This window comes from Lactuca sativa, chromosome 3 (genome assembly GCF_002870075.4).
Source record: "Lactuca sativa cultivar Salinas chromosome 3, Lsat_Salinas_v11, whole genome shotgun sequence".
Lineage (NCBI taxonomy): Eukaryota > Viridiplantae > Streptophyta > Magnoliopsida > Asterales > Asteraceae > Lactuca > Lactuca sativa.
In genome coordinates this window covers 260,015,561-260,087,649 of record NC_056625.2, presented here as the reverse complement: position 1 = coordinate 260,087,649, position 72,089 = coordinate 260,015,561, and the positions used below count along the sequence as shown (strand labels likewise).

The following is a 72,089-nucleotide window of genomic DNA, read 5'->3' as shown; positions in this document are numbered from 1 at the left end:
TGATAATATGTAAACGCACCAGTAACTTGGTGTCATAAAACATATTGTTGTGTGTGATTCGGTGAGTGAGTACAAGCAAGCATTGTATCAAAGTTTATCCGTTCCTTTTATCCAAAGTAGGATAAAAGCGATATCTTTGGGCCCCTCGATGATTTAGTGATGACAAACGTAAATGCTCGGCCGGGTAGGGCTAATTTGATTTATTCAATTAGTCAGTCGTCATAAATCGAGAATCGAGAAATAGTACAAAGAGGATGATTTGAAATCATGTCTCATACGATATCTAGAATGGAGGAATATATGATCCCTTATCTAAAGGACATGCGTATCTAATAGGATCAGAGTTGACAGTGGCTTTGGAAAGCTACGATTGCAGATCAGGATCTGAAGTCATAAGCATAATAGTTATTAGACTTATCCAAGTGGGAGACTGTTGGATTAGTGTCTAAGTCCATAACTATTTTGGTATGTACTTGACTCGATGGTGCATGGTCCTTTTGGGTTGCCTTCACCAAAGCAACTTGATAGGATGAATTATGGAGAGAAAGGATTAAATATGATTTATTAATATATTATGAGAATAATATATTAAAGGGGAAACCATATTGTTTAATTAATATTAGTCAAGAATTAATTGGTAATTAGTTTTGTAACTAAAAGAGATTAATTAAACTTAAGGGACTAGAATTGTAATTATAAGATAATTGCAATTTGGGCAATGGATTGTCTTATATTAAGGAGTGGACGAATTCTATGGGTAAACCCATAAGAAATCGTCCAAGTCCTTAAGGAAAGGAGTCCATGGGTTGCTTAGGGCATAAACATCCAAATTAGGGTTTCCTTATTAGATAACCCTAATAGCCTCACTATATATAGAACCCTTATGACCCAAAAACGTGGCTAAGCATCCTTCTAGGGTTTCACACGATTTTTTGGGTAGCCTCCATCCTCTCTCCTCTTCATCCTCTTGCTCTTTGTGTTTGTGAACCATTAGAGGAGTGACATTTGTGACTCTAAGCTTTCTAAAGTCAATACAAGGAGGAATTGAGATTGTTATTGCTACATAACAATCAAGGTATGATCTTAAACCTATTTTCATGTTAATATGATTACTTGAATGCTAGAATTAGGGTTTATAGTCTTGGATAACTTGCATGTACAATAGAGAAACCTAGATCCAAGCATTAGGGTTTGTATGAGCACATAGGATGTTCTTATGACCAAAACCCATCATGTCATACACATACAAAACTAGAAAGCTAACTATACTCCCATTAGCCTTCATATATACGTAGGACTCATCCTCATTTCTCGAAAATCCAAACTCTTTGACTTTTTCATCGAAACAAAGATTCCATCTGCGAGATGCTTGCTTTAATCCATAAATGGATTTCTCAACCTTGCATACTCTATTGGGGTATTTGGCATCCACAAACCCTTCTAGGTGACACATGTAAACATCTTTAGTCAGCTTCCCATTAAGGAAAGAAGTTTTGACATCCATCTACGAAATTTTATAATCATGAAACACATCGATAGTCAACATAATCCTAATAGACTTGCTCTTGGCCACAGGTGAGAAGGTCTCATCATAGTCGACCCCCGTGATTTGAGTAAAGCCCTTCGTAACCAGTCGTGCCTTAAACATCTGCACATTCCCATCCATGTTGGTCTTCTTCTTGAAGATCTATTTGCACCCGACCGTCTTACGACTAGTTACATTGTCAACCAAGTTCCAAACTTGATTATCATACATGGACTAAATCTCGCTTTCCATCGCCTCTTTCCATTTTACAGACTCAGGGAACCCCATGGCTTCCCTATCAGATCTGAGCATCTTTATCTTCCTGCCCAATTGATTCTCCACTTCTTGCTTAAACTCTTTGAACTTTCAAAAGTTTCCGACTTGGGCTAGATAAAGTAGATATATCCATATCTGCTATAATCATCGGTGAAAGCTACAAAGAAGTGGTTAGCATCCCTTGTGGTGGATCTAAAGGGCCCACACAAATCTGTGTGTATGAGATCCAATAATCCCTCACCTATTTCACAAGTACCAGCGAAAGGTGATTTAGTCATCTTTCCAAGAAAACAAGATTCACACGTGTCATCTGACTTTAGGTCAAACAACTCTAAGACTCCATCCTTTTGGATTTGGGCTATGTGTTTCTTGTTTACATGTCCAAGATGACAATGCCACAAGCATGCCTTGTCCAAACCATTGGATGAATCAATATGCAACACATTATTTCCTAAGTTGTCTACAACCATCATAGTTTCATATATACCATTACAAGGCAATGCTTCAAAATAAAAAGTACCATTATAGAAAACATTAACAGAACGAACTTCATTATTAAATGAAAATCTAAAACCTTGTCTCTACAAACCATGAAAATAAACAATATTCCTCGCCATTTCTGACGAGTAGCAACAATTGTTCAAATCTAATCCTAACCCACTACTAAGCACTAAAGAATAAACTCCAATCCTGGTGACAGGCGACGCTCTCCTATTCCCCATGATCAAGTTCATCTTCCCATGCTCCACATCCCTACTTCTTCTTAGACCCTGCAAATCTGAACAAATGTGAAACCCACATCCTGTATCAAGGACCCAAGAACTAGCATGTGATGAGTTATTAGATTGAATCGTGTAAATACTTGCGAAAGTGGGCTTTAGTTTCCCATCCTTGATGTCCTGCGGATACTTAGGGCGGCTTCGTTTCCAATGCCCTTCGTTATGACAATAGAAGCACTCTGCTTCTTTTGGATTAGATGAAGGAGCAGCAGAACCACCTTTTCCTTTGGATCCACTCGAAGTAGATCCATCATGAGACTTTCCCTTGTGATTCTTAGAGGGAGATTTCCTCTTTTTCCCCTTCCCAATTCCAATAGCCAGGACTGGGGTAGTAGTGGTAGTAGGAGTAGACATGACCACTTTGTCTTTGAGTCCACTTTCAACAGTTCTCAACAGACCTTGAAGTTTACTCAAGGTGACCTCCTCCTTGTTCATATGGTAAGTCATCTTGAACTCGTTGTAACAAGGAGGTAAAGAGTGTAGGATTATATCAATCGCTAACTCTTCGTCAAAGTTGACATTCAACTTGAGCAATCGATCCACATACCTTTGCATCCTTTGCAAGTGGCTCATGATGGACTCTCCATCCTTCATCTTGGTCATGATTATCGAGGAAACAATCTCGTACCTCTCTTGACGTGCACTTTGATGGCACCTTTCCATTAATTCTTGCAACATCTCATAAGGCCAGTAGTCCTCGTAAAACTGTTGGAGCGTAGGAGTCATAGTGGTGACCATGATACATGACACCTTTGTTGCGTCCTTCTCATGGGCCTTATACTCAGCTATCTGTTTAAGAGTAGATTTAGTTTCATTGATCCCGTTGAGTTGGTTGTCGAGAACATATTCCTTTTCTTCATAGCGTAATGCCATTCGAATGTTGCGAATCTAGTCATTGAAGTTGGATCCATCAAAGGTGACCCTCGCACAAATGTTCATGAAAGAAAATGAGCTAGATGAGTTGGATTTCGAGCTAGAAATGTTGTTTGGTCCAGACATTTGAAAAGAAAAAGAACAAAGTTTAGATTAGATAAAGAATCCTTAATATAACACCCAAATGAAATATTAAGGCTAGTACCCAACACAATATTTTACAATCTGGAAGAGAGATGCCGAAATCCAATTGTAAATATTTGAAGGTAGGTAAATGACGATTTACCAATTCCACCACAAAAAAACAAAATGAAGAATTAGGTTTTAAATGAAATAAAATTCCTAGATTCTTTTGAGATTCATTGAACTGTTCAATGACATGTTTAATCTCGATTATGCCCTTCAAGTTTGTGACTGGGATACCGAGGATCACAAACAAGGTGTGAATAACAATGCAAATTGGCTTGGCACTCTCGATTCATTTGTCACCTAATCAATGTGTCGGTTAACGACACACGCTCCATTGATCTATGATAATTCTCGAGCTACCCTTTGCCACCCTTGTTAGTCCAAGTTAGTGTGTCGGTTATCCACACACGCTCCACTAAAGACTTGGCATGGTGAAAAGTGTAATTTCATGGAATAGCATCATTTTCACATTTTCCTAAAGTAACTAAGATTAGGAATTTATGAAAACGTTTAGTTAATTTATAATATTCATTATACTTATTAATGAAAAATTAGTTGTCCTATCCTACCCGTTCGGCTAACGACCCTTCACCAATCAATGAAGCGGTGGGTGAGAGTGGAAACCCATTCAACTGTCATTTTATAGACAGTTTCGTTATACCCCCCCTTATAGATCGGCTTCGTGAATGAGGCCTACTAACGGCAAGACTGCCTCATCTTATAGATATATATATATATAAGTATTAAGCTTTTAATATTCTAATAGTATAAGGGTTGTATTTTAAACTTTTAAAACACTAGAATTTTAGAATATAATATTTCATAATTAAAACCTTTTAATCAAATTTTAAATTCCAAAACTTGAGGACAAGTATTGAAGCTTTTCAAAACTTCTAGATCAAATTTTAAAATAATTAAAATAATCATATAATTTTATCTTTATCAAAGTTTGACCTAATCTAATTTTATTTGGTAAGATAAATTCAATTCAAAATTTACAAATAATTAATATATCATATAATCTTGTAATAATCTTAAAATTTGACATTTATCTTTCAGTTAGATGAGCATATTCATTACCATATCAAAAAAATCTAATTTAAGCTTGAAATCTAAAAAATCTGCCAACAGACGACTCAACTTGTTGAGTTCCACATTAGACTCGTCGAGTTCATCTGGCAGATTCTAGAGTTCGATTGCTTTCTCCTTTGAACAATTAACCATGTCATCAAATATAACCAAAAAACACTTAAGCTCTGATACCACTGATCGGTTTAAGCACTACAACATTCATATGGTGTACATGCAACCCTAATGCTTTGGATCTAGGTTTTTCTCAACTTATACATGCAATAAATTATCCAAAGCATAAACCCTAATCTAGTATAAAATTTTCGAAATTGATGACTTAAACAAAGTTAGAAGAATACATTTTCTTGTAGCTTGTTGATCTTGACCTTTAAGAGCTTAGTGCCTCAATTGTTGCACCTCTAATGGAGTCACAAACACCATTAGCAACAAGAAAGAACAAGAGAGAGAAGGGAGGCTCTAGAAGTCGGCTAGGGTTCTCTAAGAAAGCATAGGGCCGATTTCATGAAGTCAAGGGGTGTATTTATAGTTAAGCTGCTAGGGTTTCAGGTAAAACCCTAATATGACTAAATTGTAAGTTGGCGTCGCTTACAATTGAGGATACCATGAAAAAAACTTGAATTCTCATCTCCCTCTATGCTCCACTTGGTCTTAGCTTTATGCGCAGGTTAATATGAGAAAGATGATTCAGATTCACCAACTCCTTTAAAAGAGTGACCCGTTGCTCTCTCAAAAGATCCGAACCAACATCATTCATAAGACTCCCATCTAGGGCCTCGATCTTAACTTGTAACTCTTTCCTCTTGTTGGACAGCTGGAGTCGAGAACTAGAATTCCACACCCTCCGATTAGACTTAAGAAACTGAAGTTTCTTCTTAAAAATAATCCAAGTGTAACATACCCCTCTGGCACGTATCACAATATTGTCCACTTTGGGCTCCCGACATGAAAACTTCATAGGGGTCACCTATCTTTGGATTGGTCTTGCTCGGGCACACTTAACTTTAGAGTTCTTATGGGATTTGCTGCCCTCACGGATTTAAAACACATTGTAACAAGGAAGGTATCCACACCCCTTATAAGGAAATGTTTCATTCTCCTTCCAAGCCAATGTGGGATCAGGTATAACCCACCTTCATCGCCCATTATAGGGTTCGACTTCGTTGTCGAACACATCGACTCGTGCACCATCTCTGATACCATTTGTAACATCCCCCCCCCCCGGGAAGTTTTCGTACAGGGAGCCTAAAGTGGACAATATTGTGATACATGCCAGAGGGGGATGTTACACCAAGGGTTCATATCCACCAACCCAACCACCAATTGCGACCAAGAGCCACGTACTATCTCATCAAAATCATCTAATTCAAACCAAGAGTGAAAAATCCGAAAAAGAGTAGGACCGTAATCAACAGGTTGTTCTATCAAAATAATGAGACGATGATCTAGTAAATTCTTTTCCAAAACCAAGCTCGTCATATGAGGAAAATTATGCAATAAACCCTCTATGATAAGAAATCTATTGAGTTTGCTAAATTTTCGAACCCCATCTATCGCTCCAAGTAAATCTAGGCCCTCCTAAAGGAACATCCACCAAATTGGCATATTCTATAAAATCATTAAAATATCTAGAAGTCATCGAATTAAAACGAGACCCCAATCGCTCCGACTCATCTCGAACTTCATTAAAATCGCCCATAAAAATACACTCTCCTAGAAAAGAAACAACCATCTCTAAAATGTTAGCCCACAGATTCCTTTTACAAACAGCCCCTTGGGGCTCATAAATAACAAAAAACATAACATCCAAACCCAACCGCGACCAAACAACCTCAACAACAACAAACCAATCACTAATAATCACCTATTTCTGAGAAATAAAATGCGGGTTCCAAATAGCTAGAATACCACCCGAACCTACACGAGATGGAGAAAAAGCATGCATAAAAGAATAATTCCACCAAAACGACCGAACCGACACTAAATCCATAACTTCCATTTTTGTTTCTTGAATGGCTAGAAAATTTACTTTATGAAGATGACATAAATTTCTAACCCACCCTCGCTTATCTACATAAACGGCTCCATAAATGCTCAATTAAAGACAATTCATGGATAATTAATACACATCCCGTGACCTTCAATAATTTCTTTCACCCTTTCAAAACACCCTTCCATAACAATCTCATACATATCACATAAGACCCTCCGGTCAACTCATAATACCACTCTAGGTTACGTATAGTGAGAAGACTCACCTCGTCTAACTCGGTAACTCATAAATCTCGGACTCCGTGAAAATAAGATCTAGCATTCGCCTAATCATACGAAATAAACACTCGGCATCAACACATTTCCCAAGGCTAGACCATTCCCTCTCTTAGCACTCTTAGGAGGGTAAAAGACCATTTTACCCCTCTCATGGTGCAAATATACTAAAGCTGACCAAACCCTAAAAGTCAAAAAAAGTCAACCCCTTGGGTTACGCTGCGCGTACCAAACATGTACACTGGGCATACCCGGTGCCTTCACAGAATCGGGGTGCGCCACCCCCTACGCTGCTCGTACTGGGATTACACCCAACGTAAATCCTGGTTCAACCATATTGAGTATTTTGGTCTTAAACGGTTAAGACAAGAACTCATATTCCAGATCTGACTTCTTTAAGGGTCCTTACTCCATAAAGTTGAAACCTTTAAGCCTTACATGGCTGTAAAGATCATCTATCACTCAAAACACCTTTCCTCTTACCATATTAAGACCTAACTCATGCATGACTCGATATCCACGACCAAGATTGGATTTTTATGAATCCTCAACACATATTACACTGGGGAAGGCTAGATCTATACTTATGGAGACTCTTTGCACACAAAGTGCACACGAAGTCTCCACCTTTGAACCAAATACCCTAAAATGGGTCCAAAAAGCAAAACTCTTGAAGGACAAGGAAAGCTTTGAGTTTTTTACCTCAAAAGGGATCTCTAACCATGGTAGAACTCGGATCTACTCTTGTTCTTCCACTTCTAGCTCCAACAATGGCTTCCTCTTCTCCTTCTTCACCTTAAAAAGGTACCTTGAAACTCAAGAACACACACAAGCTTAAACATGGATTTCTGCACTCTAAGGGCTCATTCAAAGGGGGTATGGTGGCTTGGGCATAGGACTAAACGTTCTTTTTATAGTGCATAAGCCAGAAATTAGGGTTTGCATCTAGAAACACTACGCCCAGCGTAACCCTGGGTACGCCCAACGTACCCAGGCGAGTCCGCGTTCAAAATAAGTGCGTGAGTACGCGTGGCGTATGCCTTATTAAGCCGAGCATACTCACAACCAACACACAACTTAAAGGGACTCATCTTATCAACTCTCAAAATAGAAGGGATATAAAGGATACCTGAATTTCGGGCTGTTACAATTCTCCCCCACTAGAACCAGACTTCCCCCTCGAAGTCTCATGTTGAAAACAACTCCGGATGCTGCTCCAGCATCTCTGACTCCGGCTCCCAGGTTAGCTCGAACCCCCTCCGATTCTGCCACTGAACCTGAACTAAGCGCACCTCCTTGTTTCTCAGAACCTTGATCTTCCGATCAAAGATTGCAATCGGCATCTCGACATAATTCAAACTTGCTTCCACCTGGATATCCTCCAGTGGTACCACTGCCGACCCATCGACTATACACTTCCTCAGTTGCGACATGTGGAAAGTATCATGAATCTGGTCCAAATCCACAGGTTGCTCCAAGCGATACGCTACCCTGCCCACCCTCTCGATCACTCTAAACGGCCTAATATACGGGGGCCCCAGCTTGCTCCTCTTCCTGAATCGGATCACTCCTTTCCAAGGAGATACCTTCATGAGCACGAAATCCCCGACCTGGAACTCGAGCTTGGATCGTCGCCTATCCGCACAACTCTTATGGCGACTCTGAGCGGTCAACAACCTTTGTCTGACCTGTTGTATCTGCTCTGTCGTGTGAAGCACTATCTCATCAGGTGATATCCCGACCTCAAGTCTATCTTGGAGAACCAATACGCTTCTTGCAACTGATCGAACAGATCGTCGATCCTCGGTAACGGATAACGGTTCCTGACCATCAACTTGTTCAACTCCCAATAATCAATGCGCATCCGGTGTGAACCATCCTTTTTCTTGACAAAAAGGATCGGCGCTCCCCATGGTGAGCTACTCGGTCTAATAAACCCCTTTCCTAGTAGCTCCTGAAGTTGCGAGGATAACTCTTACATCTCGAGCGGCGCAAGGCGATAGGGTGCCTTGGCAATAGGTGCCGCCCCGGTACCAAGTCGATACGAAACTCCACGTGCCTCTCGGGAGGCACACCTGGCAACTCCTCGGGGAAAACATCAGGGAACTCCTACACAATCGGGACCTCATCAATCGAACTTGGCCTCCCAGCGGCTGCTCGCGTGTCCACCACATAGGCCACAAACCCCTACAGCCCTGATGTAAACTCTGCCTCGCGCTAGCAGCCGAACGAAATGCTGACTCAGGACGGTTACCCTCACTGTACACCGTAAGTACTCCCCCACTAGGGTCTCGAATCATCACCAACTGACGCTTGCAGTCTATAATAGCTACAAATTGGCTCAACCAATTCATTCCCACTATGACACATACGTCCCCCATCGCAATCGAGACTAGATCGATCGGGAACCCCACAACGAAGATCTCAAGTCTACATCCTCGAATCACCTCCATGGCGTACACCGCTCGCTCATTAGCTATAGAAACTCGCAAAGGTCGACTCAATGCCTCTCGACAAATACTGATATGATGACTAAAAGCTAACGACACAAAAGATCGACTCGCTCCCGAGTCAAATAGCACTAAGGCAGGTACAAAATTCACAAAAAAGGTACCCACGCATATCATAATATAAGCATAATATCTTAGACTCAAATTAAATAGAGAGAAGAATACATACCAGCCAACAACGTCGGGTGATGCGCGGACCTCCTTCGTTGTCAACGGGAAGGCTCTCCCGCGAGCCTTCGGCGCCTCGATCATTGCTGGCTGAACCTCGGTTGCCCTAGCAGCAGGCGCAGATCCCTGCGCTGATCCCTGATGTAGCTGAGGGCACTCGGCCTTCCGATGGCCGGTCTGGTTGCAATGGAAGCAAACAGAAAATCCCTTGGCGCAATCCCTCGTGATATGCCCCTCCTTCCCGCACTTGTAGCATACTCCCGCTCTGCACGACCCCTCGTGACTCTTGCCGCACTTCCCACAAGTGCGGCCCTTCGTGATCCTAGATCTCGAATCAGCGGGCCTGACTCGCTTGGCTACCGGCTGAGACTGTGCCGGCCCCCGATCCTTCCCCTGAGACTCCGCCTCCTCCCTGGCCTGAGTCTCCAGCTCTATCTCACTCTTCCGAGAATTTACCTGGAGCTCGGAAAATATCCGGTAGGTCGAGTTCTCCACGAACTCCCGAATATCTCTCCTCAGTACACTCAGATACCGGCTCATGCGAGCCTGCTCGGTAGACACCTGCTCAGGGAAAAACATCGCGCTCTCATGAAACTTCTGCGTAATCACAGTAACTGAATCAGTACCCTGCTTGAGGGTCAAAAACTCGTGAGCCATTCGTTCCCTTTCCATAGGGGGAACCTACTCATCACAAAACATGGTGGTAAACCTTTCCAAGGTCACCGTAGTAAGCTCAGTTGGGGAGAAATCTGCTGACACGAACTTCCACCAGTCCTTCGCCCCCAAGCGAAGCTGGTTCAGCGCGAACCGCACTCTCAAATGTTCCAGACACGAACAAGTGTAAAAGCATCCCTCAACAATCTGCAATCCATCTCATAGCAGCAATCGGATCATGTGTCCCATCGAACTCGGGTGGCTTCGTGTTGCTGAACTCCCGATACAACAACGAATCTCCCCCCTGCGGCCTGGCAGCCGCGACGGCTGTGGTGGCTGCAGCAACAACAGCATCTGTAAGAGCGGAATTTCGCTCATCAAAATTCTCAATCAACGTGGTCTTGATAGACCCAAACATCTCCGGTATCTCAGCCCGTATGGCCGCAGCCACCTTCTCATGAATCAACCGACGGATCTCCTCGTCGCTGACACCGCTTCTCCTAGGTGTGTGTCGTGTCCCAACCATAATATCTCCAAAAAAAACATAAAAACATCAGAGACTCGATCAAGCATACTCGTACTCGATAACGCAAGCCTACTCGTCCTTCAGTATCCTAAGGAATCTTACTTGGACTGCTCACTTATCCGGTGTCATCAGTAGTATGGGCCCTATACTACCGACCACACAACATTAGCATTCACCACAAGTCCTCCTCCTTGGATCCCGGATCGCAAGTACTCTACTCTCGCTATGCATTGGCTACCCTCCGGTAGACCTCTCATGAGCTCCTAACTGCTACCTACTCACTCTCAAGGCATCTCATAGCAGCAGTAATCTCCTAGGCTAAGGCATCACAAATCAGGCCACTCTAGTCCTAATATGAATACCTAGCCTACTCTAGCATGCATAACATAACATATCATATCTCATAACACATAATGTAAGGGTATTTTAGGGATTCACTGTTCGGGCGCTGACTGACCGGACACACTGTTCCGCTCTGGTTGTCTATAAACCTCTTACTCTTTTTAGAAAATTTAGTTTTATTGTTGAAAATTTCGCAAATCCCCAGTTTAAGTTTAGATACGCCCGAAGGTGCATCCGATTCCCTCAAACCAAGGCTCTGATACCAACTTGTAACGATGATATTTTCAAAGCAAAATTTTCATTTTTCAACAACCAAATTTATATATAAAATATTCTCAAAAAGTATTCCACAATAGTTATCAAATCAAAACATATCCCAAGATTACAAATCAAATCTCCTCTCTGTGTGAACGGGTCACGCCGGTGCCTTTCCACGGTCCTCGCTAGTACCTGAAACACATAACACAATAACTGTAAGCATAAATGCTTAGTGAGTTCCCCAAAATACCACATACAACACATACGCCACTCGAGGCTACTGTACGACCCTCCGGTCGATGTGTCTCAGCGGGACCCTCCAGTCCCGTAGCTCGTTGGACCCTCTAGTCCGATCATAGCTCGTTGGGCCCTCCGGCCCAGTCTGTCTTGTTGGACCCTCCGGTCCGGTCTGAATCGTTGGACCCTCCGGTCCGGTCTATACAAATATATATATATATATATATATATATATATATATATATATATATATATATATATATATATATATATATATATATATATATATATATATATATATATATATATATATATATCATACCTACATCACATAGAACATAATCCCATACATGGCACACAATCTCGTACATAGCACATAAGACCCTCCGCTCAACTCATAATACCACTCTAGGTAACGTATAGTGAGAAGACTCACCTCGTGTAACTCGGTAACTCATAAATCTCGGATTCCGTGAAAATAGGATTTAGCCTCCGCCTAATCATACGAAATAAACACTCGGCATCAACACATTTCCCAAGGCTAGACCATTCCCTCTCTTAGCACTCTCAGGAGGGTAAAAGACCATTTTACCCCTCTCATGGCGCAAATACCCTAAAGTTGACCAAACCCTAAAAGTGAACAAAAGTCAACCCTGTGGGTTACGCTGCGCGTACCAAACATGTACGTTGGGCGTACCCGGTGCCTTCACAGAATCAGGGTGCGCCACCCCCTAAGCTGCGCGTACTGGGATTACGCCCAATGTAAATCTCGGTTCAGCCATATTGAGTATTTTGGTCTTAAACGGTTAAGACAAGAACTCATATTCCAGATCCGACTTCTCTAAGTGTCCTTACTCCATAAATTTGAAACCTTTAAGCCTTGCATGGCTGTAAAGATCATCTATCACTCAAAACACCTTTCCTCTTTCCATATTAAGACCCTAACTCATGCATGACTCAATATCCACGACCAAGATTGGATTTTTATGAATCCTCAACATATATTACACTGGGGAAGGCCAGATCTAGGCTTATGGAGACTCTTTGCACACAAAGTGCACACAAAGTCTCCACCTTTGAACCAAAAACCCTAAAATGGGTCCAAAAACCAAAACTATTGAAGGAAAAGGAAAGCTTTGAGCTTTTTATCTCAAAAGGGATCTCCAACCACTGTAGAACTCTGATCTCCTCTTGCTCTTGCACTTCTAGCTCCAACAATGGATTCCTCTTTTCCTTCTTCACCTCAAAAAGGTACCTTCAAGCTCAAGAACACACACAAGCTTAAACACGGATTTCTGCACTCTAAGGGCTCATTCAAGGAGGGCATGGTGGCTGGGATAAAGGACTAAGCGTTCCTTTTATAGTGCACAAGCCAGAAATTAGGGTTTGCATCTGGGCACACTACGCCCAACGTAACCCTGGGTACGCCCAACGTACCCGGGCGAGTCCGCGTTCAAAATAAGCGCATGAGTACGCGCGGCGTACGCCTCATTACGCCCAGCATACTCACAACCAACACACAACTTAAAGGGACTCATCTTGCCAACTCTCAAAATAGAAGGGTTATAAAGCTTACCTGAATTTCGGACTGTTACAAGGGTCATCTGAACATTCATCTTTGTCATGTAGTGAAAAATTACTTCCACCCTCTTCAATTAAAATTTGATCCTTATCTACACCCATGTCATTTTTTCTAAGACCAGATGAGAACGAAGGATTCCAGCCAGGAGCTTCTTTGAAACTTATTGGAAACACCACACCATCCACTCTAATATACATTAACTCCAAAATGATTTCAAAAAAACTAGTCAAAATACAAACATGATTCTTGTAAATGTCTTTACCTAACCCATCATCAAGATGAACAAATAGTTCCCCATTTGGCCACAATCTTCCTAAATGTCGATTTACTCCAAGCACGTATAGGAACTCCTTCTCCTTCTTATTTGATTTGTAATTTTATGTTATACATCATCTCAAGGTCCTATATTCACCCCATATATGGTGGATGATGGATCTAGGGGATTACATGTGGCAAAAGATCATGGAAACCCTAAAAGGGAGAATGGTGATTTTATGTGCTTTATGTTCATTTTCATGTTGATTGTTATTACAATCTTGTGGAAAAATGAAATCCTAATGATACCTAACCCTTTTTAGTATCACCATGATTATGGGGACTAAATTGGGATGATGAACACATCTTAAAATGTGTTTCAAAGGGAGAAGGATGGATAAGCCAAAAAGGAATCACAGGTGGCTACGATTATGTTTTCCATCAGATCTGTAGTCATTTTGTAAAACTCATATCTTGAGCTCTAGAACTCAAACGGACCCCAAACTAGTTCCAAAAGTTCAAAAATTGAGTTGGATAACTTTCTTAATAAGGCCAACCTCACTTATAAGGACCGTATCTGTGGGAAAGAATGGCATCTTTGCTGTTAGGTCTGATCCGGGTCTGTTCTGATATGTCATTTTGTTTTCCTCATTTCTAAGGCTTGGAAAAGGATCTAGAGTGATTCCAAGTTTCTATATGTTCCATATATTATGAATTTAAGATCTTGAGAAGATGCGGTGTTATTTCCAATTATAAATTGGTTAGAATGGATCCACACTCCATATCAGTGGGCAGTCACCAGCTTTTGCTAGTGCTGTGATTGTCCACAATGTGAATTTTATATCTGGAGTTTGGGAGATGGTTTGTATTCAATTTTAACTCTGAGACTTTCATTTTTATGTACTTTACTTCTATTAATTTTGTTTTGGACGAATTCTACTCACATGTTAGGTAGAATTGGCCAACATGACTTGACTGTATTGTTGGAGACAGAAGTGATACACCATTTTGTAAAATTCATATTTAATTCATCTTTTAGAGTTAGTATGAGTTCTTTATAGTTGTGGAATCCTGAGCAATCATATTTTCCTATAAAATTTAGTTAAAGATATATTTCTGTTTTAGATTTTGTAGTAAATCCGTTTTAAACAGCAGGTCTGTTTTAGAGACCTTGCTGTGATTACTCTTTTCTCAACTCATAGCTTCATTACTTCTCCTTTCTAACCGTTAGTCCTTCTTAGGTGGGGTTTTTCAGTTTACTCAAGCTTGGTAGCATTATTTGATTCTTAGCTATCCATACTACTCACTCAAGGTGAGTTCTCTCACACTTTTGTATTGATGATTGTGTTTGCTAGTTAGCTCGTGTGTGATTATTTGAATTTGTTATAAAAGCATGCTATATAAGTATTGTTTTAATTCGTACATGTGCAATCTATGTAACTAATCATGGATATGGGGACACCACCAAAGGATATGGATTTACCGGTGCGGTGGGTAGGTAAGATCACCAACGTAATACTCATCGTGAGGTGCGGTGATTAGGGCCAAGTGATACGGGATATTCCCGGTGCGGCCCAAACCTACAAGTCCTTCTTGTATTATTGGCGTTGATTCATTCTTTGCCCTTATTATCAAACTATAATTGGAAAATGGATTAGGGTTAGTAAATATGAATGTTAGTACAATGTCTGTGTTTGAATTCACTAAGCTTTGTGCTTACGTTTTCCCTTATAACTTTTCAGGTGTTAAGATTAAAGAGGCTAGGGCTTGACATGGAGCACCGGGACATCACTACTAGTTATTTTTGTTGGGACCTTATTATTATTATTACTTACGCACTTATTTTATAAGATTATTATGTGTATGGATTATGTTATGACTATTTCAGTTGTTTTAATTTAATGTAAGATGGGTTTTAAAAGTTTAAAATTTTTGCAAAAATTTGGGTGTCACAAGTTGGTATCAGAGCCACAATTTGAGGGAACTAGGCATTCTTGTGGATGTTCTAGACTCAAATTTGAGGCTCTATAAGAGTTTATTTTCTTTTTAAAAGATTTTTCAAACTTTCTGAAGACTAGTAGTGGAAGATGTCGCGGTATGTCAGTCGTCCAGCCAAGTAAGCCTTATTTCTTATGTTAAATGTTTACGTTAAATTGTTGACTATGAATTGGATTCTACTAGTCTAAAAATGTAAGATTACACACTTATTTAATGTTAACATGTGAGAAAGTTGTACAACTAACGGCTAGAGCGAGCTGGATATTTTGAAACTAGATGCGAATGCGAAATTGGAACTTGTGTGGAAGGTAGTAGAAGGGCCCCTACTATTTGAAGCATCGGTGCCGGTTTCGGGTCGGGGCAAGGTTGAGAAATTTTCGGCAAGCTGAGTGTTTCGTCTTCCTAGAAATATCTAGGCTGAATTATTTCTAAATATTTTCCTCCTTCTACGGATACAGATGGCTCCGCCTGCTCGCCTTAATCAGCTATAAATGGAGCAAGTTAGGAATATTGTCACTGAGGAATTCAATAACGCTTTCAACGAACTAATCCCGAGCATGACCAATGACATAATCAACCAGGTCAAAGCTCTTCTGGATGAGCACCTCGCAGCTATTCCCGGGGGAGCGTTACCGGCTCCACCCGTTCGGGATTCGGCATACTACTTCAAGAAGTTCAGCAAGTGTAGCCCTCCTCTTTGGAACGGTGAATCAGACCCAGTTGCTGCTAAGCACTGGGTGTCAGATGTTGATGCCTTCATGACTGTTGGGTGTCCGGACCAGTACAAAGTTGTGATCGCCATGAATCAGCTGTGAAAAAGGGGAAAGACATGGTGGAACAACATCACCGCTCTATTAAACGAAGAAGAAGAGAGGGCCATGTCTTGGGCCCAATTTGTGGAGAGGTTTGAGGCACAATATGTGCCTAAGGTGGAGCAGCAGCGGATGCAGCAAGAGTTCATGGCCTTACAGCAAACTACCGAGTCTGTTAGCGACCTGAATGCCAAGTTCTTGGAGATGCTATCTTTTTGTCCCTCGTTTGCTGGGAACGAGGCCTGGTTGGTCAGCCGATACACTACCATTCTACGTACCAAGATTCAGGAATTCGTTAGCATGCAGGAGTTCCCGACTTTATCCGTGATCATGGATACAGTGAGGAGGAGGGAAATCGAGTTGCAGACCCAGTCCAAGAGGAAGGCCAATGACACCTCCTCTAAGACATCCGGAGATGCCCAGAAAAAGCAAAAGCAGGGTGGTAAGTCAAGGTATGAGTACAGGCTGTCTTCAGGTCAGGGCGAGAAAAATCCGTTGATATGCTACAACTGCAAAAAGCCAGGGCATCATTGGAAGAATTGTAGGGCTCCCCCTGCGAGTGCAGTTCCTCAGATTACTTTTGCTGCTCCCGTCTGCTATCACTACAACAAGACGGGACACAAGAAGCCCGAATGCCCGAAGTTGAAGGCTGGTAAAGGAGGCGGGGGTACAAATCCTGCATTTGCATCGTCTTCTAAGGGACCCACTATAGTGACACGAGGTCGTGCTCACCAGATGACTGCGGATGAGCCGGTGATTACCGCGACAGTGGCAGGTAATTTTTTTTCTTTTCTCTCCTGCCATTATTTAATAAATGGTAGTTAGAATTGTTTACATGATTGTATGTGGTAAATCAGGCACTTATTTGCTAGATTCTGATCCTGCTGTTGTTATGTTTGATAGCGGTGCTACCCATTCTTTTGTATCTCGCACGTTTATTAATCGTTTGGGGTGTAGTATCGGAATATTGGCTCGCCCAATGGTTGTCGAAGTTGCCGACTACCGCACTATTTATGTCACCAATGTTTATCGGGGTTGCACTCTCGAGTTTTCTGGAGTTGAATTCCCTATTGATCTTATCCCTATTGCGATGCGAGAGCTCTACGTTATCATAGGCATGGATTGGCTTGATGCGTTTGATGCGGAAATCTATCGTAAGAAGCAAGTTCATGTTCGAAACCCTAGAGGTGGAGAACTTATTATTCAGGGGGACATTCCCCGCCTGGCTATGGCTTCTTGCTCTTCTACTATAGCACTAGATGACGTTCCTATTGTTTCCGACTTCAGCGATGTCTTTCCAAAGGAACTCCCTGGCTTGCCATCTATTCGGCAAGTGGAGTTTCACATTGATTTGGTGTCAGGTGTGACTCTGGTAGCGAAATCTCTGTACTGCTTGGCACCACCTGAAATGAAAGAGCTCCAAGATCAACTTCAAGAACTAAGTGATAAAGGGTTTATACGGCCAAGCTGCTCGCCTTGGGGTGCTCCTATTCTCTTTGTGAAGAAGAAAGATGGATCCCATCGAATTTGTATTGATTATAGGGAGCTAAACAAGCGCACGATAAGGAATAGGTACCCGTTGCCACGTGTTGACGATCTTTTCGATCAGCTTCAGGGAGCATCTTGGTTTTCCAAGATTGATTTACGTTCCGGTTACCATCAGATGCGGGTTTGTGACATCCCCAAAATCTCGGCCAGAAAAGACCGATTTTCATTTATGCTTTTAAAATAATTTCAGAGTAAATCCATTTGATTTGAAAGAATTGCGGAATTTGTTCCCAAAAACAAAACATGATAAAACAATGTTTACCAAAGCATTTCATAAAAGAAATGTATGTTCCAATATAGACCAATAAGCATAAACAATAACATTACAAGTCATTCAACAAATATATACACATACTGTAACGCCTGTGTTTCTGGGCTTGCCATTTTTAGCAATGTAATGGTCTAGGTTAACCTTTGTAACCCGCTTTGAAATAATAAGATTGTATTATTTGAGTATTGTGTGTTTTGTGCTTAATTGCTTAATTATGTGGTTTGATTAATTAAGAATCAAAATAAGCGTCAAAATTTAAGTGTAATATAAACTTGATATCTTTAGATAATGTTGTAGTAGTTGAAACAAGGTTTCCGGAGATATAAAGAATGCCGAAATCCGAGTTATAACGAGGAAGTTATGACCTGTCGAAGTTTCGCGACAGAACCGGCAACGCTGATTAACGTAAAAAGTGAAATTTACGTTAGAGCGATATTTAGCTTTAGTGATCTAAACGAGAATCTAAGATCTTGTTGTTAGTATCAAAACGATAAAAAGTTAGGTGACAACGGACGTCAAACGAAGAAGTTATGAATTTATAACAAAATTTTATGTCCCGGCCTATTAAAAATAAATAATAAAAGTAAAGTCAAAATTAACCGACGGAGTCTAAACAAAAGTTGTAGAGCGTAGTCTCACCTTTCCGTGGATATAAAGAACGTCGAAAACGGAGTTCGTATGAAGAAGATATGAATTTCCGAAGTTTGATAAATAATTTGTATTTATTTTTAAATCAAAATTCGGAAGCCTTATCCGAAGGCGAGTCATCGATCCGATCCGACTTACGCGCCGCGTAAGTGAGTACGCCCCGCGTACTCCAAAAGTGTCGACATCGCAGCAAGTGGCTTCGGATACGTAAGCGATGACGTTTCTGAGGCACGTACGCCCCGCGTACGCACGTACGCCCCGCGTACGAGAGGCTTCCAGCCTCCTATAAATAGGATGCGAGGGTTCCGGGTTTATTTGCTAATTTCCTCTCGTTTTTGTGCCGAAGCTCTGTGGTTTTACCCCTGAAGCCATCCCGAAGCCCCGGTAATATCCCCGAGTCCCGAGATCCTGAAGATCCCGAGAAGTGCGGTTTCCGAGCCGAAGCTCTGCCCGCGAGAAGTTCGATTTTCGTAGAGATCTTCCAGATCTGCAGAGGATTATTACTTCTGCAAGTCGTAGTGCTGTCCGATCATCTTCTGATCAAGTGAGTGTATACTACCTTTCATAAACGCAATAATAATACAAGTATGGTTCGAGGGTATTAAGTTTATTGTCGTTTATACGTGTGAATGCGTTGTTACTTTCTCATAACGTATAACTATGAAGTATTTTATACGAGATACGTGTTATGTGTATATTTTGTTGTTATGTGTGTGAATGTATATTCACTTTCTTCTATCTTACATATATGATTATTTCTATATGAAATACGTGTTATGTGCATGTGCCTCATCTGTTATATGGAAAATGTTTTGATCAAGCATGCTATATAGGTTTTGAAAATATGTATAAAATGTATGTTTTTATCTACTAATATGTTGGGTAGAACATGGGTAGATAGTTGGTGTGTAATAAACAGATGAGAGGCCTCGCTGTTGTTTGATCCAGTCATCTAGCGGAATTTAGATGACGACCACGGACTTTTCTAGATAGTCATGTGTAACGCTAGCAGGATCATAACCTGTAGGTGTTAATGAACTTGGGTGTTCATTCGTTGTATTCCATCCCCCTCATGGTTGCCTTATTTGACTTATATTGCTGAGGAACCCCCGCAGCATGTGTTGTCACCCCGATGAAAATATTCTTAGATTAGGTCCCTTGTGTTAGTTATTTTAGGGACGTAAAGTGAGAATAACGGGAATGGTTGACTGGGTTATTGTTGGTTGATAATAATTAATTTAATTATTTATTGTGGGTTGAAAACCCTATATGCTCACCAGGCTCCCAAGCCTGACCCACTCAGTTTTATTTGTATTACAGGAAGTGGCAGAAGGGCATGAGATGGACAAACCATCAAGTTGTTTTGTTTACAAGTCTGCATATGTTTATATTTGTTATATGACTTGTAATGTATTCGTTTATGCTTATTGGTCTGTATCGGAACATGACACCCCGAGTTTTGATTATAATGAAAATACATTTCTTTTAGGAAATGCTTTGGTAAACATTGTATTATCATGTTTTGTTTTTGGGAACAAATTCCGCAACTCTTTCAAATCAAAAGGATTTACTCTGAATTTATTTTAAAAGCATAAATGAAAATCGGTCTTTTCTGGCCGAGATTTTGGGGATGTCACAGTTGGTATCAGAGCATTAGTTTAAGCGAACTAGGAATTTGTAGGATTTCTAGACTTAAACTTAGAATGCTAAGTGGAATTTTGAGATGTGTGTCTGTTATGTTTTAGACACGAGCACCAGTTTATTTTACGGAAGTTGCCTAAAATGCTTTATGTGCTAAATGTTATATGTTGCCATATATGATATTATTTGTTCGGATCTATGGTCTGTTGCCGACCGGATCTAGAAACCTTATGTGTGTAGGATTCTAAGCGTACGTCTATGATATTAGAACTAGCATGTAAACGTTTCGGAGTGATAAGGATGATTTGAATATCTATCGTGAATAAGGATCTAATTTTTCCTTATTCGGTGTGTAGATCAAAAATGGTGAGAACAAGAAGTGTAGTTGGAAATGCTGATGAAAACAGGAATCAACCACCAGTGATTGAACAAAGACCTGTTGTAGCAGCAGCACCTGAGCCAATAACCATGGCTGGTGCGCAATTGATGATTCAGACGATGTTGGATCGTCAGATGGAGGAAACTAGACGGTTGCTTCAACAAAATCGTGAAGAATTGTCGATTCGTGTGGAAGAACCTGAATTAAATGAAGGGCACTCGGAAGGTGGAAACTTTAGTGGATCAGTTGGTCAAGCCAACCCACCGATAGTTAGGCAAGACAACCGTGATGGAAGGAATGATGGAATGGGATGCAAGTACAAGGACTTTCTAACTTGCAAACCATCGACCTTCAATGGAAAGGAGGATCCGATTGGGGTTATGGATTGGATCTCCGAAATGGAGCTACCCTTCATGACGTGTGGCTGCAGAGGTAAGTTGCAAACTATCTATGCAGTGCGTCAATTCTGAGGTAGAGCCGTTCGTTGGTGGAACACTCTAGGGAAAACTTTCAGCCCAAATGAGCCACTGCAATTGTCATGGGCAGAATTCTTGGTGCAGTTCAAGCGCAAGTTCTGTTCGGCTCAAAATCTATTGGAGCTAGAGAACAAGTTTCTGACTCTAATGAAAGGCAGTATGTCAGTTGATGAATACACCAATAACTTCACCGATAAAATGGAGTTTGCCTTGCGTATCGTTCCAGACGAGCTGACGAAGGTGGACCGGTATGCGAAGGGACTTCCATGGGAGTATGAAGTTCCAGTACGTCAGGCACATACTTTAGAGGCAACTATCTGGGCTGCCAAGTCTGTTGAGAACATGATCAAGGGGAGAACCACCAACAAGGTTGAGGTTGGTGAGAAGAGGAAGTTTGAGGGAACATCTGGTTCCGGTAAGAAAAGCAAATTTTTGAAATCTGATTCAAAAAGGTTTGGTGGGGGTAAAGGAGGAGAAGCAAAGTGGTGTGATAAGTGTAAGAAAAAGCACTTCGGGAAATGTAGCGAGGATGTAACTTGCTACAAGTGTGGAAAGGTTGGACATTTTGCCAATGAATGTCCGAACAACAAAAGGATGTGTTTTGGTTGTAATGAAGAGGGGCACATTTTGAAAGACTGTCCGAAGAAGAAGGAGGCAGCTAAGCCCAACATTCCACCAAAGCCAAAGGCGAGAGCATTCCAGATGACACTGGAAGCTGCTAAGCATGAAGCTGATGTCGCTTCAGGTACCTTTCTCGTTAACAATTTGCCTGCCCAAATTTTATTTGATTCTGGAGCCAACTACTCCTTTATATCGCATGAATTTGGTAGAAAACTAGCTTTGCCTGTTGATAGACTAGATAATGCTTTATTAGTCAAAGTTGCTAGTGGCAAGTTTGTACCTGTTAGCCATCGTATGAAAAACATCTTAATCGACCTTAATGGGAATAAGTTCTGCAAAGAATTATTGCCTATCGAACTTAACGGTTTCGACATCGTGTTGGGAATGGATTGGCTCAGCGCCAATGATGCCGAAATTTTATGCAAGAAGAAGATTGTTAAAGTAAACTCGCCTGGAAAAGATTCATTTATGGTGTATGGGGACAAACGCCGAGTGAATTCTGGAATCATTTCCCTAATGAAAGCCAGAAAGTGTTTGACCAAGGGATGTACATCATATTTAGCATTCGTGATTGATGCTAAGAAGGAGAAGAAGGTGATGCAGAGTATTCCTGTGGTGTGTGATTATCCGGAAGTATTTCCTGAAGATCTTCCTGGATTACCACCTGATCGACAAGTGGAATTCCGTATTGACTTGTTACCAGGAACCACGCCAATAGCAAAAGCACCTTATCGATTAGCACCAACGGAGATGAAGGAGCTGATGATGCAACTTCAAGAGTTGTTGGACAAAGGTTTCAGTAGACCTAGTTCATCACCCTGGGGAGCTCCGGTGTTATTCGTAAAGAAGAAAGATGGAAGTATGAGAATGTGCATTGATTACAGAGAGCTGAACAAGGCAACAATAAAGAATAGATATCCGTTGCCAAGGATTGATGACCTATTTGATCAATTGCAAGGTTCGAGCTATTTCTCGAAGATCGATCTTAGGTCAGGATATCATCAGCTGAAAGTAAGAGAGCAGGATATAGAGAAGACTGCGTTCAGAACTAGATATGGACACTACGAGTTCTTGGTTATGTCGTTTGGACTAACCAATGCTCCGGCAGCATTCATGGATTTAATGAATAGGGTTTGTAATCCGTTCCTTGATAAATCTGTGATAGTGTTCATCGACGACATTCTGATTTACTCAAAAAGCTAGGAGGAGCATGGCAGACACTTGCGAGAAGTGTTAGAAGTCTTGAAGAAGGAGAAGCTGTATGCTAAGTTCTCCAAATGTGATTTTTGGATTCGCGAAGTCCAATTCTTGGGTCACGTGGTCAACCAAGAAGGGATAATGGTTGATCCAGCAAAGATTGAAGCTGTAATGAAGTGGGAACAACCGAAAAGTCCCACGGAGATCCGAAGCTTTTTAGGATTAGCTGGATATTACCGAAGGTTTATCCAAGGTTTTTCTTCGATTGCTAGTCCGTTGACAGCTTTGACCCACAAAGGAGCTATTTATACTTGGAGTGAGAAGCATAAAGAAGCATTCGAGAAGTTAAAGAAGAAGCTATGCGAGGCACCAATACTTTCTCTACCCGATGGAGTCGAAGACTTCGCCGTTTATAGCGATGCGTCTGGGGTTGGATTGGGTTGTGTTTTGACCCAAAAAGAAAAGGTGATAGCATATGCGTCTCGACAGCTGAAAGAGCATGAAAAGAACTACCCGACTCATGATTTGGAGTTGGCAGCGGTAGTTTTCGCTCTGAAAATATGGAGGCATTACCTCTATGGCACAAAGTGCAAACTTTTCACTGATCCTAAGAGTCTCCAATATCTCTTTAATCAGAAGGAATTGAATATGAGACAACGATGCTGGCGGGAATTACTCAAGGACTACGACTGTGAGATACTTTACCATCCCGGTAAGGCTAATGTTGTTGCTGATGCTCTCAGTCGGAAAGTCAATCTTGAAAGGAAAAGGCCAAGAGCGTTGAGAATTAAAGTTGTCTCGACCATTGTGGAACGTATAAAGAAAGCTCAAGAGGAAGCTTCTGAGAAAAATGACCGAAAGGAGGAACGTTTGGGTAAAAATATGGTGTTTGGTACAAACGGTCATGGACTGAAGGTACTCCAAGATCGTATTTGGGTACCTAAGTCAGGAGGAATTAGAGATCTTCTGATGGAAGAAGCTCACAAGACCATGTATTCGATTCATCCCGGTAGCACTAAAATGTATAGGGACCTGAAACCCTACTACTAGTGGCCAACGATGAAGCTTGATGTTGCGAAGTATGTGGCCGAGTGTGTGACTTGTGCGAGAGTCAAGACACAACATCAGAAACCGTATGGGAGTTTAGAACCTTTACCTGTGCCTATGGGTAAGTGGGAAGACATTTCTATGGATTTTGTCACTAAACTACCCAGAACAAAGAATGGTCACGACATGATTTGGGTGGTCGTTGATCGATTTACTAAGAGTGCGCATTTCATAGCAGCCAGGGAGAAATGGTCTATGGAAAAGCTTGCGAATTCTTATGTGAAGGAAATTGTGAGGCTTCACGGCGTTCCGTTAACAATTGTGTTGGATCGTGATAGTCGTTTCACCTCGAGGTTTTGGAAAAGTCTACAAGAGGAAATGGGTACCAAGTTATGTTTAAGTACAGCTTACCATCCGCAGACTGATGGTCAGAGTGAAAGAACGATACAAACACTTGAAGATATGCTGAGAGCATGTACCTTGGAATTCCTAGGTAATTGGGATGAACATTTACCGTAGGTAGAATTTTCCTATAACAATAGTTTTCACTCGAGCATTAAGATGGCACCTTACCAAGCTTTGTATGACCAAAAGTGTTGTACGCCGTCTTGTTGGCTTAAGGCTGGGGAAAAGTAGTTTATGGGGCTGGAGATGGTTCATCAAACTGCTGAAAAGTTGAAAATAATTAGGGAAAGAATGTTAGCAGCTCAGGATCGTCAAAAGAGCTATGCTGACAAGAAGCGAAGACCGATGACTTTTGAAGTTGGGGATTCGGTTCTGCTTAAAGTCTCGCCGTGGAAGGGACTTATAAGATTTGGTAAAAGGGGAAAGTTGAGTCCAAGGTTTATTGGACCGTTTAAAGTTCTTCAGAGGATTGGGAACCAAGCTTACAAGCTCGAATTACCCGAAGAACTGAATGGAATTCACAACACTTTTCATGTGTGTTATTTGAGGAAGTTCACGGGAGAAGTTCCCAATATAATTCCAATTTCCGAATTGAGAATTGATGAGAACAAAAGGTTGATTGAAGAACCAGAGGCAATCGTTGACCGAAAGACTAAGTAGTTGCGACACAAGATGGTCGAGTTAGTGCTTGTCCGATGGAAACACACGAATGGGCCGAATCTCACCTGGGAGACGGAGAGTGACTTGAGGAGTCGCTATCCGCATTTGTTTGTTGATGTGTGATTCCGGGGACGGAATCATTCTAAGGTGGAGAGAATTGTAATGTCTGTGTTTCTGGGCTTGCCATTTTTAGCAATGTAATGGTCTAGGTTAACCTTTGTAACCCGTTTTGAAATAATAAGATTGTATTATTTGAGTATTATGTGTTTTGTGCTTAATTGCTTAATTATATGGTTTGATTAATTAAGAATTAAAATAAGCGTCAAAATTTAAGTGTAATATAAACTTGATATCTTTAGATAATGTTGTAGTAGTTGAAACAAGGTTTCCAGAGATATAAAGAATGCCGAAATCCGAGTTATAACGAGGAAGTTATGACCTGTTGAAGTTTCGCGACAGAACCGGCAACGCTGATTAACGTAAAAAGTGAAATTTACGTTAGAGCGATATTTAGCTTTAGTGATCTAAACGAGAATCGGAGATCTCGTTGTTAGTATCAAAACGATAAAAAGTTAGGCGACAACGGACGTCAAACGAAGAAGTTATGAATTTATAACGAAATTTTCTGTCCCGGCCTATTAAAAATAAATAATAAAAGTAAAGTCAAAATTAGCCGACGGAGTCTAAACAAAAGTTGTAGAGCATAGTCTCACCTTTCCGTGGATATAAAGAACGTCGAAAACGGAGTTTGTATGAAGAAGATATGAATTTCTGAAGTTTGATAAATAATTTGTATTTATTTTTAAATCAAAATTCGGAAGCCTTATCCGAAGGCGAGTCATCGATCCGATCCGACTTACGCGCCGCGTAAGTGAGTACGCCCCGCATACTCCGAAAGTGTCGACATCGCAGCAAGTGGCTTCGGATACGTAAGCGATGACGTTTCTGAGGTACGTATGCCCCGCGTACGCACGTACGCCCCGCGTACGAGAGGCTTCCAGCCTCCTATAAATAGGATGCGAGGGTTCCGGGTTTATTTGCTAATTTCCTCTCGTTTTTGTGCCGAAGCTCTGCGGTTTTACCCCTGAACCCATCCCGAAGCCCCGGTAATATCCCCGAGTCCCGAAGCGAGTCCCGAGATCCCGAAGATCCCGAGAAGTGCGGTTTCCGAGCCGAAGCTCTGCCCGCGAGAAGTTCGATTTTCGTAGAGATCTTCCAGATCTGCGGAGGATTATTACTTCTGCAAGTCGTAGTGCTGTCCGATCATCTTCTGATCAAGTGAGTGTATACTACCTTTCATAAACGCAATAATAATACAAGTATGGTTCGAGGGTATTAAGTTTATTGTCGTTTATACGTGTGAATGCGTTGTTACTTTCTCATAACGTATAACTATGAAGTATTTTATACGAGATACGTGTTATGTGTATATTTTGTTGTTATGTGTGTGAATGTATATTCACTTTCTTCTATCTTACATATATGATTATTTCTATATGAAATACGTGTTATGTGCGTGTGCCTCATCTGTTATATGGAAAATGTTTTGATCAAGCATGCTATACAGGTTTTGAAAATATGTATAAAATGTATGTTTTTATCTACTAATATGTTGGGTAGAACATGGGTAGATAGTTGGTGTGTAATAAACAGATGAGAGGCCTCGTTGTTGTTTGATCCAGTCATCTAGCGGAATTTAGATGACGACCACGGACTTTTCTAGATAGTCATGTAGAACGCTAGCAGGCTCATAACCTGTAGGTGTTAATGAACTTGGGTGTTCATTCGCTGTATTCCATCCCTCTCATGGTTGCCTTATTTGACTTATATTGCTGAGGAACCCCCGCAGCATGTGTTGTCACCCCGATGAAAATATTCTTAGATTAGGTCCCTTGTGTTAGTTATTTTAGGGACGTAAAGTGAGAATAACGGGAATGGGTAACTGGGTTATTGTTGGTTGATAATAATTAATTTAATTATTTATTGTGGGTTGAAAACCCTATATGCTCACCAGGCTCCCAAGCCTGACCCACTCAGTTTTATTTGTATTACAGGAAGTGGCGGAAGGGCATGAGATGGACAAACCATCAAGTTGTTTTGTTTACAAGTCTGCATATGTTTATATTTGTTATATGACTTGTAATGTATTCGTTTATGCTTATTGGTCAGTATCGGAACATGACACCCCGAGTTTTGATTATAATGAAAATACATTTCTTTTAGGAAATGCTTTGGTAAACATTGTATTATCATGTTTTGTTTTTGGGAACAAATTCCACAACTCTTTCAAATCAAAAGGATTTACTCTGAATTTATTTTAAAAGCATAAATGAAAATCGGTCTTTTCTGGCCGAGATTTTAGGGATGTCACACATACAGACTTGTAAACAAAACAACTTGATGGTTCATCCATCTTACGCCCTTGCGCCACTTCCTATAATACAAATAAAACTGAGTGGGTCAGGCTTGGGAGCCTGGTGAGCATATAGGGTTTTCAACCCACAATAAATAATTAAATTAATTATTATCAACCAACAATAACCCAATTACGCGTTCCCGTTATTCTCACTTTATGTCCCTAAAATAACTAACACAAGGGACCTAGTCTAAGAATATTTTATCGGGGTGACAAACACATGTTGTGGGGGTTCCTCAGCAATATAAGTCAAATAAGGCAACCATGATGGGGATGGAATACAGCGAATGAACACCCAAGTTCATTAACACCTACAGGTTATGAGCCTGCTAGCATTCCACAGGACTGTCTAGAAAAGTCCGTGGTCGTCATCTAAATTCTGCTAGATGACTGGATCAAAACAACAATGAGGCCTCTCATCTGTTTATTATACACCAACTATCTACCCATGTTCTACCCAACATATTAGTAGATAAAAACATACATTTTTATACATATTTTCAAAACCTGTATAGCATGCTTGATCAATACATTTTCCATATAACAGATGAGGCACACACACATAACACGTATTTCATATAGAAATAATCAGATATGTAAGATAGAAGAAAGTGAATATACATTCACACACATAACAACGAAATATACACATAACATGTATCTCGTATAAAATACTTCATAATTATACGTTAGGAGAAAGTAACAACGCACTCACACGTATAAACAACAATATACTTAATACACTCAAACCATACTTGTATTATTATTGCGTTTATGAAAGGTAGTATACACTCACTTGATCAAAAGATGATCGGACAACACTACGGCTCGTAGAAGTAGTAATCCTCAGCAGATCTGGAAGATCTCTACCAAAATCGAACTTCTCGCGGGCAGAGCTTCGGCTCCGAAACCGCACTTCTCGGGATCTTCGGGATCTCGGGACTTGCTTCGGGACTCGGGAATATTACCGGGGCTTCGGGGTGCTTCTGGCACGCAAATCGGGGTAAAACGGGAGAGAGAAGAGAGAAAATAGCAACCCTAAACGGCTGGCCCTTCAAATCTATTTATAGGGCAAATTTGGCCCTTGCCACGTCGTGGGCTTGGTCGTCACTGCATGCGTCATCCCAAGTTGCATCTGGGGGCCTCGCGGAGGTGTCAGGACACTTGGCACGTCGTGGACTCTGACAGTTTTGGGGTTTCGCGCCCCGAACTTCAGATATTCATAACTTTCGCATACGAACTCCGTTTTCGACGTTCTTTATATCGCCGTGAAGGTGAGATTATCCTCTACAACTCTCGTTTAGAATCCATTGGCTAATTTTGACTTTATTTTTAATATATTATAAGTATATTACTTATATATTATTTTTAGTAGGCCGGGTCAGGAAAACTCCGTTCGAAATTCACAACTCCTTCATCTGAACTCCGATTCCGTCCGTCTTTCCGTCGTTGCACTACTATCGATGAGATCTTCAATTCTCATTTAGATCACTAAGGATAGATATCTATCTACCTTAAATTCACTATTTACATCGCGCTGGGTCGTGCCGGTTCTGTCGCGAAACTTCGACAGCTCATAACTTCTTCATTATAACTCGGATTTCGGCATTCTTTTTATATATTCGGAAACCTCGTTTCAACTACTACAACATTATCCATAAATATAGGCTTTATATAACATTTCATTTTGACGCTTATTTTTATTCTTAATTAAATTAAACCACATAATTAAGCAATTAAGCACAAAACACATAATACTAAAATAATACACTTCCACTATTTCAAAACGGGTTACAAAGGTTAACCTAGACTATCACATTGCTAAAAATGGCAAGCCCAGAAACACAGGCGTCACAATTCTCACCACCTTAGGATGATTCCGTCCCCGGAATCACACCTCAACAAACAAATGCGGATAGCGACCCATCATGTCACTCTCCGTCTCCCAGGTGAGATTCGGCCCATTCGTGTGTTTCCATCGGACAAGCACTAACTCGACCATCTTGCGTCGCAACTTCTTAGTCTTTCGGTCAACAATTGCCTCTGGTTCTTCAATCAACCTTTTTTTCTCATCGATTCTCAACTCCGAAGTGGAATCATGTCGGGAACTTCCCTCGTGAACTTTCGTAAATAACACACATGAAAAGTGTTATGAATTCCATTTAGTTCTTCTGGTAGTTCGAGCTTGTAAGCTTAGTTCCCAATCCTCTAAAGAACTTTAAACGGTCCAATAAACCTTGGACTCAATTTTCCCCTTTTTCCAAATCTTATAAGTCCCTTCCACGGCGAGACTTTAAGCAAAACCGAATCCCCAACTTCAAAAGTCATCGGTCTTCGCCTTTTGTCAGCATAACTCTTTTGACGATCTTGAGCTGCTAACATTCTTTCCCTAATTATTTTCAACTTTTCTGCAGTTTGATGAACCATCTCCGGTCCCATAAACTGCTTTTCCCCAGCCTCAAGCCAACAAGACGCATACGACACTTTTGTCCATACAAAGCTTGGTAAGGTGTCATCTTAATGCTCGAGTGAAAACTATTGTTATAAGAAAATTCTACCAATGGTAATTGTTCATCCCAATTACCTAGGAATTCCAAGGTACATGCTCTTAGCATATATTCAAGTGTTTGTATCGTTCTTTCACTCTGACCATCAGTCTGCGGATGGTAAGCTGTACTTAAACACAACTTGGTACCCAATTCCTCTTGTAGACTTTTCCAAAATCGTGAGGTGAAACAGCTATCACGATCCGACACAATCGTTAACGGAACACCGTGAAGCCTCACAATTTCCTTCACGTAAGAATTCGCAAGCTTTTCCATAGACCATTTCTCCCTGGCTGCTATGAAATGCGCACTCTTAGTGAATCGGTCAACGACCACCCAAATCATGTCGTGACCATTCTTTGTTCTGGGTAGTGTAGTGACAAAATCCATAGCAATGTCTTCCCACTTACCCATAGGCACAGGTAAAGGTTCTAAACTCCCAGACGGTTTCTGATGTTGTGTTTTGACTCTCGCACAAGTCACACACTCAGCCACATACTTTGCAACATCAAGCTTCATCGTTAGCCACCAGTAGTAGGGTTTCAGGTCCCTATACATTTTAGTGCTATCAGGATGAATCGAGTACATGGTCTTGTGAGCTTCTTCCATTAAAAGATCTCTGACTCCTCCTATCTTAGGTATCCAAATCCGATCTTGGAACACCTTCAGTCCATGACTGTTTACACCGAACACCAACGTTTTGCCCAAACGTTCCTCCTTTCGGTCATTCTTTTCAGAAGCTTCGCTTTGAGCCTTCTTTATACTTTCTAAAATAGTCGAGACAACTTCAATTCTCAACGCTCTTGGCCTTTTCCTTTCAAGATTGACTTTCCGACTGAGAGCATCAGCAACAACATTAGCTTTACCGGGATGGTAAAGTATCTCACAGTCGTAGTCCTTGAGTAATTCCAGCCAGCGTCGTTTCCTCATATTCAATTCCTTCTGATTGAAGAGATATTGGAGACTCTTATGATCAGTGAAAAGTTTGCACTCCGTGCCATAGAGGTAATGCCTCCATATTTTTAGAGCGAAAACTACCGCTGCCAACTCCAAATCATGAGTCGGGTAGTTCTTTTCATGCTCTTTTAGTTGTCGAGACGCATATGCTATCACCTTTTCTCTTTGGGTCAAAACACAACCCAATCTAACCCCAGACGCATCGCTATAAATAGCGAAGTCTTCAACTCCATCGGGTAGAGAAAGTATCGGTGCCTCGCATAGCTTCCTCTTTAGCTTCTCGAATGCTTCTTTATCCTTATCACTCCAAGCATAAGTAGCTCCTTTGTGGGTCAAAGCTGTCAATGGAGTAGCAATCGAAGAAAAGCCTTGGATAAACCTTCGGTAATATCCGGCTAATCCTAAAAAGCTTCGGATCTCCGTGGGACTTTTCGGTTGTTCCCACTTCATTACAGCTTCAATCTTTGCTGGATCAACCATTATCCCTTCTTGGTTAACCACGTGACCCAAGAATTGGACTTCTCGAATCCAAAAATCACATTTGGAGAACTTTGCATACAACTTCTCCTTCTTCAAGACTTTTAACACTTCTCCCAAGTGTCTGCCATGCTCCTCATGGCTTTTTGAGTAAATCAGAATGTCATCTATGAACACTATCACAGATTTATCAAGGAACGGATTACAAACCCTATTCATTAAATCCATGAATGCTGTCGGAGCATTGGTTAGTCCAAACGACATAACCAAGAACTCGTAGTGTCCATATCTAGTTCCGAATGCAGTCTTCTCTATATCCTGCTCTCTTACTTTCAGCTGATGATATCCTGACCTAAGATCGATCTTCGAGAAATAGCTCGAACCTTGCAATTGATCAAATAGGTCATCAATCCTCGGCAACGGATATCTATTCTTTATTGTTGCCTTGTTCAGCTCTCTGTAATCAATGCACATTCTCATACTTCCATCTTTCTTCTTCACGAATAACACCGGAGCTCCCCAGGGTGATGAACTAGGTCTAATGAAACCTTTGTCCAATAACTCCTGAAGTTGCATCATCAGCTCCTTCATCTCCGTCGGTGCTAATCGATAAGGTGCTTTTGCTATTGGCGTGGTTCCTGGTAACAAGTCAATTCTGAACTCCACTTGTCTATCAGGCGGTAATCCAGGAAGATCTTCTGGAAATACTTCCGGATAATCACACACCACTGGAATACTCTGCATCACCTTCTTTTCCTTCTTAGCATCAATCACGAATGCTAAATATGATGTACATCCCTTGGTCAAACACTTTCTGACTTTCATTAGGGAAATGATTCCAGAATTCACTCGACGTTTGTCCCCATAAACCATAAAGGAATCTTTTCCAGGCGGGTTCACTTTAACTATCTTCTTCTTGCATAAAATTTCGGCATCATTGGCGCTGAGCCAATCCATTCCCAACACGATGTCGAAACCATTAAGTTCGACAGGCAATATATCCTCGCGGAACTTATTCCCATTCAAGTCAATTAAGATGTTTTTAATACGATGGCTAACAGGTACAAACTTGCCATTAGCAACTTCGACTAATAAAGCATCATCTAGTCGATCAACAGGCAAAGCTAGTTTTATACCAAATTCATGCGATATAACGGAGTAGTTGGCTCCAGAATCAAATAAAATTTGGGCAGGCAATGTGTTTACGAGAAAGGTACCTGAAGTGACATCAGTTTCATCCTTAGCAGCTTCCAGTGTCATCTGGAATGCTCTCGCCTTCGGCTTTGGTGGAATGTTGGGCTTAGATGCCTCCTTCTTCTTCGGACAGTCTTTCAAAATGTGCCCCTCTTCATTACAACCAAAACACATCCTTTTGTTGTTCGGACATTCATTGGCAAAATGTCCAACCTTTCCACACTTGTAGCAAGTTACATCCTCGCTACATTTCCCAAAGTGCTTTTTCTTACACTTTTCACACCACTTCGATTCGCCTCCTTTTCCCCCACCAAACCTTTTCGAATCAGATTTTGAAATTTTGTTTTTCTTACCGGAACCAGATGTTCCCTCAAACTTCCTCTTCTCAACAACCTCAACCTTGTTGGTGGTTCTCCCCTTTATCATGTTCTCAACAAACTTGGCAGCCCAGATAGCTGCCTCTAAAGTATGTGCCTGACGTACTGGCACCTCGTACTCCCATGGAAGTCCCTTCGCATACCGGTCCACCTTTGTCAGCTCGTCTGGAACGATACTCAAGGCAAACTCCATCTTATCGGTGAAGTTATTGGTGTATTCATCGACTGACATGCTGCCTTTCATTAGTGTCAGAAACTTGTTCTCTAGCTCCAATAGATTCTGAGCCGAGCAGAACTTGCGTGTGAACTGCACCAAGAACTCTGCCCATGACAATTGCAGTGGCTCATTTGGGCTTAAAGTCTTCCCTAGAGTATTCCACCAACGAACGGCTCCTCCTCGGAACTGACGTACTGCATAGATAGTCTGCAACTTGCCTCTGCAGCCACAAGTCATGAAGGCTAACTTCATTTCAGAGATCCAATCCATCACTCCTATCGGATCCTCTTTTCCATTGAAGGTCGATGGTTTGCAAGTTAGAAAGTCCTTGTACTTGCATCCCATTCCATCATTCCTTCCATCATGGTTGTCTTGTCTAACTATCGGTGGGTTGGCTTGACCAACCGATCCACTGAAGTTTCCACCTTCCGAGTGCCCTTCATTTAATTCAGGCTCTTCCACACGAATTAACAGTTCTTCACGATTCTATTGAAGCAACCGTCTAGTTTCATCCATCTGACGATCCAACATCGTTTGAATCATCATTTGCACACCAGCCATGGTTATTGGCTCAGGTGCTGCTGCTACAACAGGTCTTTGCTCAATCACTGGTGGTTGATTCCTGTTTTCATCAGCATTTCCAACTCCACTTCTTGTTCTCACCATTTTTGATCTACACACCGAATAAGGTGAAATTAGATCCTTATTCACGATAGATATTCAAATCATCCTTATCACTCCGAAACGTTTACATGCTAGTTCTAATATCGTAGACGTACGCTTAGAATCCTACACACATAAAGTTTCTAGATCCGGCCGGCAACAGACCATAGATCCGAACAAATAATATCATATATGGCAACATATAACATTTAGCACATAAAGCATTTTAGGCAACTTTCCTAAAATAAACTAGTGCTCGTGTCTAAAATATAACAGACACACATCTCAAAATTTCACTTAGCATTCTAAGTTTAAGTCTAGAAATCCTACAAATTCCTAGTTCACTTAAACTAATGCTCTGATACCAACTGTGACATCCCCAAAATCTCGGCCAGAAAAGACCGATTTTCATTTATGCTTTTAAAATAATTTCAGAGTAAATCCATTTGATTTGAAAGAATTGCGGAATTTGTTCCCAAAAACAAAACATTATAAAACAATGTTAGCAAAGCATTTCATAAAAGAAATGTATTTTTCATTATATAATCAAAACTCGGGGTGTCATGTTCCGATACAGACCAATAAGCATAAACGAATACATTACAAGTCATATAACAAATATAAACATATGCAGACTTGTAAACAAAACAATTTGATGGTTTGTCCATCTCATGCCCTTCCGCCACTTCCTGTAATACAAATAAAACTGAGTGGGTCAGGCTTGGGAGCCTGGTGAGCATATAGGGTTTTCAACCCACAATAAATAATTAAATTAATTATTATCAACCAACAATAACCCAATTACGCGTTCCCGTTATTCTCACTTTATGTCCCTAAAATAACTAACACAAGGGACCTAGTCTAAGAATATTTTATCGGGGTGACAAACACATGTTGTGGGGGTTCCTCAGCAATATAAGTCAAATAAGGCAACCATGATGGGGATGGAATACAGCGAATGAACACCCAAGTTCATTAACACCTACAGGTTATGAGCCTGCTAGCATTCCACAGGACTGTCTAGAAAAGTCCGTGGTCGTCATCTAAATTCTGCTAGATGACTGGATCAAAACAACAATGAGGCCTCTCATCTGTTTATTATACACCAACTATCTACCCATGTTCTACCCAACATATTAGTAGATAAAAACATACATTTTTATACATATTTTCAAAACCTGTATAGCATGCTTGATCAATACATTTTCCATATAACAGATGAGGCACACACACATAACACGTATTTCATATAGAAATAATCAGATATGTAAGATAGAAGAAAGTGAATATACATTCACACACATAACAACGAAATATACACATAACATGTATCTCGTATAAAATACTTCATAATTATACGTTAGGAGAAAGTAACAACGCACTCACACGTATAAACAACAATATACTTAATACACTCAAACCATACTTGTATTATTATTGCGTTTATGAAAGGTAGTATACACTCACTTGATCAGAAGATGATTGGACAGCACTACGGCTCGTAGAAGTAGTAATCCTCAGCAGATCTGGAAGATCTCTACAAAAATCGAACTTCTCGCGAGCAGTGCTTCGGCTCGGAAACCCCACTTCTCGGGATCTTCGGGATCTCGAGACTTGCTTCGGGACTCGGGAATATTACCGGGGCTTCGGGGTGCTTCTGGCACGCAAATCGAGGTAAAACGAGAGAGAGAAGAGAGAAAATAGCAACCCTAAACGGCTGGCCCTTCAAATCTATTTATAGGGCAAATTTGGCCCTTGCCACGTCGTGGCAACCTTTTTCCACATCGTGGGCTTGGTCGTCACTGCATGCATCATCCCAAGTTGCATCTGGGGGCCTCCCGGAGGTGTTAGGACACTTGTCACATCGTGGCACTGCTTGCCACGTCGTGGACTCTGACAGTTTTGGGGTTTCACGCCTCGAACTTCAGAAATTCATAACTTTCGCATACGAACTCCGTTTTCGACGTTCTTTATATCGCCGCGAAGGTGAGATTATGCTCTACAACTCTCGTTTAGACTCCATTGGCTAATTTTGACTTTATTTTTAATATATTATAAGTATATTACTTATATATTATTTTTAGTAGGCCGGGTCAGGAAAACTCCGTTCGAAATTCATAACTCCTTCATCTGAACTCCGATTCCGTCCGTCTTTCCGTTGTTGCACTACTATCGATGAGATCTTCAATTCTCATTTAGATCACTAAGGATAGATATCTATCTACCTTAAATTCACTATTTACATCGCGCTGGGTCGCGCTGGGTCGTGTCGGTTCTGTCGCGAAACTTCGACAGGTCATAACTTCTTCGTTATAACTCGAATTTCGGCATTCTTTATATATTCAGAAACCTCGTTTCAACTACTACAACAGTATCCATAAATATAGGCTTTATATAACATTTCATTTTGACGCTTATTTTTATTCTTAATTAAATTAAACCACATAATTAAGCAATTAAGCACAAAACACATAATACTCAAATAATACACTTCCATTATTTCAAAACGGGTTACAAAGGTTAACCTAGACTATCACATTGCTAAAAATGGCAAGCACAGAAACACAGGCGTTACAGGGTTCGTGAAGAAGACATTGAGAAAATAGCATTCCGTACTCGATATGGGCACTGTGAATTCGTGGTGATGCCTTTTGGGCTCACCAATGCATCCGCAGCATTTATGGATCTCATGAACCGGGTATGTAGCCTGATGCTTGACCGTTCGGTCATAGTGTTCATAGATGATATCTTAGTCTATTCTGAAAGCAAAGAGGAGCATCAGCAATACCTTCGGGAGATTCTGGAAACTTTGGCAAGAGAAAGGCTTTATGCTAAATTCTCAAAATGTGAATTTTGGTTGGAAGAAGTTCAGTTCTTGGGGCATGTGGTAAACAAACACTGTATTAAGGTCGATCAAGCCAAGGTTGATGCGGTTAAACAATGGAAGATTCCAAAAACACCTTCTGAAATTCGCAGTTTCTTGGGTTTAGCCGGTTATTACTGGAGGTTCATTGAAAATTTCTCTAAAATCGCCTTACCATTCACCCGATTGACCAAGAAGTCAATGAATTTCGTTTGGGGCCCGGAGCAGTAGCTGGCGTTTGATGAGTTAAGGAAACGATTGTGTGATGCTCCAATTTTGGGCTTACCTGATGGGGTTGAGGATATAGTGGTTTACTGTGATGCATCGCTTCAGGGTCTTGGTGCCGTGTTAATGCAACGAGATAGGGTGATAGCCTATGCCTCCCGACAGCTGAAACCCCATGAACGAAACTACCCCACTCATGATTTGGAGCTTGGGGCTGTTGTTTTCGCTCTTAAGATTTGGAGACACTATCTCTATGGAGTGAAGTTTATCATATACACTGACCATAAGAGTCTGAAATATTTGTTCGAGCAGCGGGATTTGAACATGAGGCAGGTCCGATGGTTGGATGTGGTAAAAGATTATGATTGTGAAATTCACTACCACCCCGGTAAAGCTAATGTGGTAGCTGATGCTCTCAGTCGTAAACAATCTGCCGAACCGATTCGAGCTAAGTGTCTCCGGATCACGATGGTGTCATCTTTGTTAGATCTAATTCGGGATGCCGAAAAGATGGCAATACTGGAGGAAAACATCAGGCATGAGAAGATTGGGAAAGAGTTTCCTAAGATGGAACGAGACGGCGAGGTTTGCTGACTCGCTACGGTAGGGTTTGGGTTCCATATACCGGGGGAAATCGGAAAACCCTAATGGATGAGTCTCATAAGTCAAAATTTTCTATCCATCCTGGTGCTACTAAAATGTATCGAGACCTTCATGAGGCTTACTGGTGGTATGGAATGAAGAATGATGTGGCTCGATTTGTGGAAGAATGTATGACCTGTCGGAAGATCAAGAAGGAACACCAGAAACCGCATGGGAAGTTGCAACCATTGGAGATTCTTGAATGGAAATGGGAGCATCTAACCATGGACTTCATTACAAAACTTCCTAGAACTGCCCGAGGATCCGATACGATATGGTTGATTGTTGATCGTTTGACTAAGAGTGCTCACTTTCTGGCTATAAAGGAGAGCTCATCGGCGGAGAAATTAGCCGAGATCTTTGTTCGGGAGATTATCTCATTACATGGGGTGCCCGTTTCTATCGTCTCCGATCGAGACACCCGATTTACCTCTCAGTTCTGGAGGAAGTTTCAAGAGGAATTAGGCACATAATTACATTTTAGTACCGCCTTCCATCCGCAGACAGACGGGCAGAGTGAGCGGATGATTCAGACCTTGGAGGACATGCTTAGGGCATGTGCGATTGATTTTAGGGGTAGTTGGGATGACCATCTACATCTAGCTAAGTTTTCTTATAACAAAAACTATCACTCGAGCATTAAAATGCCTCCGTATGAAGCCTTGTACGAGAGGAAGTGCAGGACGCCCGTTTGTTGGGGCGAGGTTGGGCAGAGGATACTTGGGAGTACCGATATCGTGCTACGGACTACGGAGAAAATCCAAGTGATCCAGGATCATTTGGTCACAACGAGCAGTCGTCAGAAATGTTATGCCGACAAAAGATGCTCCAATGTTGAGTTCCAGGTGGGAGATTATGTGTTGCTTAAAGTCTCCCCCTGGAAAGGTGTGATTCGATTTCGGAAGTGGGGAAAGCTCGGACCTCGATTCATTGGACCCTACAAGGTCATAGCCCGTGTGGGGAAGGTGGCTTACCGTTTCGAGTTTCCTGACGAGCTTAGTCTAATTCATAATACGTTCCACGTGTCTCAGTTATGAAAATGCGTTGTTGATGAGACCGTTGTGATACCACTGGAGGACATACAGATTGACGAGCGTCTCAATTATGTTGAGAAACCAATCGCTATTTTAGAACGAAAGATGAAAGCTCTCCGCAACAAGACTATAAACCTGGTTAAGGTGAAGTGGCAACATAGGAAGGGTTCAGAATGGACTTGGGAACCAGAATGCGAGATGCGGGCTCATTATCCGGATCTGTTTCTAGGTGTTGACTTCGAGGACGAAGTCCGTTCTTAGTGGGGGAGAGTTGTAACGCCCCAGTTTTTCTCGGTACGTTTGGTTATTTTAATTTAATTATCCTTGTAACCTTGGGTTAATTTATTTAACCAATGTTTGATTTCTTATGTTATTGGACTCTTTTGATCGTCTTGTAAACTCCTTTTATTGAAGTCCATGGACTATGGGCCTATTTGCAAAGTCCATCTAGTAAATAGTACTTAATGTGTTAATTGAGTCATTTGGAACACACACAAGAAAAACACTCTAAACCCTCCCTCTCCCTCTCTCTAAAATCATCCTCTATCTCTTTGGGATCAAGAGCATCCAAGGGGATGTTGTTTGGAGCTTAATTCTTGTTCATTTCCATCCTTGATTCATATTGGTATGAACCTCCTTATCATTTCTTACAACTTGATTCATAACCTTGTTCTAGTTTTATGATTTCATCTTCACTTCTTCTGCTTCTTATTTGATTTGTAATTGTATGTTATACATCATCTCAAGGTCATATCTTCACCCCATATATGGTGGATGATGGATCTAAGGTATTACATGTGGCAAAAGATCATGGGAACCTTAAAAGGGAGAATGGTGATTTTATGTGCTTTATGTTCATTTTCATATTGATTGTTATTACAATCTTGTGGCAAAATGAAATCCTAATGATACCTAACCTTTTTTAGTACCACCATAATCATGGGGACTAAATTGGGATGATCAACACATCTTAAAATGTGTTTCAAAGGGAGAAGGATGGATAAGCCAAAAAGGAATCACGGGTGGCTACGATTCTGTTTTCCATCAGATCTATAGTCATTTTGTAAAACTCATATCTTGAGCTCTAGAACTCAAACGGACCCCAAAATAATTCCAAAAGTGCACAAATTGAGTTGGCTAACTTTCTTAAGCAGGCCAACCTCATTGATAAGGACTTTATCTATGGGAAAGAATGGCATCTTTGCTGTTAGGTCTGATCCGGGTCTGTTCAGATATGTCATTTTGTTTTCATCATTTCTAAGGCTTGGAAAAGGATCCAGAGTGATTCCAAGTTTATATATGTTCCTTATATTATGAATTTAAGATCTGGAGAAGATGTGGTGTTATTTCCAATTATAAATTGGTTAGAATGGATCCACACTCCAGATCAGTGGGTAGTCACCAGCTTTTGCTAGTGCTGGGATTGTCCACAATGTGAATTTTATATATGGAGTTTGGGAGATGCTTTGCATTCAATTCTAACTCTGAGACTTTCATTTGTATGTACTTTACTTCTATTAATTTTGGTTTGGACGAATTCTACTCACAAGTTAGGTAGAATTGGCCAACATCACTTGACTGTATTGTTGGAGACAGAAGTGATACACCATTTTGTAAAATTCATATTTAATTCATCTTTTGGAGTTAGAATGAGTTCTTTATAGTTGTGGAATCCTGAGCAATCATAGTTTCCTATAAAATTTAGTTAAAGCTATGTTTCTATTTTAGATTTTGGAGTAAATCCGTTTTAAACAGCAGGTCTGTTTTAGAGACCTTGCTGTGATTACTCTTTTCTCAACTCATAGCTTCATTACTTCTCCTTTCTAACCTTTAGTCCTGCTTAGGTGGGGTTTTGAAGTTTGCTCAAGCTTGGTAGCATTATTTGATTCTTAGCTATCCATACTACTCACTCAAGGTGAGTTCTCTCACACCGTTGTATTGATGATTGTGTTTGCTAGTTAGCTCGTGTGTGATTATCTGAATTTATTATAAAAGCATGCTATATAAGTATTGTTTTAATTCGTACATGTGCACTGTATGTAGCTAATCATGGATATGGGGACACCACCAAAGGATACGGATTTACCGGTGCGGTGGGTACGTAAGATCACCAACGTAATACTCATCGTGAGGTGCGGTAATTAGGGCCAAGTGATACGGGATCTTCCCGGTGCGGCTCAAACCTACAAGTCCTTCTTGTAATATTGGCGTTGATTCGTTCTTTGCCCTTATTATCAAACTATAATTGGAAAATGGATTAGGGTTAGTAAATATGTATGTTAGTATAATGTCTGTGTTTGAATTCACTAAGCTTTGTGCTGAATTCACTAAGCTTTGTGCTTACGGTTTCCCTTATAACTTTTCAGGTGTTAAGATTAAAGAGGTTAGGGCTTGACATGGAGCACCGGGACATCACTACTAGTTATTTTTATTGGGACCTTATTATTATTATTACTTCCGCACAAAAGTCTCTAGCCTTTACCAGGCACGTTAGTTTCTTTTTTTCTACAATAAAATCACCAGAAACGATTTCCATGACATCTACCATCTGTTCCTTATCCTTTGCAGCCTAATAACTTCCTTTCAACACACTTGCATACGACTTTTCATAATTTTCTTGCTTTTCAACTTTGGAGTGAACTTCATGGTTAGCATCATAGGGTTCTTTTTTCTGGTAATGCAAAATAGATGAAAAGTAATGCCGATTTTAAGTTGGGCCTCTTTTGACCCATTTGTCTTTCTCCCACTTGTCCATAAATGCTTCTGTCAGATCATCTATGTGCGTCACATCATTTCCCCTCGAGAGGATCTCGACATTGAGTTCTCGGGATAAATAGGTTCCTCTTGTAGGGAGTACTTGTAAAATTTAATCATTTAGTTAAAAATTTACAAACCCCATAACCTGCCTTCAAATTTCTATTCGATTGTCCGCCCTGGGTTCACTTATTGAAAAAAAAAATTAAACCTTGGATTTCATGAAGACTTTCGTTGTCAACTTCTTCAGTCATTTAACAACTTCTAACCAAAGTAAAAGTAAGATCAGAGTCGACGATGGGTTGAGGTGGATTAGGGCGGAGAATGACAACTAAAGATGGGGTTTATTGACCGATGACGACGGACGAAATTCGAAGTTGACGGTTGATATAGGTGAAACGCAGGAGGCGACGACTTCTAAATCGAAAGTGAGAAGCCATTGCAATATCTTGTTTAAAGGGGTATTTGGGTGACTGAATTCCGGCAACCAAGCCGCTTCTGATCCTAAATAGAGAACGAAGCAGGAAGGTGGTCTGTTCATAAAAGATATTAAAGCGGTGGCGAGGTGGTGGAGCAGTTACAGACCCAAATCATCAGTTGTGAGAGAAATAGATTGAACACGTGAAGTAAAGAGGCGATGGATTCGTGGATGGGTTAACCTCGGTGGAATCCAAAAACCGAGCCAACCAAATTTTGAAGAGTACCCAACTCGGGTACCATTCATACGCATACATCATATGCTTTTATTATGTATATAATTATCTCGAGAAGACAACCCATTATTTTAGTATCTATGGAACATTCATAATTTCTCTTTTTAATATTTAGTTCTAAACCTAAATTTATTTCTTGTTATTCAATGTTAAAACAATTAAGTTCCATAGCTTTTTTCAACATAAATAGTTTATGTGAAAAAAATAAATACAAAATCAATTGTTTTTCCAATTATATTTATTTACTTATTTATTTATTTTGCTTTACTTTTTCAATTGAAAATGAAAAAGGAATACATGAGTAAAAAGACATTTACAAAAAGACGTTTACCAAAACAATAGACGACTTTATCTCTATAAACAAGGGTTTCGATTTCCATCCACTCATTACACCTTCATCCTATCTTTCATAGTTTCATACATTTCAAGTGCTCCCGGCCTACGTCTTCACCATAGCAATGGCTGGAATCATTTCTGCCCTGTACTCTTTGTTCTGTGACAAGCTGGCCTCCGAAGCCTTCAGGCAGTTTGCTCGTTTCAAGAAAATCGATGACGCTGACGTGGAAAAATTAAAGATGTCATTAATCAAGATCAAAGATCTGCTTAATGATGCTTCTCAGAAGGAAATACGTCAGGAAGCTGTTAAAGAATGGCTGAATAGTCTCCAACATTTGGCTTACGACATAGACGATCTACTTGACGAATTGTCAACGGAAGCTATGCATCGTGAGTTCACAGAGGAATCCGGAAGCTCAAGCAAGGTAAGAAAGCTGTTACCAAGTGCTAGGATGCATGACAAGTTTGAAAATATCACCATCAAGTTACAAGAACTGTTTGAGGAAAAATATAAGCTTGGCTTAAGTGTGATAGGTGAAAGCCCAAAACATAGAAATAGAAGGTTAGAGACCTCTTTGGTAGATCCATCTAGTATTGTTGGGCGCACAGATGATAAGGAAGCGTTGCTTCTCAAGCTATATGAACCATGTGATAGAAACGTTAGCATCGTGCCAATAGTTGGTATGGGTGGGGTAGGTAAGACCACTCTCGCTAGACTTTTGTATGATGAGATGCAAGGGAAGGATCGTTTTGAACTCATGGCGTGGGTCTGTGTTTCTGATGAGTTTGATATTTTCAATATAAGCAATATTATTTTTCAATCAATAGGTGGGGGAAACCAAGTATTTAAGGATTTAAATCTGCTGCAAGTAGCTTTAAGAGAGAAGATCTCAAATAAGCGATTTCTGCTTGTTTTAGATGATGTGTGGAGTGAAAGCTATACGGATTGGGAAATCCTAGCAGGGCCATTTCTTGCAGGGGCACCCGGAAGTAAAGTTATCATGACAACCAGGAAGATGTCGTTGTTAACCCAACTTGGTAACAATGAACCTTATCATTTGCCTATTCTATCTGAAGAAAGTGCTTTATCCTTATTTTGTCAGCATGCATTGGGAGAAAAAAACTTTGATTCACATCCGCTACTTAAACCACATGGTGAAGGTATTGTTAGAAAATGTAATGGGTTGCCGTTGGCTTTGAAAGCACTTGGAAGGTTATTTAGGACAAAAATAGATGAGGAAGACTGGAAAGAAGTGCTGAATAGTGAGATATGGAGTCTAGAAAAGGGAGATGGGATTGTTCCAGCTCTCAAATTAAGCTACCATGATCTCTCTCCATGTTTGAAGCAGTTGTTTGCATACTGCTCCTTGTTCCCCAAGGACTTTGAGTTTGACAAGGAGAAGTTGATTCTGTTGTGGATGGCAGAAGGTTTTTTGCAATCAACGACAAACAAGACAATGGAACGCTTGGGTCTCGAGTATTTTAATGCGTTGTGGTCAAGGTCATTTTTTCAACCTGCACCAAATGACAGATCGTTGTTTGTGATGCATGATCTCATGAGTGACTTGGCCACATCTGTTGCTGGAGAGTTGTTTTCAAGGGTAGACATTGGGACGGAGAAAGAACATAGGAATGAATCATTCGAAAAGTACCATCATCTGTCATTTGTTTGTGAGGAATACATGGTTTCTGGAAGGTTCGAGCCACTAAAAGGAGCTAAAAGTTTGAGAACGTTATTAGCGGTATCTGTTGGGGTGATAAAAAATTGGCAAAGATTCTACTTATCGAATAAGGTCCTGAAGAACTTACTTCAGGAGTTTCCATTGTTAAGGGTCCTAAGTTTGAGTCATCTTGGCATAAGCGAGGTACCCGAATTCATTGGCAGTCTAAAGCACTTGCGGTATCTGAATTTATCTCTAACTGATATCAACCTTTTACCAGAAAATGTCTGCAATCTTTATAATCTCCAGACATTGATCCTTTTTGGCTGTGAAAGTTTAACTAAGTTGCCCAACAGCTTCTTAAGGCTTAAAAACTTGAGGCATTTGGACATTAGGAATACTCCTGGTTTGAAGAAGATGCCCTTAGGGATTGGTGAGTTGAAAGGCCTACAAACTCTCTCCAAGATCATAATTACAGGTGAAAACGGATTTGCAATAACCGAGCTTAAAAACTTGCAAAATCTCCATGGGAAAATTTCCATTTGGGGGTTGGGCAATGTACAAAATGAAACGGAGGCACGCGGCTCACACTTATCACAAAAGAGGCTTACCGAGTTAGAGTTGGATTGGGGTTATGGGTTATTGCAAACGAGGCTTAGTATGTTGGAGTTTGCTGTGAGTTTTGGGGATTCTGAATTGAACGTTTTTCGAAAGGAGACACTTGATAAGGAGGTCCTTACTGAGCTGAAGCCTCAAGCTGATAGTTTGAAGAAGCTTGAAATTGTGTCATATGCGGGTATAGAGTTTCCTAATTGGGTTGGGGATCCTTTGTTTCTTGGGTTGACTCACGTGTCGATATATGGGTGTGAAGAATGTACATCTCTACCAGAACTTGGGCAACTACCATCACTTAAGGAGTTGTATATTGGGAAGATGAGTAAGGTGAAAGTTGTAGGTTGGGAGTTGCTTGGAACAGGTGTTGCATTCCCATCCCTTGAAATTCTAACTTTTGATAGTATGCTATCATGGGGGGTATGGTCAGCCGATAACAATGGGGTTGTAGATGCAGCAGTGTTTCCATGCCTTAAAGAGCTTATTATTCTATTTTGTCCTAATCTGGTTGAAGTCTCACTTGAAAAACTACCTTTACTCAGAGTTATGACAGTAAAAGGATGTGGTCATGGTGTGTTGACAAGCCTGGTTCATGTCGCTTCATCAGTCACTGAGTTGATATTATATGATATTTCAGGTCTTACTCATGAGGTGTGGGGAGGTGTTATGAAGTATCTTAGGGAAGTTGAAGAAGTAAGAATAGAATGCTGTAGTGAAATAAGATACTTGTGGGAATCTGAAGCAGAGGCAGGTAAGCTTCTTGCGAATTTAAGGAGGTTGAAGGTACTTTATTGTTCAAATTTGGTGAGTTTAGGAGAGAAAGAGGAGGATAATTGTGGGAGCAACCTAACATCTCTTAGGTGGTTGTGGGTATCTCTTTGTGCCAGCTTACAGCATTGCAGCTGTCCAGATAGCCTTGAGTCATTGACTATTTTGACCTGTGATTCAATTACATCTGTGTCTTTCCCAACAGGAGGAGGGCAGAAGCTCAAGTCAGTTTTCATCCGGGACTGCAAGAAACTTAAATCGATGAATGAATTGAAGTTCTTCATCAAAAACACAAGAACAGACATGCACCAAGAATTTGAATATATATATATATATATATATATATATATATATATATATATATATATATATATATATATATATATATATATATATATATATATATAAGAGTATAAGAAAAAACCTTATAATCTTTGACTCGGCAAGTGGGGCTAAGCATCACACATGAAAGAGCACATCCTCTAGCAACACATTCACTTCCATTTAGTGTTCTCATTGGTTCTTTATCAAAAACTGAAGTTAACTTTCTCATAATAGCAGGTATGCGGGATCCAGAACCAACAACCTCAATACTATGTATCTTATCTGCACTTAGACCAGAGTCCTTTATGGCCTTTTGACAAACATCAGAAACCCTTTGTAGCAATTTCCAAGTCTGGAGTCATTTCCATTTCCTGACCATGAGTTGCCGAATCTTGCCTCGTTAACACATTTGGAAATAAAAAACTGTACAAGTCTGGATGCTTCCTTTGCTGGTGGGCTTTGGCCTCCAAAACTGTGTTACCTTACCATAGGAGGGTTGAAGAAGCCCATGTCTAAGTGGGACCCACAGAGTTTTCCAACCTCACTTGTTGACCTAAGTCTATATGGCGGACCATATGAAGAAGTGACTGATTTTAGTCGGTTGTCCGGTCTTTTTCCTTCATCTCTTACTTCTCTTTGGATAGAAAGATTTGAGAAACTGGAATCAGTTTCAACGGGACTCCAACACCTCGCCTCCCTCCAACATCTCAGGATTGTCAAGTGCCCAAAGATGATGGATCTACCAGAAAAGTTGCTGCCTTCGCTTTTGAGTTTGGGAATTATTGAATCCCCAAATCTGAAAACAAAGAGTAATATAGGAGGCTCGTATTGGCCAGTCGTCTCTCTAATCCCCTGCCTCTGGGATTGACTTTATTTTAATTTGAAGGTGTGTCCTTCTCTATGTATTTTAACTTCTTTTTGTTTCATAATGTCTAAATTAAATAACCGTCAATCAAACAAAAAATTTAAATATTATCTCCTTAATCCAAGCGTATTTTTCAATAAAAGTTCTATTTGGGACTCAATACTTTTTTGTTAACGTGGATTTAATATGACTAGGGTTGTCAACATGGAAGTGTCACAATGGCCTGCAAAATGATTTAAATTGGTTAACAAGTCAAATACTTTGAAATTAAAAAATCATTCCATTCGGATATCCAAAATAAATGGTGAACTAGGGTTGGTGTGTACACTTGTTGTTGTCTGTTAAAATTACACAACTTCCATTTGGAATGACGATGATAATAATAATATCTTATTGAAGCGGTTTAAATACGTGCAAAACATGAATCTTTTGATCAATTAGATCCACAATTAAATATTAGTAGCACTTTTAAGCACTGATTTTTAAACGGAATTAATACTAATTAAACCCATTAAGGTTTAGTAGATGGAATTCTCATCTAGTAGATCGATTTTGACTCGGCTAAATATTATTGTATATCTGTGAAACTATTGTGAACAGAAATGCTATTTATCTTTCACTTCCATATATTTATTTGTTGCATAGTTTTTCCTTTTATACCATATTTGGTATTTCTTTTTAGCTTACTTCTTTGAAGGGACCATGAGATGTGTTTTATTGTTTATGACTCATTGAGTCATTGTTCAATTCTCTGTTCTTTTGTTATTTGGTAAAATATTTGCTAAATTGTGCTTGTATAATTACTTGACATAATGTATCCATTAGTCATTTCAGAATGAACAACTTCTGTTGATTTCATTTTTACATGTTCTGAATTTGTGAAAATCTTATTTAGATGTAGAGGTGAAATACCACTTGCTATTAGTTACTTGGAATTAGTTACTGAGGCTTGTATGTGAGATGAGAACCATATTTTGACACCTGTCAAGTTGAACAATGATAATGGAAAACTAGTCCAACTATCCTTTTGAGAACTAAATGTAACGACCCGTTTCCGGTATGTTAATTAACTTGATTTTGGACTAAGTTTTCAAGAGGGACTCGGCGAGTTCTAGCCTGACTCGCCGAGTCGGGTCGCGCATCTTGTGCACGCGGGAGCCGGCGACTCGGTGAGTCCATATCATGGACTCGGCGAGTCCGTCCGTCTGGGTGAAACCCTAAATCCCCGGGTTTGCTCACTATTTAAACCCCATTATAGCCTCCATCTCGTCACTTTCCCCCTGAGAGCACTGTGAGAAACCCTAAACCTTCCATTTGTGAGCTTATATGTGATCTTGTCCCATTTTGTGAAGGGGTGAAGAAGGAGAAGAAGAAGGAAGCAAGGAAACGTGTTCTAGTGCCAAGATCCAAGGTCAAGTGTGAACTTATTGAGGTATTTTCGGAGTTCCCTTCTGGTTTCATGCTTAAACTTCCATTAGAGCTCTTTTAGGGCTATTTGATGCTTGTTCCAAGCTTTATGCTTGCTTGAATGTGTTATTAAGCCGAAATACCTTTAGATCTGAGTGTTGGGGTGTTGTAGAGTCCAGACCCACTGCCTTTTTGGAGTTACATTGCATATTAGCCATGGATCTACCCTTATTGTGCATATTTTAGTCTTATTTCCCTCATTCATGTGGTTGTGCACGTAAAGTTGGAAACTTTACGTGGTAAAACAGCTTAATGGACCTAGATCTATCATTTGCATGTGTTGGATTCAAGAGAAATCGAGTAAAAATATGTTGCATGGCGGCGACTCGGCGAGTCGGAAGAACGACTCGACGAGTCCGGTCGCGAGTCCCGAGTTCCGCAGTTTCATCAGTGTCGAGTGGACGAGGTGAGTTAGGGAGTGGACTCAGCGAGTTGAGAGTAGACTCAGTGATGGAGGGACTCGGCGAGTTTGTTCATACAACTCGGCGAGTCCAAGGCAATCTTCTTGGGGATCAAGAACAACTCGTCGAGTCTGTTCATCCGACTCGGCGAGTCGGATGAAGATCATCTGAGTTCTTGGATCCAGAGGGTACTCGTCGAGTCGATGCCACACTCGACGAGTATCAGCGTGTAAGAGTTGAGCGGAGAGTCTAGGACTCGGCGAGTTGGGTATCCCGACTCGGCGAGTCAGCCCTGAGTAAGTTGACTTTGACCAAGGGTAAAAGAGTCATTTTACCCTGAGTGTAGTGTTAGTGAATGATCGAGTGTGTTTATGGATTTGTAGCCGAGGAGATTCAGGAGCAGCAGCCGTTAGCTTTCCGAGCCACACACTCATCCGCTAGCTTACGAGGTGAGTTTCCTTCCCGTAGGGGCGGGTTTAAGGCCACAACGCCGGCCCGTCCAGTTAGTAGTAGTTTCCGGACTTCGGTCCGATGTAGTAGTTAGTATGTTTGATGCCTTCGTGGTTCAGACATAATTCATGTGCTATGTGTTATGTGTTTTATGTTCCGGGCTACGGCCCGATGCAGTATGCAGTATGTTGTTATGATATGCTATGCTATGCTCAGCCAGTTCCGGACCCCGGTCCGATGCAGGGGACACGGTCCCAGTCAGTTCCGGACTTCGGTCCGATGCAGTCAGTTCCGGATTTCGGTCCGATGCAGTTAGTTCCGGACTCCGGTCCGATGCAGTTAGTTCCGGACTTTGGTCCGATGCAGGGGACAAGGTCCCAGTCAGTTCCGGACTTCGGTCCGATGCAGTTTCCGGGCCCCGGCCCGATGCAGTGGGCAAGGCCCAGTATGTGTTTATATGTTTTGTATGGTATGTGGTAAGTTGGGGGAGCTCACTAAGCTTCGTGCTTACAGTTTCAGTTTTGGTTTCAGGTACTTCCGCAAGCAAAGGGAAGAGCTCTGGGTGACGGCATCGCACACACCACCGCTGCAGCTTAGTCTGGATTTGATTTAGTTATTGTTTTCGATGTAGTATGATGCAGTTTCCGCACAGTACTTTATTATATTTTTGGGACATATCACGCATGGTTTATTTATATGATACTCTGATTATATTTTTGATGGTATTAAAAACAAAAATTTTCGGGTCGTATTTTGGGTCGTTTCAAGTTGGTATCAGAGCCCTGGTTTGAGGGATTCGGATACACTCTCGGGTGTATCTGAACTCAAACTAAGGGGAAATAAAAGATTTTTTTTTTATAAAATGTTTTTACAAAAGAATTTTGAGAAACCTTTAGAAGGAAAAGAATTGTTCTAAGATAGAGGTGTGTGCATGCGGTCAACCGAGCTCAAGTAAGTACTCCCAAATTACCCATACAAGTTATTGTTCAATTTCAGTTTTAGTAGAACAGCATGCTAGAATAGGACTAAGGATGTAGGAGAATGCCTTATGGGCCTGCTTATGTGTTACAGCTTTATGAATATTACATGCTAGAATTGAGTAGACAGCAGTAGGATAGCCTGTTTAGGTTATGCCTAATAGTATGAGCTTAGCATCCTATGCTAGTACAGTTTCTTGTTATAAGAATAGTTTGCGTGAGTCTGTTTCCCTTGTCCGAATGCTGCTTGCTTTGTGCTTAGTGGGGTTCCGAGTAATGGGAGTTAGCCATTAATTGGACACGTCACACCACATGTAATCAGGTTTGAATAATCCCAGAGTGCTGGAACTGGCCCTACTGCGCAGCTCTTGTTTGAGTCCAACCGTTGTAGGGACGGATCTTTTACTTGAAGGATTATCCGATCCTCATCACATGTGATGGTGTTCAGGTGATGGCTAACTGGCAGTGCGAGGAGACCTACAGCAGCTGAGGACCAGTCGTATTGAGCTCGAGTTTTCTCTAGGGCAAGCCTAGGATGAGAGTAGCAGAGAATAGCAGCGGTAGAAGTGACTTGGGGAAGTCAAGGCGGTTCTTGAGGAAAGTACGGGTAGATGTGGAAGGTAGTAGGGGCCCATACTACTGAAAGCAGAGGATCCGTACTCGAATCAAGGAAGGCCAAGATTAGACCAGGAAGCTAGTAGTCGTTTCATGATCCCTTGAAATATTTCAGTGTTCTGATGTTGTTATGATATGTTTCAGAATGGTAGTGTTACGTCCGAGGCCAGCAGCCGGCAGTTCAGATGCCGGAGGGGGATCAGGATCGGGATCCGACCCGGAGGTCGGACAGATGGATGAGCAGACCAGAGAGTTCCTTTCTTCTGAGATTACTCGCATCATACTTGAGCAGACTCCTGTGATCTTCGGTTCGATCAAGGAGGGCATTTTGGAGATGATGGATGAGAGACTGGGTGCTTTCCGTACTGAGATGGCGGCCGTGATGGGGTCGCGCACACTCACTTTCAGGGAGTTCAGGGCATGCGGGGCTCCTGACTATCACGGGGCACGGGACCCCATAGCGAGTACCAGGTGGTTGGCGGATGTGGCCAACGCATTCCGCACTAGCAGATGTCCCGAGGGGGACAAGGTTAGATTGGCGTCCTGTCTCCTGAAGGACAGGGCACGTGACTGGTGGGAGGAGGTAGGACATACCATCGGGGATGATGCGGCATTGGATGCCATGACCTGGGCTGATTTCTCTACCAGGTTCAGAGCGGAGTTCGCACCGGTCATTGAGGTGCAACAGTTAGCCAGGGAGTTCCAGGATCTTACCCAGACTACCGAGACAGTGGCGGAGATCACCGCCAAGTTCAGGGAGCGGGCCCTTCTTGTTCCACAGTATGCAGCAGATGAGGAGATGAAGAAGGCCCGTTATCACGAGATGTTGCGGAGCGATATTCGTATGTTTGTGAGCCGGTCCAGTTGCAAAACACTGGACGACATGATTGCTAGAGCCAGAGAGAGGGAGATTGATCTCGAGATGGAGAGGAAGAGGAAACCGGAGGCGGTTGCGGGTACAGGCAGTGTGGGCAAAAAGCCCAAGGTTTCAGATCACAGGTCCAGGGGTCAGCAGAGCCACGGTCGGTGTGGTAAGTGTGGGAGGTTGCACGAGGGGGCGTGCAAGGCAGGGAGTTCCGGTTGCTACAAGTGCGGTCGGACCGGGCATATAAGTAGGGATTGTACGGCCCCTGCCACTACGGTTACAGCATCGGATCTGATTTGCTTTCAGTGCAATCAGAGGGGACACAAAAGGTCCCAGTGTCCCAGTTTAGCTGCAGCAGGGAAGGTGCATGCACCCGCCCCTGCCACTCTGAGGATCACGGATGGCCGGCAGGGCCGAGCTGATGCGCCAGTGGCGAAGAGCAGGGCATTTCAGATGACAGCGGAGGAGGCGCGAGCGACTCCTGATGTGGTGACGGGTATGTGTATTTCTTTCATCTTTTAATTATTAATATATCGATTGAATATTATTTGATGGTACGTTTTATTTAGGGTCGTTCTCGGTGAACGGCATCCCTGCTTTGGTATTGTTTGACTCGGGGGCCACCCGATCATTTGTATCGCTTGCGCTAAGCAAGAGATTTAGCATAGCTCCAGGGGAGCTGGATTGTCCATTAGAGGTTGAGATAGCAGATGATAGGACCGTGAGGGTCGACAGAGTATGCAGAGGATGTTCCCTTCAGATATTTGAGGAGCAGTTTCCAGTGGATTTGGTTCCGATTCCCCTGCGCGGGAATAAAGTCATTGTGGGCATGGATTGGTTGAGCCCCAATGGAGCGGTGATTGATTGTGAGCTTCAGCTAGTGAGGGTTCGCACTCCCAGTGGGGGAGAGATAGTGATTCAGGGCGAGAGGCCCCAGCGAGGATTGACCTTCTGCTCTGCCGCTAGGGCGAGGCGCTACGTTCAGCAGGGTTGCGTCGGTTATGTAGCCTATGTCTTGGATGCCCGGGATAAGGGCAAGACGACGATCGATGATGTTCCTATTGTTCGAGATTACCCGGACGTGTTTCCTGAGGATTTGCCGGGGATACCTCCTGAGAGGCAGGTTGAGTTCAGGATTGACCTGGTTCCTGGTGCGGCTCCGATAGCCAAAGCACCATATCGACTTGCTCCCCCTGAGATGCAGGAGTTGTCTACACAGCTTCAGGAGCTGTTAGACAAGGGTTTCATTCGGCCGAGCAGTTCGCCTTGGGGAGCGCCGATCTTATTTGTGAGGAAGAAAGACGGGTCGCATCGGATGTGTATTGATTACCGGGAGTTGAACAAGGTAACGGTAAAGAACCGTTACCCACTTCCGAGGATAGATGACTTGTTTGATCAGCTCCAGGGAGCGTCTTGGTTCTCCAAGATCGACCTACGCTCCGGTTACCACCAGATGAGGGTCAGGGATGAGGATGTACAGAAGACTGCTTTCAGGACCCGGTATGGTCATTATGAGTTTGTGGTGATGCCATTTGGGCTCACCAATGCCCCAGCCGCGTTCATGGATCTCATGAACCGCGTGTGCAGACCGATGCTAGATCGGTCAGTGATAGTGTTCATTGATGACATCTTGGTGTATTCCAAGACGCAGGGGCAGCACGAGGAGCACCTGCGGGAGGTGTTGGAGACTTTGAGGAGGGAGAGACTTTTCGCCAAGTTCTCCAAGTGCGAGTTCTGGTTGCGCGAGGTGCAGTTTCTTGGGCATCTCGTTAATCAGAAGGGTATTTTGGTTGACCCGGCCAAGATTGAGGCCGTGATGCAGTGGGAGGTCCCGAGGTCTCCATCTGAGATTCGGAGCTTCCTAGGATTAGCAGGGTATTATCGGAGATTTATTCAGGATTTCTCCAAGATAGCAGTGCCGCTCACCCGACTAACCAAGAAGTCGGTAGTTTTTCGTTGGGGGCCTGAGCAGCAGGCGGCGTTCGAGACTCTCAGGCAGAGATTGTGCGAAGCTCCGATCCTTACCTTGCCAGAGGGTGTTGAGGATTTCGTGGTCTATTGTGATGCTTCGATCACAGGTATGGGAGCAGTGTTGATGCAGCGAGGCCATGTGGTGGCTTATGCCTCGAGACAGTTGAAGCCTCACGAGGCTAATTATCCTACCCACGACTTGGAGCTGGGGGCAGTTGTATTTGCCCTCAAGATTTGGAGGCATTATCTGTATGGGGTCCGCTGTACTATCTACACGGACCACAAGAGTTTACGATACCTTATGGATCAGCCGAGTTTGAACATGAGACAGAGGAGATGGTTGGACGTGCTGAAGGACTATGACTGTGAGATCCTGTATCATCCAAGGAAGGCCAACGTGGTGGCCGATGCCCTGAGCCGTAAGGCGTCGGCGGCCCCTATCAGGGATTTGTGTATGAGGATGACGGTGATCACTCCTTTGTTGGAGCGGATCAAGGAGGCTCAGTTGGAGGGTCTCAAGGAGGAGAGGCAGAAGTGCGAGAGGATAGTGGGCCGAGTAGCTTCGTTCGACTACGACAGTCGGGGTTTGATGACGCTTCATGGTAGGGTGTGGGTACCGTACTGGGGTGGGGTACGGCAGGTATTGATGGACGAGGCTCATAAGTCTCGATTTTCTATCCATCCAGGGGCGACGAAGATGTATCGAGATCTTCGACCTGATTATTGGTGGCCCTGCATGAAGCGGGACGTCGCTTGGTTCGTTGAGAGGTGCTTGACCTGCCGGAAGGTCAAGGCGGAGCACCAGAGACCTCACGGCAAGATGCAGCCGTTGGATATTCCCGTGTGGAAATGGGAGGATATCACCATGGATTTTATCACCAAACTTCCCAGGACCGCACGTGGAGTAGATTCGATATGGGTAGTGGTGGATCGGTTGACGAAGAGTGCCCATTTTATCCCGATCCAGGAGAGTATATCGGCTGAGAGGTTAGCCGATATCTATGTGCGAGAGATTGTGGCACGTCATGGAGTGCCGGTATCGGTAGTGTCGGACCGAGATGTTCGCTTCACGTCCAGATTCTGGAAGCGGTTTCACGACGAGATGGGTACTCGTCTCCATTTCAGCACCGCTTTTCACCCTCAGACTGACGGGCAGAGCGAGAGGACGATTCAGACTCTCGAGGACATGCTTAGGGCATGCGTTCTAGATTTTGGGGGCTGTTGGGATACGTACCTTCCCTTAGCGGAATTCTCGTATAACAACAGCTATCATGCGAGCATTGATCGACCTCCTTTTGAGATGTTGTACGGCAGAAAGTGCAGGACCCCGATTTGTTGGGGCGAGGTCGGTCAGCGGGTCATGGGGAGCACCGAGGTGGTGCTCAAGACGACGGAACTGATCCAGCAGGTCCGTAGTAGACTGCAGACTGCGCAGAGTCGGCAGAAGAGCTACGCCGACAGGAGGCGTTCAGACTTGGAGTTCCAGGTGGGAGACATGGTCCTTCTGAAAGTCTCACCTTGGAAAGGTGTCATCAGGTTCCGGAAGAGGGGCAAATTGGGCCCCAGATTTATTGGTCCTTTCAGGGTTTTGGCCCGGGTGGGTCGGGTTGCTTACCGGTTAGATCTTCCTGAGGAGCTCAGTTTGATACACAACACCTTCCACGTGTCGCAGTTGAGGAAGTGTTTAGTGGACGAGACAGCGGTCGTTCCCTTGGAGGATATCCAGGTTGATAGCGGCCTGAATTATATCGAGAAGCCGATAGCAATTCTGGAACGGAAGACCAAGGCCTTGAGGAACAAGGTGATCCAGCTGGTAAGGGTGCAGTGGCAGCACCGGAAGGGGTCTGAATGGACATGGGAGGCTGAAGAAGAAATGAGAACGCACTACCCGGAGTTATTCGCAGATCCAGTTGTAGCAGACTTCGAGGACGAAGTCTGAGACAAGTGGGGGAGAATTGTAACGACCCGTTTCCGGTATGTTAATTAACTTGATTTTGGACTAAGTTTTCAAGAGGGACTCGGCGAGTTCTAGCCTGACTCGCCGAGTCGGGTCGCGCATCTTGTGCACGCGGGAGCCGGCGACTCGGCGAGTCCATATCATGGACTCGGCGAGTCCGTCCGTCTGGGTGAAACCCTAAATCCCCGGGTTTGCTCACTATTTAAACCCCATTATAGCCTCCATCTCGTCACTTTCCCCCTGAGAGCACTGTGAGAAACCCTAAACCTTCCATTTGTGAGCTTATATGTGATCTTGTCCCATTTTGTGAAGGGGTGAAGAAGGAGAAGAAGAAGGAAGCAAGGAAACGTGTTCTAGTGCCAAGATCCAAGGTCAAGTGTGAACTTATTGAGGTATTTTCGGAGTTCCCTTCTGGTTTCATGCTTAAACTTCCATTAGAGCTCTTTTAGGGCTATTTGATGCTTGTTCCAAGCTTTATGCTTGCTTGAATGTGTTATTAAGCCGAAATACCTTTAGATCTGAGTGTTGGGGTGTTGTAGAGTCCAGACCCACTGCCTTTTTGGAGTTACATTGCATATTAGCCATGGATCTACCCTTATTGTGCATATTTTAGTCTTATTTCCCTCATTCATGTGGTTGTGCACGTAAAGTTGGAAACTTTACGTGGTAAAACAGCTTAATGGACCTAGATCTATCATTTGCATGTGTTGGATTCAAGAGAAATCGAGTAAAAATATGTTGCATGGCGGCGACTCGGCGAGTCGGAAGAACGACTCGACGAGTCCGGTCGCGAGTCCCGAGTTCCGCAGTTTCATCAGTGTCGAGTGGACGAGGTGAGTTAGGGAGTGGACTCAGCGAGTTGAGAGTAGACTCAGTGATGGAGGGACTCGGCGAGTTTGTTCATACAACTCGGCGAGTCCAAGGCAATCTTCTTGGGGATCAAGAACAACTCGTCGAGTCTGTTCATCCGACTCGGCGAGTCGGATGAAGATCATCTGAGTTCTTGGATCCAGAGGGTACTCGTCGAGTCGATGCCACACTCGACGAGTATCAGCGTGTAAGAGTTGAGCGGAGAGTCTAGGACTCGGCGAGTTGGGTATCCCGACTCGGCGAGTCAGCCCTGAGTAAGTTGACTTTGACCAAGGGTAAAAGAGTCATTTTACCCTGAGTGTAGTGTTAGTGAATGATCGAGTGTGTTTATGGATTTGTAGCCGAGGAGATTCAGGAGCAGCAGCCGTTAGCTTTCCGAGCCACACACTCATCCGCTAGCTTACGAGGTGAGTTTCCTTCCCGTAGGGGCGGGTTTAAGGCCACAACGCCGGCCCGTCCAGTTAGTAGTAGTTTCCGGACTTCGGTCCGATGTAGTAGTTAGTATGTTTGATGCCTTCGTGGTTCAGACATAATTCATGTGCTATGTGTTATGTGTTTTATGTTCCGGGCTACGGCCCGATGCAGTATGCAGTATGTTGTTATGATATGCTATGCTATGCTCAGCCAGTTCCGGACCCCGGTCCGATGCAGGGGACACGGTCCCAGTCAGTTCCGGACTTCGGTCCGATGCAGTCAGTTCCGGATTTCGGTCCGATGCAGTTAGTTCCGGACTCCGGTCCGATGCAGTTAGTTCCGGACTTTGGTCCGATGCAGGGGACAAGGTCCCAGTCAGTTCCGGACTTCGGTCCGTTGCAGTTTCCGGGCCCCGGCCCGATGCAGTGGGCAAGGCCCAGTATGTGTTTATATGTTTTGTATGGTATGTGGTAAGTTGGGGGAGCTCACTAAGCTTCGTGCTTACAGTTTCAGTTTTGGTTTCAGGTACTTCCGCAAGCAAAGGGAAGAGCTCTGGGTGACGGCATCGCACACACCACCGCTGCAGCTTAGTCTGGATTTGATTTAGTTATTGTTTTCGATGTAGTATGATGCAGTTTCCGCACAGTACTCTATTATATTTTTGGGACATATCACGCATGGTTTATTTATATGATACTCTGATTATATTTTTGATGGTATTAAAAACAAAAATTTTCGGGTCGTATTTTGGGTCGTTTCACTAAATCTCAATTAGGTACAAAATTGCTTACTGATTTCAGTTGCTCATGTAGTTGCTTAATCTTTTCACATTATATATTGACATTCATGTTCCTTGTTTGAATGTCTTTAATTTGTTTTTTTTTTTTTTTTGTAAATGTATCTTTGCAAAGGCTTTCTGTAAGTATGAAATTTTGAGTAGTTTCCATAACTCTATGACACTAGGAGCAATCGATTGATGAAGGGGTGCATTAATACAATAATGAAAGTAATTATTCATTTCAGCCAATTTTGAAATTTGTGGGAGTTATCATAATTGTCCATGGTTTTCAAAATAGTTGCAATTTGATGCTCCCACCAAATATTTTTCACCATTCTGTTTGTTGTGGCTGAACAATATTTGTAGTGATAGAGTCTTTAATCACTGCTTCAATTATTAGACTTCACAATACAAATTAGAAACAGTTACAATTGCAGGAAAACAAATACATGAATCTCATCTTCACTTTACTGATTACAACTGGATCTAACATAGGAATGGTATCTTGATTACACTATATTGAGTTACAACTTATTTTATACAATACTATATAACTGACATGAACTGTTTCTAAATTCTAATAACAGAAAAACAGCAGAAGAGACAAGGGAAAAACTGTTGTTTGTGATGATTAAGGTTACAAAAGCGAGATCTGTGTTGGTGATGAAACAGTTGCTTCAGCAGGATTGTGAAGAAAGGCGAATCTGGTTTCTGTTTTTTTTTCTTTGGAATATGAAGATATTTAAGAATGAGAAGAGAGGGCCAAATAGCACTACTGAAGAAGCATGTACAGTCGATCAATGTATTTTAAGTTCAGTTATTCATAGATCAGCATGTAAAAACTTGTTTCATGTTATCTAACTCCTGTTGAGTGTTATTTGCATGATTTTTTTTCCCTATCCTCTTCATTATAGATTTTTGTTACAATTTCAAATCTCAGCATAGAAATGTGAGTGCAAAATTGGCATTATTCATTTTACCTTCACAAGTGATGCATTGATTTGTGCATATGCTTCTTCGCAAGTATATCCAGCCATTTGTAGTGCAGGTTTAGTGTAGGTTTAGTGTGGATGCATGGTTCTTATTTCTCTTTATCTGACTCTTGTTTTAACTTTTATGTTATAAATTTCATAAAATTACAAACTCTCATTGTGGTTGTCAAAAGTCTGTGGTTTTGGTCCAAAAAAGTACCACACCCCGAAACCGATGACGGAAACGTTCCGGGGCAGAGGATGTTATGTAAAATATCACAATCAATGTACATAGTAAGCATAGTAACACAACCATTACATTACATAGGAATATTTACATTTGTTTGAAAGTAAAAAAATACATGTTTTATATATATCAGTACGAACAAAAGTAAAGACGAGACGTCTGAACGCTCCGTCTTCTCCAAAAGAACGCAAGATACCTGTCTATTGGAAACCTGAGAATACAAGCAGTTTTAGAAATATCAGCATAAAGCTGGTGAGTTCATAAGCGGTTTATTTCTAGTGAAAGAATAAGTTTTCCTTTGGTTTTATGAAAAAGTTGTTATCCAAGAAAATCCCATATTTTCTTATAAGAGAAATTTAGTTATCCATTTGTTAAACAACCCGGTTAAGAGAAGTTAAGTTATCCCAGGAAAAACCCTTATTTTCCTTAAAAGTTGGTGGTTGGTTATCGATTTGGAATGCAGTGTACAAGTATCTACCATACTTGTAGCGTTTAAGTGAAGTATCCTGAAAGTCCAGTTATCCTTGAAAAGTACATTAGTTTTAACACGTATATAAAACTAATAAGTAGGTTGTAAACTAATTTCCTAAGAGTATTAATTTACTAAGTTCTTTATTACTTAAAAGTAAATCTCCATTATCTAAGTTGCGAGTTCCATAACCATACGATAAACTAGATATGGCAAAAGGCCAGTATCATTTTATAATTTTTGTCACCCGTAGACCTACCGGTCCCACTGTAGCTAGCAGCAAGGTGCGGGGTAGTCAGCCCCGTATAGATATATACACTCACGTCACACTCTCCTTCTAAGAGATTCTGGTTACAGGGGCGGTCCTCCACTCGCGTATCTCCGTGGAGTGTTACAGAGGACGTGTCTCCAATCTTAAGAATAGCGAATTTACAAGTAATAATGCGGAAAATCCTGTTTTAGATTCTAGTTACAAAGGCGGTCCTCCACTCGCGTATCTCTGTGGAGTGTTTCAGAGGACGTATCAAAAGTTCTAAGATTAATGATTTTAATAGTAATGATGTGGAAAATCATTTGTGAAATATAAAATATAACATTTTATATTGGGTTTCGCAATTAGTTTGAAAACTAACTCTACAAGTCAAACGGTTGGTTAATACGGTTATCAATGTTATAAACATACTGAACATGGAACATTTCATACGAAATAATAAGTTTGAGTACAAGATTTCCTTGTACTTTTGCTTGTATTCCCCACCCCCTGAAAACATGAAAAACACGGAAAAATGTGTAGAGGTATGAACTCACCAGACGGGAAATGTGCCGGTTAGGATGCTAAGTGTTAGTTTAAGGCTTGAACACACGCGAGGATCCTATGTAACATGAAGTGATACACAATTGTATCTAATTAGACTTTGAACTACTAATTAAGTGAGATAATACACTCCGATGCACGAAAACACTTTATCTCAAGTGTTGGAAGTGATACGGGTTGCATCTAAGGAGTGTAGGGCCTAGATAAGGAGTTTACTCTTCAAGTGTAAACCCTTAGGGGTGTTTACGGTCCAAAGACCATATCCCCCATGAGTTTATGGCCGTCAACTCATGGATGGGGTGTTTTTGGGTGTCCAAAGGTCTTATAATGCATAAGGGAAGGTTATAGGGTTGATTCCATGGCTTAGGAAGTGATTGGGACTTGAAATGACCTTGGAAAAGGGGTTTACGGTTCTTGAAGGACACTTGGGGAGTTTACTGTCGTAAACACATGAGTTTACAGCTGTAAACTCATGCTTGGTTCATTCTTCATGTGTTTTGGTAGTTGTAGGTTAAGCATGCAATGTTCTAGACCTAAATATAAGCCATGCAAGGTGTTAAGGGAACTTAAACACCCTTTGGAGGTGTTTACAGTTTTGGGAGACCTTCCCAAACCGTAAACTCAAGTGTGTCTCATTTGTGCATGATTTGGTGCATCACATGAAGGAATATAAGGTTCTAGGCACTCATGGAAGGTTTTGGAGGTGTTTAAGGGGCAATTTAACACCTTAAAAGGTGTTTATGGTCTATGAAGGTGTGTTTACGGTCCAAGAATGTTCTTGGGCCGTAAACTCATGTTTACTACCCAAATGACATGATTTTGGTGTTCTAGACTCGTACATGCAAGTCCTTAAGTCATATCTAAGCACTAGAAGGGATTTGGAAGGGTTTTGGGGATTCAAAACCCTCTTATAGGAGTTTACGGTTTTGGGAGGTGTTCCCAAACCATAAACACATGATTTTGAGAGTTTTGGATGGTTTAAACACATATTTTCATTCTTAACAAGTCAAACAATAAGCTAGGATAGATCACTTATGCTTTTGGAGCTTGAAGGGGCATTTTTTGGATCAAAACTCGAGTTTTAGAGAGAGTGTAGAGAGAGAAAGTTTTGAGGAGGTGGGAAAAAGCTTAAGTGAAGGTTACTCATCCTTTATATAAGGCTTGAGTTTGTGGCCCAGAGGAAATCTACCCGATACCGACGTTAAATGGGGTTTACAATTTTACCCGATTAAATTGTCGTAACCCGACTTAGTTGTAACTAAAAATTTTCCAAATAAATATCGAGGGTGTTTTCACGTGATTTTATTTCGTTCCGAAACTTAAGAAAATAAAATAAAACATTAATTTATTTGCCTAACCCAAAAGTTAATGGAAAATTTTAATAAAAATAAATTTTATTAACGGAAATGGGTTACAATGACGGAATAAATTTCAGGTTGTCATAAAAAGTATGGTGCAAAAGTTAAGTTTGGATTCTTTGTATGGTTTTGGTCCTAATGGTTATCTTTTTTTTTTCTCCATAGTTTTGGTCCATACCATACTTGAAATGACAAATATGCCTTTAATTGATTCCTTTTTTAATTAATTTCTTATTATTTTAATTAAAAAAAACAGCCACCCTTTTAAGTCAACACCCCACCGGCCCACTACCATCTATGGTTTGCAAAATGAAAATGGTAACGACGATTTTAGGGTTAGGTGTATGATGGTTTCCAAGCAACATCTAGTGATTTACGACGTAAGAATCAATCGTTGCTAATCTTCCTTGATATACAAATCTGCAGATCGATGACCATAAAGAACATATCAGTGGTGTCTAATGGTTTCCCTCAAATGTAGTCAGGTCAGAAACACCAAAAGCTAATAAGGAGAAACCCTAAATTAGGGTTTATACGAAATCCAGTAAGTCTAGGCGTGGGGTTATGAATTTTGTATATAGGAGAGAAAGGGAGCATATGGATGGTTATGAGATGGAAAAAGAACCAATAGGGTTATAGGCTCCAAATAAATCCTCAAGGGTTTTAAACTCTTACAATTTATCCTATCATATTCAAAACCTGCTTGTAACACAACACCCTGTGTATTTATTTAATATATAAATAAACTAATGAGAGAATAGTAGCCCTAAAATAAATAATTATATGTAAAAGGATGGTCTATCAAGTCTAATTGTCATAAATTTAGAAGTTTAGGGCTAAATGGTAAATTATGGACTTTAATTGAAAAGAATTTGTCAAGCAAGGGGTGGTTTTGTAAATTTTGGATTAGTTTTGTAAAGATTTTAGAAGATGGGGGCTGTCTAGTAAATCCGGACTTATTATGAAAGAAATTTATGGATTCAGGGTTTAAATGGTAAGTGTCGGCCTTGCTTTGAAAGAAAATGTGAAGAGAGGGGTTATTCTTGGCATTATGGAAATTTGTCTTGGGACCAGGTATATATACTATGTGTTGCCGTTATCAAACCCTAAACCTAAAGAATCACCTTCAACCGCCATCTTCACCACTCTCACTCCCTCTGCCGTTGCTCTATCGCCATCATCTTTTCCAGTCGACAGCGAAGCCACGAGCCACCAAGTTGAAGACGTTCGTTATTTGTAACGACCCGTTCCCGGTATGTTAATTAATTGTTAATTGTCTAAGTTTCAAGAGGGACTCGGCGAGTTCTAGCCTGACTCACCGAGTTGGGTCGCGCATTTTGTGCACGCGGGAGCCGGGGACTCGGCGAGTCCATATCCCGGACTCGGCGAGTCCGTCCGTCTGGGTGAAACCCTAAATCCCCGGGTTTGCCCACTATTTAAACCCCATTATAGCCTCATTCTCGCCACTTTCACCCTGAGAACACAGTGAGAGAACCCTAATCCTCCCTTGAGAGCTTATAAGTGTTTTGGTGCCATTTTTGTGAAGGTGTGAAGAAGGAGAAGAGGAAAGAAGCTTGGAAACAAGTTGTGGTGCAAAGATCCAAGGGCAAATATGAGTTTATTGAGGTATTTTCGGAGTTCCCTTCTTGTTAGATGCTTTAAACTTCCATTAGAGCTCTTCTAAGAGCTATTTGATGTTTGTTCCAAGCTTTATGTTTGCATGAATGTCTTAATAAGTCGAAATACCTTTGGATCTGAATGTTGGGGTGTTGTAGAGCCCAGATCTACTGTCTTTTTGGAGTTACATTGCATATTAGCCATGGATCTACTCATTTTGTGCATCTTTTAGCCTTATTTCCCTTATTCATGAGGTTGTGCACGTAAAGTTGGAAACTTTACGTGGTAAAACAACTTATTGGACCCAGATCTATCTTTTGCATGTGTTGGATTCAAGAGAAATCGAGTAAAAACTAGCTGCATGGCAGCGACTCGGCGAGTCGGGATGAGCGACTCGGCGAGTCGGGTCGCGAGTCCCCGATTCCTTCGTTTTTAGCAGTGTCGAGTGCACCCAGTGAGTTAGAGAGTGGACTCAGCGAGTTGAGGGTAGACTCAGTGATGGAGGGACTCGACGAGTTGTTCATACAACTCGGCGAGTCCAAGGCAATCTCCTTGGGATCAAGAACAACTCGTCGAGTCTGTTCATACGACTCGGCGAGTCGGATGAAGATTGTCTGAGTTCTTGGATCAAGAGGGTACTCGTCGAGTCGATGCCACACTCGACGAGTCGCAGTGAGTATGAGCTGGAAGTGAGAGTGAGACTCGGCGAGTTGGGCGGCCCAACTCGGCGAGTCAGCCCCGAAAGCAAGTTGACTTTGACCAAGGGTAAAAGAGTCATTTTACCCCAAGTGCAGTGTTTAGTATTTGATTGAGTGTGTTCATGGACTTGTAGCCGAGGAGATTCAGGAGCAGCAGCCGTTAGCTTTCAGAGCCACACACTCAGTCGCCAATTTACGAGGTGAGTTTCCTTCCAGTAGGGACGGGTCTAAGGCCACAATGCCGGCCCGTCCAGTTAGCAGTAGTTTCCGGACTTGATCCGATGCCGTAGTTAGTATGTTCGATGCCTTCGTGGCTCAGACAGGATTTGTGAGCTATGTTTTATGTGTCATGTATTATGTGTTCCGGGCTACGGCCCGATGTAGTATGCAGTATGTGTGTTCATACTAGTTGTTATGATATGCTATGCTATGCTCAGTTCCGGACTTCGGTCCGATGCAGTCAGTTCCGGACTTCGGTCCGATGCAGCCAGTTCCGAACTTCGGTCCGATGCAGTTAGTTCCGGACTTTGGTCCGATGCAGGGGACAAGGTCCCAGTCAGTTCCGGACTTCGGTCCGATGCAGTTAGTTCCGGACTTTGGTCCGATGTAGGGGACAAGGTCCCAAACAGTTCCGGACTTCGGTCCGATGCAGTTTCCGGGTTTCGTCCCGATGCAGTGGGCAAGGCCCAATATGTGTTTACATGATATAGTTATTGTATGGTATGTGGTATTTTGGGGGAGCTCACTAAGCTTCGTGCTTACAGTTTCAGTTTTGGTTTCAGGTACTTCCGCAAGCAAAGGGAAGAGCTCGGGATGACGGCATCGCACACACCACTGCCTCAACTTTAGCCTGGGATTGATTTAGTTGTTTGATTTGATGTAGTATGATACAGTTTTCCGCACAGTATTTTAGTATGTTTTGGAATACATCACGCATGGTTTTATTATATGGTACTCTGATTACGGTTTTGATTATATTAAAAAAAAAAAAATTTGGGTTGTAATTTTGGGTCGTTTCAAGTTGGTATCAGAGCCCTGGTTTGAGGGATTCGGATACACTTTCGGGTGTATCTGAACTCAAACTAAGGGAAATAAAAGATTTTAATAAAATAAAAATGTTTTACAAACAGAATTTTGAAAACACTTAGAAAGAAAGAATTGTTTTAACAAGATAGAGGTGTGTGCATGCGGTCAGCCGAGCTCAAGTAAGTACTCCCAAATTACCCATACAAATTATTTGTTCAGTTTCAGTTTCAGTAGAACAGCATGCTAGTATAGGGCTAAGGATCTAGGAGAATGCCTTATGTGCCTGTTTATGTGTTACAGCTTTATGAGTATTGCATGCTAGAATTGAGTATACAGCAGTAGGATAGCCTGTTTAGGTTATGCCTGATAGTACGAGCTTAGCATTCTATGCTAGTGCAGTTTCTTGTTATAAGAATAGTTTTGCCTGAGTCTGTTTCCCGTGTCCGAATGCTACTTGCTTCGTGCTTAGTGGGATTCTGAGTAGTGGGAGTTAGCCATTAGGTGAACACGTCACACCACATGTGATCAGGTTTGAATAATCCCAGAAGTGTTGGAACTGGCTCTACTGCGCAGCTCTTGTTTGAGTCCAACCGTTGTAGGGACGGATCCTTTACTTGAAGGATTATCTGACCCTCATCACATGTGATGGTGTTTAGGTGGTGGCTAACTGGCATTATGAGGAGACCTACAGCAGCTGAGGACCAGTCGCGTTGAGCTTGAAGTTTCCCTAGGGCAAGCCTAGGATGAGAGTAGCAGAGAATAGCAGTGGTAGAAGTGACTTGGTGGAGTCAAGGCAGTTCCTGAGGAAAGTACGGATAGATGTGGAAGGTAGTAGGGGCCCATACTACTGAAAGCAGAGGATCCGTACTCGAATTAAGGAAGGCCAAGACAAGACCAGGAAGCTAGTAGTAGTATCATGATCCCTTGAGATATTTCAGTGTTCTGATGTTGTTATGATATGTTTCAGAATGGTAGTTTTGCGCCCGAGACCAGCAGGCAGCAGCTCAGATGCCGGAGGGGGATCAGGATCGGGATCAGGCCCGGAGGTCGGGCAGATGGATGAGCAGACCAGAGAGTTCCTTTCTTCTGAGGTTACCCGCATCATATTGGAGCAGACTCCTGTGATCTTCGGTTCGATCAAGGAGGGTATTTTAGAGATGATGGATGAGAGACTAAGTACTTTCCATGCTGAGATGGCGGCCGTGATGGGGTCGCGCACTCTTACATCTAGGGAGTTCAGGGCGTGCGGAGCTCCAGACTATCATGGGGCGCGGGACCCCATAGCGAGTACTAGATGGTTGGCAGATGTGGCTAACGCCTTCCGCACTAGCAGGTGTCCCGAGGGGGACAAGGTCAGATTGGCGTCCTATCTACTGAAGGACAGGGCACGGGATTGGTGGGAGGAGGTCGGACACGCCATCGGGGATGATGCGGCGTTGGATGCTATGACCTAGACTGATTTCTCTACCAGGTTCAGGGCAGAGTTTGCACCGGTCATTGAGGTGCAACAGCTAGCTAGGGAGTTCCAGGATCTTACTCAGACTACCGAGACAGTGGCGGAGATCACCGCCAAGTTCAGGGAGAGGGCTCTTCTTGTTCCTCAGTATGCAGCCGATGAGGAGATGAAGAAGGCTCGTTATCATGAGATGCTGCGGAGTGATATCCGCATGTTTGTGAGCCGGTCCAGTTGTAAAACGCTGGACGACATGATTGCTAGAGCTAGGGAGAGGGAGATTGATCTCGAGATGGAAAGGAAGAGGAAACCGGAGTCGGTTTCGGGTTCAGGCAGTGCGGGCAAAAAGCCCAAGGTTTCAGATCACAGGTCCAGGAGTCAGCAGAGCCACGGTCGGTGTGGCAAGTGTGGGAGGATGCACGAGGGGGCGTGCAAGGCAGGGAGTTCCGGCTGCTACAAGTGCGGTCGGATTGGGCATATGAGCAGGGATTGTACGGCCCCTGCTACTACGATTTCAGCATCAGACCTGATTTGCTTTCAGTGCAATCAGAGGGGACATAAAAAGTCCCAGTGTCCCAGTCTAGCTGCAGCAGGGAATGTGGTTGCACCTGCCCCTGCCACCTTGAGGTTTACAGATGGCCGGCAGGGCCGATCTGATGCACCAGCAGCGAAGAGCAGGGCATTTCAGATGACAGCAGAGGAGGCGCGAGCGACTCCTGATGTGGTGACGGGTATGTATCTTTCCTTCACCATTTGATTATTATTATTATCGTTTGTATATTTCTTGATGATATGCATTATTTAGGGTCGTTCTCGGTGAACGGCATTTCTGCTTTGGTATTGTTCGATTCGGGAGCTACCCGATCATTTGTATCGCTTGCGCTTAGCAAGAAATTTAGCGGAGCTCCAGGGGAGCTGGATTGTCCGTTAGAGGTTGAGATAGCAGATGATAGGACCGTGAGGGTCGGCAGAGTGCATAGAGGGTGTTCTCTTCAGATATTCGATGAGCAGTTTTCAGTGGACCTGGTTCCTATTCCCCTGCGAGGGAATAAAGTTATCGTGGGCATGGATTGGCTAAGCCCCAATGGGGCGGTGATTGATTGTGAGCTTCAGCTAGTGAGGGTTCGCACTCCCAGTGGGGGAGAGTTAGTGATTCAGGGCGAGAGGCCACAGCGTGGTCCGATCTTTTGTTCCGCCGCAAGGGCGAGGCACTATGTTCAGCAGGGTTGCGCCGGTTTTATCGCATACGTCTTGGATGCCCGGGAGAAGGGCAAGGCGACGATTGATGATGTTCCTATTGTTCGAGATTACCCGGATGTGTTTCCCGAGGATTTGCCGGGGATACCTCCAGAGAGACAGGTTGAGTTCAGGATCGATCTAGTTCCTGGTGCGGCTCCGATAGCCAAAGCATCATATCGGCTAGCTCCCCCTGAGATGCAGGAGTTGTCTACACAGCTTCAGGAGCTGTTAGACAAAGGTTTCATTCGGCCGAGTAGTTCGCCTTGGGGAGCGCCGATCTTATTTGTGAGGAAGAAGGATGGGTCGCATCGGATGTGCATTGACTATCGGGAGTTGAACAAAGTAACGGTGAAGAACCGTTACCCACTTCCGAGGATAGATGATTTGTTTGATCAGCTTCAGGGAGCGTCTTGGTTCTCCAAGATCGATCTACGCTCTGGTTATCATCAAATGAGGGTTAGAGATGAGGATGTACAGAAGACTGCTTTCAGGACCCGGTATGGTCATTATGAGTTCGTGGTGATGCCATTTGGGCTCACCAATGCCCCAGCCGCGTTCATGGATCTCATGAACCGCGTGTGCAGACCGATGCTGGATCGGTCGGTGATAGTATTCATAGATGACATCTTGGTATATTCCAAGACTCAGGGGCAGCACGAGGAGCACCTGCGGGAGGTGTTGGAGACTTTGAGGAGGGAGAGACTTTTCGCTAAGTTCTCCAAGTGCGAGTTCTGGTTGCGCGAGGTGCAGTTTCTTGGGCATCTCGTTAACCAGAAGGGTATTTTGGTTGATCCGGCCAAGATTGAGGCCGTGATGCAGTGGGAGGTCCCGAGGTCTCCATCTGAGATTCGGAGCTTCCTAGGATTGGCAGGGTATTATCGGAGATTTATCCAGGACTTCTCCAAGATAGCGGTGCCGCTCACCCGACTAACCAAGAAGTCGGTGGTTTTTCGTTGGGGGCCTGAGCAGCAGGCGGCGTTCGAGACTCTCAGGCAGAGATTATGCGAGGCTCCGATCCTTACCTTGCCAGAGGGTGTAGAGGATTTCGTAGTCTATTGTGATGCTTCGATCACAGGTATGGGAGCAGTATTGATGCAGCGAGGCCATGTGGTAGCTTATGCCTCGAGACAGTTGAAGCCTCACGAGGCTAATTATCCTACCCACGATTTGGAACTGGGGGCAGTTGTGTTCGCCCTCAAGATTTGGAGACATTACCTTTATGGGGTCCGCTGTACTATTTACACGGATCACAAGAGTTTGCGATATCTTATGGATCAGCCAAGTTTAAACATGAGACAGGGGAGATGGTTAGACGTGCTGAAGGACTATGACTGTGAGATCCTTTATCATCCAGGGAAGGCCAATGTGGTGGCCGACGCCCTGAGCCGCAAGGTGTCGACGGCCCCTATCAGAGATCTGTGTATGAGGATGACAGTGATCACTCCCTTGTTGGAGTGGATCAAGGAGGCTCAGATGGAGGGTCTCAAGGAGGAGAAGCAGAAGTGTGAGAGGATAGTGGGCCGAGTAGCTTCATTTGATTACGACAGTCGTGGTTTGTTGACACTTCATGGTAGGATATGGGTACCGTACTGGGGTGGGGTACGGCAAGTATTGATGGACGAGGCTCATAAGTCTCGGTTTTCTATCCACCCAGGGGCGACGAAGATGTATCGAGATTTTCGATCGGATTATTGGTGGCCCTGCATGAAGCGAGATGTCGCTTGGTATGTGGAGAGATGTTTGACCTGTCGGAAGGTCAAGGCGGAGCACCAGAGACCTCACGGCAAGATGCAGCCGTTAGACATTCCCGTGTGGAAATGGGAGGATATCACCATGGATTTTGTCACCAAACTTCCCAGGACCGCACGTGGAGTGGATTCGATATGGGTAGTGGTGGATCGGTTGACGAAGAGTGCCCATTTTATCCCGATTCAGGAGAGTATATCGGCGGAAAAGTTAGCCGATGTCTATGTGCGAGAGATAGTGGCACGTCATGGAGTGCCGGTATAGGTGGTGTCAGACCGAGATGTTCGTTTCACCTCCAGATTCTGGAAGCGGTTCCACGACGAGATGGGTACTCGTCTTCATTTTAGCACCGCTTTCCATCCTCAGACTGACGGGCAGAGCGAGAGGACGATTCAGACTCTCGAGGACATGCTTAGGGCATGTGTTCTAGACTTTGGGGGCAGTTGGGATACGTATCTTCCGTTAGCGGAATTCTCGTATAACAACAGTTATCATGCGAGCATTGATCGACCTCCTTTTGAGATGTTATATGGCAGGAAGTGCAGGACCCCGATTTGTTGGGGTGAGGTCTGTCAGCGAGTCATAGGGAGCACCGAAGTGGTGCTCAAGACGACGGAGTTGATCCAGCAGGTCCGTAGTAGGCTGCAGACTGCGCAGAGTCGGCAGAAGAGCTACGCCGACAGGAGGCGTTCGGACTTGGAGTTCCAGGTGGGAGATATGGTTCTTCTGAAAGTCTCACCTTGGAAAAGTGTCATCAGGTTCCGGAAGAGGGGCAAGCTGGGCCCCAGATTTATTGGTCCTTTCAGGGTTATGGCCCGGGTGGGTCGGGTTGCTTATCGATTAGATCTTCCTGAGGAGCTTAGTCAGATCCACAACACTTTCCACGTGTCGCAGTTGAGAAAGTGTTTGGTGGATGAGTCAGCAGTCGTTCCTCTAGAGGATATTCAGGTTGATAGCAGCCTGAATTATATTGAGAGGCCGGTCGCGATTCTGGATCGGAAGATCAAGACCTTGAGGAACAAGGTCATTCAGCTAGTGAAGGTGCAGTGGCAGCACCGGAAGGGATCTGAATGGACGTGGGAGACTGAGGAAGAGATGAGAACGCACTACCCGGAGTTATTCGCAGATCCAGCCGTAGCAGACTTCGAGGACGAAGTCTGAGACAAGTGGGGGAGAATTGTAACGACCCGTTCCCGGTATGTTAATTAATTGTTAATTGTCTAAGTTTCAAGAGGGACTCGGCGAGTTCTAGCCTGACTCGCCGAGTTGGGTCGCGCATTTTGTGCACGCGGGAGCCGGGGACTCAGCGAGTCCATATCCCGGACTCGGCGAGTCCGTCCGTCTGGGTGAAACCCTAAATCCCCGGGTTTGCCCACTATTTAAACCCCATTATAGCCTCATTCTCGCCACTTTCACCCTGAGAACACAGTGAGAGAACCCTACTCCTCCCTTGAGAGCTTATAAGTGTTTTGGTGCCATTTTTGTGAAGGTGTGAAGAAGGAGAAGAGGAAAGAAGCAAGGAAACGAGTTGTGGTGCAAAGATCCAAGGGCAAATCTGAGTTTATTGAGGTATTTTCGGAGTTCCCTTCTTGTTAGATGCTTTAAACTTCCATTAGAGCTCTTCTAAGAGCTATTTGATGTTTGTTCCAAGGTTTATGTTTGCATGAATGTCTTAATAAGTCGAAATACCTTTGGATCTGAATGTTGGGGTGTTGTAGAGCCCAGATCTACTGTCTTTTTGGAGTTACATTGCATATTAGCCATGGATCTACTCATTTTGTGCATCTTTTAGCCTTATTTCCCTTATTCATGAGGTTGTGCACGTAAAGTTGGAAACTTTACGTGGTAAAACAGCTTATTGGACCCAGATCTATCTTTTGCATGTGTTGGATTCAAGAGAAATCGAGTAAAAACTAGCTGCATGGCAGCGACTCGACGAGTCGGGATGAGCGACTCGGCGAGTCGGGTCGCGAGTCCCCGATTCCTTCGTTTTTAGCAGTGTCGAGTGCACCCAGTGAGTTAGAGAGTGGACTCAGCGAGTTGAGGGTAGACTCAGTGATGGAGGGACTCGACGAGTTGTTCATACAACTCGGCGAGTCCAAGGCAATCTCTTTGGGATCAAGAACAACTCGGCGAGTCTGTTCATACGACTCGGCGAGTCGGATGAAGATTGTCTGAGTTCTTGGATCAAGAGGGTACTCGTCGAGTCGATGCCACATTCGACGAGTCGCAGTGAGTATGAGCTGGAAGTGAGAGTGAGACTCGGCGAGTTGGGCGGCCCAACTCGGCGAGTCAGCCCCGAAAGTAAGTTGACTTTGACCAAGGGTAAAAGAGTCATTTTACCCCAAGTGCAGTGTTTAGTATTTGATTGAGTGTGTTCATGGACTTGTAGCCGAGGTGATTCAGGAGCAGCAACCGTTAGCTTTCAGAGCCACACACTCAGTCGCCAGTTTACGAGGTGAGTTTCCTTCCAGTAGGGACGGGTCTAAGGCCACAATGCCGGCCCGTCCAGTTAGCAGTAGTTTCCGGACTTGATCCGATGCCGTAGTTAGTATGTTCGATGCCTTCGTGGCTCAGACAGGATTTGTGAGCTACGTTTTATGTGTTCCGGGCTACGGCCCGATGTAGTATGCAGTATGTGTGTTCATACTAGTTGTTATGATATGCTATGCTATGCTCAGTTCCGGACTTCGGTCCGATGCAGTCAGTTCCGGACTTCGGTCCGATGCAGCCAGTTCCGGACTTCGGTCCGATGCAGTTAGTTCCGGACTTTGGTCCGATGCAGGGGACAAGGTCCCAGTCAGTTCC

At 42.7% G+C, this 72,089-nt stretch overlaps 2 protein-coding genes across 2 annotated transcripts; both read left to right on the top strand.

Moving 5' to 3' along the window:
- Nucleotides 1-16,488: 16,488 nt before the first annotated feature.
- On the top strand, nucleotides 16,489-17,891 carry LOC111918842 (uncharacterized). Its single transcript, XM_052769949.1, has 3 exons — nucleotides 16,489-17,116; nucleotides 17,199-17,783; nucleotides 17,884-17,891. Exons 1-3 carry the CDS (start codon nucleotides 16,489-16,491, stop codon nucleotides 17,889-17,891), a joined length of 1,221 nt encoding a protein of 406 aa, XP_052625909.1.
- Nucleotides 17,892-42,690: 24,799 nt separating this feature from the next.
- LOC111918837 (putative disease resistance RPP13-like protein 1) lies at nucleotides 42,691-46,899 on the top strand. Its single transcript, XM_023914455.3, has one exon. The coding sequence runs from the start codon at nucleotides 42,771-42,773 to the stop codon at nucleotides 46,095-46,097; it is 3,327 nt and encodes a 1,108-aa protein (XP_023770223.3). The 5' UTR covers nucleotides 42,691-42,770; the 3' UTR covers nucleotides 46,098-46,899.
- The last annotated feature ends 25,190 nt before the right edge of the window (nucleotides 46,900-72,089 follow it).

Coding starts and splice junctions, on each gene's coding strand:
- LOC111918842 (XM_052769949.1), top strand. CDS start 16,489: ATGGCCTTACAGCAAACTACCGAGTCTGTTAGCGACCTGAATGCCAAG. Junction 17,117..17,198: donor GATTACCGCGACAGTGGCAG/GTAATTTTTTTT, acceptor GTGGTAAATCAG/GCACTTATTTGCTAGATTCT.
- LOC111918837 (XM_023914455.3), top strand. CDS start 42,771: ATGGCTGGAATCATTTCTGCCCTGTACTCTTTGTTCTGTGACAAGCTG.